The following is a 72,089-nucleotide window of genomic DNA, read 5'->3' as shown; positions in this document are numbered from 1 at the left end:
CTGTCAGAAACCGTCTCAGGGAAGCTCATCTGCATGCTCGTCGTCCTCATCGGGGTCTCGACCTGACTCCAGTTCGTCGTAACCGACTTGAGTGGGCAAATGCTCACATTCGCTGGTGTTTGGCACGTTGGAGAGGTGTTCTCTTCATGGATGAATCCTGGATCACACTGTCCAGGGCAGATGGCAGACAGTGTGTGTGGCGTCCTGTGGGTGAGCGGTTCTCTGATGTCACTGTTGTGGATCGTGTGGCCCATGGTGGCGGTGGGGTTATGGTATGGGCAGGTGTCTGTTATGGACAAAGAACACAGGTGCATTTTATTGATGGCATTTTGAATGCACAGAGATACAGTGACGAGATCCTGAGGCCCATTGTTGTGCCATACATCCAAGAACATCACCTCATGTTGCAGCAGGATAATGCACGGCCCCATGTTGCAAGGATCTGTACACAATTCTTGGAAGCTGAAAATGTCCCAGTTCTTGCATGGCCGGCATACTCACTGGACATGTCACCCATTGAGCATGTTTGGGATGCTCTGGACCGGCGTATACGACAGCATGTACCAGTTCCTGCCAATATCCAGCAACTTCGCACAGCCATTGAAGAGGAGTGGACCAACATTCCACAGGCCACAATTAACAACCTGATCAACTCTATGCGAAGGAGATGTGTTGCACTGCATGAGGCAAATGGTGGTCACACCAGATACTGACTGGTATCCCCCCCAATAAAACAAAACTGCACCTTTCAGAGTGGCCTTTTATTGTGGGCAGTCTAAGGCACACCTGTGCACTAATCATGGTGTCTAATCAGCATCTTGGTATGGCACACCTGTGGGGTGGGATGGATTATCTCAGCAAAGGAGAAGTGCTCACTATCACAGATTTAGACTGGTTTGTGAACAATATTTGAGGGAAATGGTGATATTGTGTATGTGGAAAAAGTTTTAGATCTTTGAGTTCATCTCATACAAAATGGGAGCAAAACCAAAAGTGTTGCGTTTATATTTTTGTTGAGTGTGTATATATATATATATATATATATATATATATATATATATATATATATATATATATATATATATATATATTGTAATGGTTTTAGGAGCCGCGCTGAACACAGCAGCTGCAGCAGGACGCCTCAGCTCAGCAGCTTGAACAGCGCAGATCTGTGTAACTTTCAACAATATTTGGGAACGTGTGTGTGTGTCTGAGTAAGTTTAATACTTTCCTGACATAATTTGATGTAATTTAATGTTACTGGCTCGCTATCCAGGTCAAAATGGCATTTTTTAACACATATTTTGCGAGCATTTTTCTGAGTGTGTTCAGTCGCGAATGTCCATTGAAAATGCATTAACATTCAGGAACTTCATCAGTATTTTGCCCGGTTAGGAGACGTCATGTCGCTGTCCACATTTTCGTTTCAAAGAAAAATATATATACAGATAATAACATAAAATGCATTAAAATTGTAATCCTGCAAACTAACCCCCATTTTTACTAAATATACCTGTAATCTGAATACGTCTTTTTTTCTGTAACTGTAGCGGAATACAGTTACCTTTTTTTTGTATCCTAATTACGTAATGCTGTTACATGTATTCTGTTACTCCCCAAGCCTGTACAAAACACAGTCATGTTGTCAGCAAATAAAATACAACACACAGACTTAGAAACTAAACATATGTCATTAATATATAAAAGAAACAACAAAGGCCCAAGGACTGAGCCCTGGGGCACAAGTGCACCTCAAAAATTCAGAATTTATCCCACCAATATGAACACATTGATACTTGTTATACAAATAACTTAGCTATCCAATCATGAGCTAACCCTCTGATGCCATACTTCCATCATTTATCCAATAATAAGGTATGATCTATGGTATCAAATGCTTTCTGTAAGTTGAAAAAACAAACAAACCCTATGGCATATTGATTGTTTTCAATTGCATTTGTGATATGTTCCACAAAATCAATTACCACCAGTGGAGTAGTATGATTTTTTTTTTCTAATTCCATATTGCTGCTCATTTAGTATATGATATTTAGATATAAAATCATTTAACCTTTTTGTGAATACCTTTTCCAGAATTTTTGAAAATTGAGGTAGCAGTGAGATTGGCCTGTAGTTTGAAAAAATGTGTTTATCACCCTCTGGTGTATGAACATAAAAATACGAAACAGAATGTGACCTTCTGACCTCTTAAAATATGTCAAGGCTAGCCATCTTTGAACTTGTCTAAGGTCTGTGTCCCAAGAATGTTCCCTGTGAATTTGAAGACCCTTGTGGTAATAGGACTGTACCTATACTGAGCATGGACAGATGGATGGATGGATATAAAGCTTTTGCAATACCCAATGGCCATATTTTGGCCTCAGGTAATCAGAATCAGAATCAAATTTATTGAAAAGTAAATGTGGAGGTGTATGGGTCCTGTAGGGATGGCAAATTGCAGTGAATCACCTTCTCTGCTGCATGGATGATAGGCTGCAGTCTGCTCCTGTCTTTAGCAGTGGCAGCAGAGTACCAGATGGTGATGGAAGAGGAGATGATGGACTCAGTGATGGCAGTGTAGAAGTTCACGTCATTGTTTTTGGCAGGTTGAACTTCCTGCTGCAGAAATTAAATTCTTTGTTGTGCTCTCTTGATGAGAGAGCTGACATTCAGCTCCCACTTGTTCTGTTTGCACCAGGACACCAGGTGGTTGATCTCCCATCTATAGGAAGACTCGTCCCCATCAGTGATGAGTCAGATGAAGGCTGTATCATCTGCGAACTTCAAGAGCTTTACAGACTGGTAACTAAAGGTGCAGCTGTTGGTGTACACATTTAGTGACACATTTCAGGTAATGACACATTTCAGGTTTAAATAACTAATTATTTTTAGTCATCCACAAATTTGATACTTTATTCTTCTAATTAGAGCTGACTGGACAGGTTTTGATGATGTGGTTCCTCACTTTTTCATCTTTATCAAACATTTCTGGCCTGAGCCCCATTTTCTATTCCACATCACCTTCCATATTAATTATGCATCCTTTATCGGCAGGGTGCCTCTTCAGCACCTCAAAAGGAATAGAAGTGCGCTCACAGAAATTACAGTTAAGTCGTGCCATCCTTAAACCCTCAGCATGAAGCGACAGAAATTATTCTGCACACAGTTGTTGACAAATGGTAATTAAACGATTTGTTAATGTCGAGTGATTAAAAACACTGAGCGCATTTCACAGGGAAATTCAGCATGCAAATGCTTTCCATGTAACTGGCGGTTGCAGTTCAGTTTGCTGAATGAAAAGGCTTTTTTTCTGCCTGCTGTTATCATAATATTAAAGAGCTGTCACTTCTCCTGTAATGGAATACACAATGTGAAGAATTTGCATTTTCACCAGCTATCTTGTTTGTGCCAGCATCTGCAGTTACAGGCTACATTTCCCCCCTCACATAATGGCTTAGATTTTTCCTCTTACCTCCAACCAAGATGTGGAAAATCACAATCATCTGTGACTGGATTGTGGTTGTTTGTTTTAAAATTAAAGAATAAAAATTAGCAGTTGTTTCTGGTAAGTATTATCTATTTTTTTCAGATTTAAAAGGAAATTGTGAGATATGTGATGGTGACTGCTGCTCTCAGTTCACTTTGTCAACTTAAAAAAAACAAAATGAGGCGCGCCTGCTACTCCAACATGTTCAGAATGGAAGCATCAGTCCCATATGGCACCAACTGTTCAGAGGACAGTGATAGCAGGAAATAGAAAGAGCCAGCTTGTCTGCAGAGCTGTTCTGTCCCGTATGCAGACTGTGGTGTTTGGAGGCAGATGCCGTCTTGGCATGTTGACTGGGTAGTCATGCATGGAAGTGATATTGATTGCGTCCCTTTTTTTGGCAAGGAAAACACCTAGAGAGTTGAGGGATAGCCACCTTATCAGTGACGTTTCCTTGTTATGCCCTTAATACAATGGTGGAATTCTACAGCACAATCAGCAACATTGTTGCATGTTAAGGCCCTTTTCCATTATATACACTCAACAAAAATATAACGCAACACTTTTGGTTTTGCTCCCATTTTGTATGAGATGAACTCAAAGATCTAAAACTTTTTTCCACATACACAATATCACCATTTCCCTCAAATATTGTTCACAAACCAGTCTAAATCTGTGATAGTGAGCCCTTCTCCTTTGCTGAGATAATCCATCCCACCTCACAGGTGTGCCATATCAAGATGCTGATTAGACACCATGATTATTGCACAGGTGTGCCTTAGACTGTACACAATAAAAGGCCACTCTGAAGGGTGCAGTTTTGTCTTATTGGGGGGGATACCAGTCAGTATCTGGTGTGACCACCATTTGCCTCATGCAGTGCAACACATCTCCCTCGCATAGAGTTGATCAGGTTGTCAATTGTGGCCTGTGGAATGTTGGTCCACTCCTCTTCAATGGCTGTGCGAAGATGTTGGATATTGGCAGGAACTGGTACACGCTGTCGTATACGCCGGTCCAGAGCATCCCAAACATGCTCAATGGTGACATGTCCGGTGAGTATGCCGGCCATGCAAGAACTGGGACATTTTCAGCTTCCAAGAATTGTGTACAGATCCTTGCAACATGGGGCCGTGCATTATCCTGCTGCAACATGAGGTGATGTTCTTGGATGTATGGCACAACAATGGGCCTCAGGATCTCGTCACTGTATCTCTGTGCATTCAAAATGCCATCAATAAAATGCACCTGTGTTCTTTGTCCATAACAGACACCTGCCCATACCATAACCCCACCGCCACCATGGGCCACTCGATCCACAACATTGACATCAGAAAACCGCTCACCCACATGACGCCACACACACTGTCTGCCATCTGCTCTGAACAGTGTGAACCAGGATTCATCCATGAAGAGAACACCTCTCCAATGTGCCAAATGCTAGCAAATGTGAGCATTTGCCCACTGAAGTCGGTTACGACGACGAACTGGAGTCAGGTCGAGACCCCGATGAGGATGACGAGCATGCAGATGAGCTTCCCTGAGACGGTTTCTGACAGTTTGTGCAGAAATTCTTTGGTTATGCAAACCGATTGTTTCAGCAGCTGTCCGAGTGGCTGGTCTCAGACGATCTTGGAGGTGAACATGCTGGATGTGGAGGTCCTGGGCTGGTGTGGTTACACGTGGTCTGCGGTTGTGAGGCTGGTTGGATGTACTGCCAAATTCTCTGAAACGCCTTTGGAGATGGCTTATGGTAGAGAAATGAACATTCAATACACGAGCAACAGCTCTGGTTAACATTCCTGCTGTCAGCATGCCAATTGCACGCTCCCTCAAATCTTGCGACATCTGTGGCATTGTGCTGTGTGATAAAACTGCACCTTTCAGAGTGGCCTTTATTGTGGGCAGTCTAAGGCACACCTGTGCACTAATCATGGTGTCTAATCAGCATCTGATATGGCACACCTGTGAGGTGGGATGGATTATCTCAGCAAAGGAGAATCAATCAATCAATCAATCAATTTTATTTATATAGCACCAAATCACAACAAACAGTTGCCCCAAGGCACTTTATATTGTAAGGCAAGGCCATACAATAATTACGTAAAAACCCCAACAGTCAAAACGACCCCCTGTGAGCAAGCACTTGGCGACAGTGGGAAGGAAAAACTCCCTTTTAACAGGAAGAAACCTCCAGCAGAACCAGGCACAGGGAGGGGCAGTCTTCTGCTGGGACTGGTTGGGGCTGAGGGAGAGAACCAGGAAAAAGACATGCTGTGGAGGGGAGCAGAGATCAATCACTAATGATTAAATGCAGAGTGGTGCATACAGAGCAAAAAGAGAAAGAAACACTCAGTGCATCATGGGAACCCCCCAGCTTCCCCTAGTGAGAAGTGCTCACTATCACAGATTTAGACTGGTTTGTAAACAATATTTGAGGGAAATGGTGATATTGTGTATGTGGAAAAAGTTTTAGATCTTTGAGTTCATCATACAAAATGGGAGCAAAACCAAAAGTGTTGCGTTTATATTTTTGTTGAGTGTATATATCCATTCCTACATCTAACAGCTTCTGAAAAAATTCTGACAGAAAAAAAGTCCTTTTCATTCCGCCATTTCCAGACAATGAAAATCTGACAAGGGGGCGGGACCACTCCTTCCCAAGGCATGCTCACAGGCGAATGACGTAACCGACAGGTGTGGAAAAACCCACGCATGCGCACGAGGGTTCAAGCATGTCTGACGTAAAAACATATGAATGAAATCCATATAGTTTTTGAAAAAAATAAAAAGGACCGTTACTTTATGGACAGACCCCGTAGTAGTGCTATGTGACTAAAAAGATTAATCCAGGTTTTGAGTATATTTCTTATTGTTACATGGGAAACAAGGTACCAATAGATTCAGTAGATTCTCACAAATCCAACAAGACCAAGCATTCATGATATGCACACTCTTAAGGCTATTAGTAAAAAAAAAGTAGACACGGGGTGTTCACAATAATAGTAGTGTGGCATTCAGTCAGTGAGTTCGTCAATTTTGTGGAACAAACAGGTGTGAAAGAAAGTCTGGAGTTACCTGTAAGTGCTGTGACAGTTAGAAGATGCCTGTGTGAAGCTAATTTATGTGCAAGAATCCGCCGCAAAGTCCCTCGGTTAAATAAAAGACGTGCAGAAGAGGTTACAGTTTGCCAAAGAACACATCAACTGGCCTAAAGAGAAATGGAGGAATATTTTGTGGACTGTTGAGAGTAAAATTGCTCTTTTTTGGTCCAAGGGCCGCAGACAGTTTGTGAGACGACCCCCAAACTCTGAATTCAAGCCACAGTTCACAGTGAAGACAGTGAAGCATGGTGGTGCAAGCATCATGATATGGGCATGTTTCTCATACTATGGTGTTGGGCCTATATATCGCATACCAGGTATCATGGATCAGTTTGGATCAGTTTGTCAAAATACTTGAAGAGGTCATGTTGCCTTATGCTGAAGAGGACATACCCTTGAAATGGGTGTTTCAACAAGACAATGACCCCAAGCACACTAGTAAACGAGCAAAATCTTGGTTCCAAACTAACAAAATTAATGCCTCGCAGATGTGAAGACATAATGAAAAACTGTGGTTATACAACTAAATACTAGTTTAGGGATTCACAGGATTGCCAAAAAGTAGTTTGAACATAATAGTTTTGAGTTTGTAGCTTCACCAGCAGATGCTACTATTATTGTGAACACCCCCTTTCTACTTTTTTTTACTAATAGCCCAATTTCATAGCCTTAAGAGTGTGCATATCATGAATGCTTTGTCTTGTTGGATTTGTGAGAATCTACTGAATCTACTGGTACCTTGTTTCCCATGTAGCAATAAGAAATATACTCAAAACCTGGATAATCTTTTAGTCACATAGCACTACTATTATTCTGAACACTACTGTATGTAGCCCTCCCAGCTTTTTCAGTCCAATCCTGCCTACTTTTTCTTGACAGTGTTCTCAAAGTGGTACATGAACGGCAGTCACGGTGCACACAGGGAGCGAGAGAGAGACAGAGCGAGAGAGAGAAACCTTGTGCCTGGAGGGGAGTCGATGGCCCATTGTCAGCTGACACGTCCCCTGTGTCCACAGCGCTATGATCAAAGCGATCACACATGAATGATTTCACGCCTTTCCCCTTATCGTAAATATGTTTTTATTTATTTTCCACTCTTTCTGTCTGTCATGTGGACTACAATTTACGTGGTGGACATGACCTGGCCAGCCGGTTGAAAACAAACTTCACACTTGCCGTGTGCACTTAGACATGGCTGGCCAATCCTCATGTGATTTTGTTTGTACGCAATTGAAGCGTTAATTTTGATTGATTAATGAATTAATTACAGCACCTATAACACCTAAAGTCACACTTTGCTCCATTTTGTTTTGACATCATTGACTTGGTCTGTGAATCAAGACTTGCCATAGGTATTAAAGGCACTGCGCTGCGGTGGTTTGAATCATATTTATCTAATAGATTACAATTTGTTCATGTAAATGGAGAGTCTTCTTCACAGACTAAGGTTAATTGTGGAGTTCCACAAGGTTCTGTGCTAGGACCAATTTTATTCACTTTATACATGCTTCCCTTAGGCAGTATTATTAGAAAGCATTGCTTAAATTTTCATTGTTACGCAGGTACCCAGCTTTATCTATCCATGAAGCCAGAGGACACACACCAATTAGTTAAACTGCAGGAATGTCTTACAGACATAAAGACATGGATGACCTCTAATTTCCTGCTTTTAAATTCAGATAAAACTGAAGTTATTGTACTTGGCCCCACAAATCTTAGAAACATGGCGTCTAACCACATCCTTACTCTGGATGGCAGTACCCTGACCTCCTACCTAGTAATACTGTGAGAAATCCTGGAGTCATTTTTGATCAGGATATGTCCTTCAATGCGCATATTAAGCAAATATGTAGGACTGCTTTTTTACATTTGCGCAATATCTCTAAAATTTGATTTAATGGACTGCTCAATCCAAATCTGAGCTTAGATTTCCTCTATCATATCACATTTATTTGCAATCTGCATGTTCCTTATTGATGGACTACACAAAGTTGCCCAAATCACTTTGATGCCATTAATCATGCACAACAACAGTTTCAGAAGCATAGATTTAAACTATGGTGGCAAAATGTGAACAAGAGCCATAATGTCATTTATGGCACAGAGCATGTGTGCAAGACTGCAGCTTTTGCTTCAATTCTTGATAGGAGAAATAGGTTTTCATATGTCAAAAATGTGATGCAATTGGCAAAAACTAACACCAGATTTGGATTCAGCACCCCCCCAAATGACCCAAAATCCACTGGAAAAACTTGTTTCATGTTGATCAGTGTTAAGATGACTCATACACAGTAAAATCACCAATGTAAAACTAACAGTGACAGTGTTCAATTAACACTGCCAGTGTACTTATAGTCCTACTTTGGTCAGAGTGGGACCATATGTTCACTGTCAGTGTTAATTAACAGTGGTGATTTTACTGTGTATTGTGCAAAATCATCTTTAACATCTCCAAACTCCCACAATTATCAGTGTTTTTACAGACATTCTTATGATGTAAGATCAATTTACGTCACAGATTGTTTAATACCTTCTTCACATATGTGACACAAATAACCCAGATCCTCTAATTTTACCACAGATTATTAAATGCCCCAGACACACACAGATCGGAGGTGTTAGAGTCCGGTCTGTTCGAGTTGTTTTTGGGGGGGTTTGTATGAGTTCTCTGTCTCAGTTCCCTGTCCTGCCTCCCTTTGGTGTGTATGTGGGTGTGCGCTGCTCTGTCCTGCATGTGCATGCTTGTCCAGTCCTGCCCACACCCATGAAATGCTGCGAATTTATGCAAATACAATAATAGAGATGCATTCTCTATTGGAGACAGGTCAGGACGTCAGGCAGGCCAGCCCAGTATCCATGACATCTTCCATATTTATACCTTTGTAATGTCTACACAATGTGGTTTTACATTGTCTTGTGGAAAAATACAAGAACATCCCTGGAAAAGATGTCCTATTGAAGGAAGCATGTGTTGCTCCAAAATTCAATGTGCTTTTCTGCATTAATGGTGTCATTACAGAAGTGGAAATGATCTTATCTTTGCCAAAAGCATTGACACAACCCCGTACCATAACAGACCGTGGCTTTTGTACTTTTTGCTGAAAACAGTCTCAATTATCCTTTTCATGAGAGATGAAATGATGAGAGATGAGATGAGATTTATTGTCATTGTCATTACACGAGTGTAGCAACAACAAAATTACATTTACACTCCAATTACTTCAGACAAAATACAGCAATTAATCCACAATTATTACGAGTTGAACGTAATAATGGCACATCGGAATTAAAGACAACACATACACATTTGACATTGTTTATGTGCACTAAACTTGAAGCAATCCGTCATCCGAATTGAGGCAAAGTGGGTGAAGGCTGCAGCAGGAGGGCCTGCGCCACCCAGCTTGGGGAGTTGAAGGCTGCAGCAGTAAAAACCACTGCCTTCAAGGTGGCAGGGAGGAAGCCAGGGTGAGGGGAGTGGAGAGACACAAGGGGGGTGGTTAATAGGGATGGAGGGAGGGAGACATGCGTCGTGTGCGGATGAGTTAAGTTTATGTAAGTTTCTGTCCGTGTGTGCCTAAAGTCTGACATTGCTCAGCAACAGCAGGCTGGAGGGGGCTAGATAGATAAGCAGGGGGAGCCAAATTCCTTCACCAAGGCCATAGATCCTTCTGAGGGAAAAGCAGGGCATTTGACCTTGAGGAGCCGATAAGGCTGCCATATTGATGTTAGGCAGAGAAATGCAGAATTCCATTTACTGCACTTCTGATCATCTAGAGTCCAAATTTATGAAGAATATTCTCCGGTCCTCAGCAGCATATTCCTTTGCAATGCAGCGATATGCTCAAAGATGTATCCATTTTGCGTTTGAGTTCAAGAGTTAGGACTTGAGCGCACAGGGTCCCCCAGCCCCAATTACCTTGTCGACATAAAAGGTGTCAATAGCGTTGCGAGACCAGCTGATCATTTCCATGGTTAATCCAAATCTTAATTTAAAGAATTCACAGTCTGGTAGAAGCTGTGACGGAGCAGAGAGAGAGAACAGAAAAGGAGGAGAGGAGAGGGGAGGAATGCAACCATTCTTGCCAGAGTCCCAACCTCATCTTTGGTCCTCGGAACACAGCATCCATTCTTCCAAAAAAAAAAAAAAAAAATCCAAAATACTAATTTGTCTAACCACAACACATATTTTCACTGTGTAATGTCCACCAGTATGCCTCTGCACTCAGAAAAGTCAACAGCATATCTGGACAAGATTAACATAAGGATTCTTTTTTGCTCAATAAAGTTTCAAGTGGCATTTGTGAATGTAAGTCTGTATTACAGTGTTTGACTAAGGTTTCCCAAAGTAATCAATCCCCTACCAATGTTTATTATATCAATTATTTATGAATGATGATGATGAATGATTCCTATTGTTTTTGTTCTATTAGCCCTAAATTGCCTGAAATGCAGGAATAGATGTACAGTTGTATGTAAAGATTTGGGCCCCCCTGATGATTTTGCATGATTTTCCTTTGTAAATCATTAGTTGTTTGGATCAGCAATTTCAGTTAAATATATCATATAGCAGACAACACAGTGATATTTGAGAAGTGAAACAAAGTTTATAGGATTTACAGAAAGTGTGCAATAATTCTTTAAACAAATTAGGCAGGTGCATAAATTGGGCACCCCAACAGAAAAAAATACATTAATATTTAGTAGATCCTCCTTTGCAGAATTAACAGCCTCTAAATGCTTCCTATACTGTAGCTTCCAATGAAAGTCTGGATTCTGGTTGAAGGTATTTTGTACCATTCCTTCTTTACAAAACATCTCAGGTTGTTGGTTTCCGAGCATGGACAGCCCGCTTAAAATCACACCACATATTTTCAATAATATTCAGTTCTAGGGGACTGAGATGGCCATTCCAGAATGTGTACTTGATCCTCTGCGTGAATGCCTTAGTAGATTCTGAGAAGTGTTTAGGGTCTTGTTGTTGAAAAGATCCAGCCCTGGTGCAACTTTAACTTTATCACTGATTCATGAACATTGTTTTCAAGAATCTGCTGATATTGACTGGAATCCATGTGACCCTGAACTTTAACAAGATTCCAATACCTGCACTGGGCCACACAACATGATGGAACCACCTCCAAATTTTACTGTAGGTAGCAAGCGTTTTTCTTGGCATGCTGTGTTCTTTTTCAGCCATGCATACTGCCCCTTGTTATGTCCAAATAGCTCAATTTTAGTCATCAGTCCACAGCACGTTATTCCAAAATGAAGCTGGCTTGTCCAAATATGCTTTAGCATACCCATTTTATCAAGTGACTCTGTTTGTGGCATGTATGCAGAAAAGACTTTCTCTCCATTACAGCATCATACATTATCTGTGCAAAGTGTGCTGTATAGTTGACCGATGCACAGAGACACTATCTGCAGCAAGATCATGTTGTAGGTCTTTGGAGCAGGTCTGTGGGTTGACTATGACTGTTCTCACCATCCTTCGCTTCAGCTTCTCTGAGATTTTTCTTGGCCTGCCACATCAGGCCTTAATTAGTACTGTGCCTGTGGTCTTCTATTTCCTCTCTATGTTCCTCACAGTGGAAACTGACAGCTGAAATCTCTGAGAAAGCTTTTTGTAGCCTTCCCCGAAACCATGATGTTGAACAATCTTTGTTTTCAGGTCATTTGAGAGTTGTTTAGAGGCTCCCATGTTGCCACTCATTAGAAGAGATGCAACGAGGGGAAACATTTGCAAATGGCCACCTTAAATACACTTTCTCATGATTGGATTCACCTGTGTAAGGAGGTCAAGGTTCAGTGACCTTACCAAACCAATTTTGTGTTTCAATAATTCATGCTAAATGTATTGAAATCAATAAAATGACAAGGGTGCCCAAATTTATGCACCTCTCTAATTTTGTTCAAATAATTATTGCACACTTTCTATAAATACTAGAAACTTCATTTCACTTCTGAAATATCAGTGTGTTCATCTGCTATATGATATATTTAACTGAAATTTCTGATCCTGACAACCAATAATTTATAAATGAAAACCATGAATATTATCAGGGGTGCCCAAACATTTGCATACAACTATATATTATCAAATGAAATGAAGTTGACCACGCAAAACATGAAATGTGTTGGGTACAAAGAGTTTGCAATTAAATTCTAGTCAAAGTAAATGTAAGAATCATAGCATCTTCCTTGTTGTTTCAACTTCATTTAACTTGGGATTGTAATTCTCTGAACAACAAAAGGCAAACATTTTGGGGCATACTGTCTGCTGGAATTGAATAACGTCAGTCCAAGTATCGAGGCATTGCGGGGATAAAGCCATATGACAGGACAGCTGCAGTGGAAGATGCTCTCTTGCCTTGCTCTTTGGTTCCTTTTTAAGCATAACGGGAAGCCTTATGGAGCTTGGAAATGAAAAGCTATGAATGAAAAAAATAATATATTTGGCATGCAGAATCCATCCATAGGTGTGTATGGTGTGTGTGTGTATCAAATAATATGTTTAACACCTTGTGATTGGAAGATCACGAGTTCAGTGTGATAGAGAAGTATTTTGTTGATTATTCAATTAATAAATAAACATTCAGTCCTGGAAATCAGAATCATGGAGCCTTTTGTTCTATTGAAATCAAAGTGAAAGGTAGAACACAATAGTATTGTTTGTTTACTCATTTAAAAGTGCTATGATGGAGATGCTTTCAGACATTTGAAGGTAACATTCTGGGGAAAGAAATACAATAAAATCTGGTAACATATGTTTCTGAATATATCCAAGGAAGCCTGGCTCTGTGCAAAAAATTCTATTTGGTCACAGGTGCCTTTCCACCAGACTTGTGGCAGTTTGAAACATTCAGTCTCAATATACAGGGTGAGGTGTGCATTCCTATGGGGCTCATTGTTCCATAAAACCGGACAAATGTTGAATGCTTTGGATCAGAGATTTCCCTGGGAACTTTGACACACCTGAGGCAAGCCAACATGAGGAAACAGCACAGCAACAAGGTTACAGCTCTTTTGTATGTTTGACATCCTGTATCACAAAGCTTGAGTAAACGTCAGGTCACTATCAGACCTCGAAAGAAAGCTGCGAGTGTGGACACATTTCTCGGAACACAGAAACTCCATAACTATACACAGTAGACACTTCATACTGACAACATAGCTACCCTTGGAGCCAATAAAATAATTACATGTTTGGGTTGTTTGCTACCTATATTTGCAAATTAAGTAAGATTAAGCAGTTATTTGTATACTCATATTATTCATTACTTACAGATGCTTTAAGAGTAGACACTATAATCCGAATGTGTATACACACTCACCGGCCACTTTATTAGGTACACGTGGTTCAATTGCTTGTAGAAGCACAAATAATCACCAATCACAAGGGCAGCAGTGCAATGCATTTAGGCATCTAGACGTGGTGAAGACGAAATGCTGAAGTTCAAATCGAACATCAGAATGTGATAAAAGGGGATTTAAGTGACTTTGAATGTGGTATGGTTTGTTGGTGCCAGATGGGCTGGTCTGAGTATTTCAGAAACTGCTGATCTGTTGGGATTTTCACACACAACCATCTCTAGGGTTTAAAAAGAATGGTCCAGAAAAGAGAAAGATATCCAGTGAGTGGCAGTTGTGTGGATGAAAGACCTTGTTTATGTCAGAGGTCAGAGGACAATGGGCAGACTCGTTGAATGGGCCAGTATGTCCAACATCTCTGAGGAATGTTTCCAACAACTTGTTGAATCTATGCCATGGAGAATTAAGGCAGTTCTGAAGGCAAAGCGGGTCCAACCCGGTACTAGTAAGGTATACCTCATGAAGTGGCTGGTGAGTGTATATTATGGTGATAAAATGAAGACTAATATAAATATGCCTCTAGGTTTCTTAATTTCTAATAATTTCAAACAGTGTAGAATGCTTGACAACAGATTAGAACCTGAGAAAAAAAATATATCTATATGTGGTTTATGTAAGTGCAGCCGATCTGCTGTGTGTCAGCCTGATCCCATCAGATCTCAGAAGCTAAGCAGTGCGGGGACCTGGTTAGTACTTGGATAGGAGACCTCTTTGGAACACCAGCATCTCGATGTGTTTCTCCAGGTAAAACTGGAGTTGCATCAGGCAGGGCATCCGGTGTAAAACTTGTGCCAACTACCAATGCAGATCTGGCTGTATCCGCTGTGGCGACCCCGAACGTGAAACGGGAACAGCTGAATGGACAACAACATGTAGTTTATGTAAAGTAGAGGGTGACATGGGGATTTCACTCCTGTCCCATCCCAATCCCGGGCCAGAGTAAAAAAAAAATCCTGTCCCATCCCACTCTTCATAAAATGACTCCAACTCCCATCCTGCTCCCACTCAGAATCACTCGCACTCCTGTACTGCTCCCATTTTTTTTTCCTTCTTTAAGTTTTTAGGCAATACACCAAATTTGATTTTGGTGAATTCTTTTTAGATTACTTTGTGTTCTGCCGTTTTATTTCAGAAGATATGGTAATAGGAACAATAGGAACAGTTCATCTGTGGTAATATAGGGAGGCAATTATTGCCTAAATCCCCCCCCCCCCCCCCAAAAAAAAAAACCTTCACTAAAAGACACAAAACATAAATAATGGCCTGTGGTCTTATAGTTTTTCAAAATGTGGTGGTGATGGACACATAATGATCCTGACATTTACTTTGTCTTTTATTTCTAGACTGTATGAAACCAACATATTTCATGTTTTGTGAGGTCAGCTTTATTTTTATTTATTTATTGTTAATATATTATATATTATATATATCCATTCCTACATTTAAGGCTGTAGCATTTTCCAAGAAAAAAAAAAAGGTTGCGACAGGGCAGTTTATTCTGAAAGTAAGAATTAATCATTTTTACAGCCAGTTATCTTGAGAAATGTAAGAGGATGAAAACATGAACCAAGTCACTGAATATTTCTTAGACTTCATTTATATCAGTCATTCAGAAATTCAAACAGTGTGGAACTTTATGGTAAATCTGTGTCAGGTAGGCAGTTCTGAAAAACTAACTGTCCATGCTGGAAGGAGACAAGTGAGGGAAGCCACCAAGACACAGGAAGATTTTTTGGCTTCTGTGGGTTTGAGTAGAGAAACTGGGAATAGTGCAACATTTTAATTTTTATCTTCATTTTACATACAGTTGCAAATTTTTCTGATTTGCAGTTGTTTTCTGTTGCATTTCTGTAATTACAGAACGCTATAAAGAAAAGTGTTAATACTTTATTGTTTTTTCAAACTTTGTAGAACAAATGCAAACACCAAACTCATGAAGAAGGAAAAAATACACAAACATGCAGGAAAAACTGAACAATGCAGACTGATTTGAGTCTCATGATTTTTGTAAATAGTAAGAGGTAACCTACATTGAAATAAATGAAATATAGCTGCAGCCTTCTAAGTTTGAAAATAACAAAAATCAGCAGCTTGTATTTCTATTCTGACTAGAGTTTATTTCCTCTTTTTCTCCTCCTCAGTCATGTTTTGTGCTTGAACATAAAACTACATTAAGTCATCTAAAATAAATATCTTTGGAAAATAACAGCCTGTTAAACTTAAGAGTTCTCACCTGCTTTATGGGATTTTCTGCTTCTGAACATCACTGCAGAGTTCAAATCAGGTTTTTTTTGTTGTTTTTTTAACACACGTGTGTGTGATTTTTTTTTTCTTTCCTGTATTCTCATTTTTTAAGGAATTGTTACCATTTATTTCATCTCATAATTTCAGTATACAGTAACTGTCACCGACACGTGCATATGGTGTGAACAGGACGCACCGTCAAAACAGTCCAGAGAGAAATAAAGGCAGCGCCACAGTTTTGTTTGTTTTGTTTTAAGTTGTTACTTCACTCTGTGCTTAACGTGCACTCTCTCCATGCACTGACTAAAGCAGCTCAAACCCCTCCCCCGCCCCCCCCTTCCTCCTCGCAGCCAACCAATTCTCACACACACACACACACACAGCTACAGCGATCGGACCCAGTCCTAATTTTAGACGGCTTTAAGTAAAGCCACCTGCGATTTTTCCTCCCACCCAAATGATGGCAGGATGGCTCGCTGCCTAAAACCTTGGTTCCCGCTCCTGTCTGCTCCTGCTAACTTTTAATCCTGTACCGTCCCAATCACGTGATAAATAGCAAAGTTGACTCCCATTCCGTGGGAAACCCGTGACCCGTGGGATTCCCAAAAAAATGTCAGCCTCTAATGTAAAGCAACACCATAATAGGGGATTTTCACACAGAACCATGCTACTTTCCATTAACAAAGTTTGCTGTGCACAGTCAGTTCCAGTAAAATGGCGAATCACTCTAAGCGCCATGGAAAGTTTACTCTTTTTACAACCCCAGTTCCAATGAAGTTTGGACATTGTGTGAAATGTAAATAAAAACAAAATACAATGATTTGCAAATCCTCTTCAACCTATATTCAATTGAATACACCACAAAGACAAGATATTTAATGTTCAAACTGATAAACTTTACTGTTTTTGTTGTTTTATTTTGAAATGGATGCCTCCAACATGTTTCAAAAAAGCTGGGACAGTGGTATGTTTACCACTGTTACATCACCTTTCCTTCTAACAACACTCAATAAGCATTTGTGAACTGAGGACAGTAATTGTGAGTGTCATGACTGGGTATAAAAGGAGCATCCCCAAAAGGCTCAGCCATTTACAAGCAAAGATGGGGTGAGAGATCACCACTTTGTGAACTGCATGAAAAATAGGCCAGCAGTTTAAGAACAATGTTTCTCAACCTTCAGTTGCAAGGGATTTAGGGATTCCATCATCTACAGTCCATAATATAATCAGAAGATTCAGAGAATCTGGAGAACTTTCTACACGTAAGCGGCAAGGCCGAAAACCAACATTGAATGCCCATGACCTTCGATCCCTGAAGGCGGCACTGCATTTAAAACCAACATCATTGTGTAAACGATCTTACTGTGTGGGCTCAGAAACACTTCAGAAAACCATTGTCAGTTAACACAGTTCGTCGCTACATCTACAAGTGCAAGTTAAAACTCAACTATGCAAAGTGAAAGCCATACATCAACAACATGTAGAAACGCCACCACCTTCTCTGCGTCTGTCCATTTCAAATGAGCTCAGGCCCAAAGATGAAAAGTGTGCTGTAGTCTGATGAGTCCACATTTCAAATTGTTTTTGGAAATCATGGACATCGTGACCTCCGGACAAAAGAGGAAAAACCATCTAGATTGTTACCAGTGCAAAGTTCAAAAGCCAGCACAATCAACTCTGAAAGGTACATCAGATTTTGGAGCAACACATGCTGCCATCCAAGCAACGTCTTTTTCAGGGACGTCCCTGCTTATTTCAGCAAGACAATGCCAAGCCACATTCTGCACGTGTTACAACAGCGTGGCTTTGTAGTAAAAGAGTGCTGGTACTAGACTGGCCTGCCCGCAGTCCAGACCTGTCACCCATTGAAAATGTGTGGCGCATTATGAAGCGCAAAATATGACAAGACCCCAGACTGTTGAACAAACAAAGTCATATTTCATGCAAGAATGGGAAAGAATTCCACCTAGAAAGCTTCAATTAGTGTCTTCAGTTCCAAAACGCTTACTGAGTGTTGTTAGAAGGAGTCATGTAACACAGTGGTAAACATACCACTGTTCCAGCTTTTTTGAAACGTGTTGCAGGCATCCATTTCAAAATGAACAAATATTTGCACAAAAACAATAAAGTTTATCAGTTGTCACTACGATGTGAGGGTGCTGCCATACAAGGTACTCACTACACGCCAGGAGCAACTAGAGGATTAAGGACCTTGCCCAAGGGCGCCCTTAGTGATTTTCCGGTCAGGCTGGGATTTGAACCGAGGATCAGATCACTCATTAAGTTTACAACCCCAACAATTAACCAGCTCTAAATTCATTTTTAGTTGAGGAGTTGATGTGTCACCGTGATGATGAATCAACACCTTGTCCCAGTGGACAAGGCAACGAAACTGTAAACTTAATGAGTGATATGAAATCACTGACGCAAGAGACACAATGTCAATATTTGAGACAGTAATTCCACGAGCTAGCACAAAATCCAGGTTATTTCCACTAATGTCAGTCAAACGCTGAATGTACTGCTGGAATCATAATGCATCTATGATGTCCATGAATGATGTGCAGAGGGGTCAGAAGGCTTGTTTAGGCTTGTTTCATCAGAATATTTGCACGGGTTGCCAAATCAGAGATACGAGGGCTGTCAATAAAGTAACGGTCCTTTTATTTTTTTCAAAAACTATATGGATTTCATTCATATGTTTTTACGTCAGACATGCTTGAACCCTCGTGCGCATGTGTGAGTTTTTCCACGCCTGTCGGTGACGTCATTCGCCTGTGAGCACTCCTTGTGGGAGGAGTCGTCCAGCCCCTCGTCGGAATTCCTTTGTCTGAGAAGTTGGTGAGAGACTGGCGCGTTGTTTGATCAAAATTTTTTCTAAACCTGTGAGACACATCGAAGTGGACACGGTTCGAAAAATTAAGCTGGTTTTCAGTGAAAATTTTAACGGCTGATGAGAGATTTTGAGGTGATTCTGTCGCTTTAAGGACTTCCCACGGTGCGAGACGTCGCTCAGCGCTCTCAGCCGCCGTCGTCAGCCTGTTCAAGCTGAAAACCTCCACATTTCAGGCTCTATTGATCCAGGACGTCGTGAGAGAACAGAGAAGTTCAGAAGAAGTCGGTTTCAGCATTTTAAGCGGATATTCCACTGTTAAAGGAGATTTTTTAATGAAAGACGTGCGGACGGGTCCGCACGCGACGCTCCACCACAGGAAAAACACCTCTGTTGAAAGCCTTAAGGACAAGTTGGAACATGTCCTGCTGTTAAACAATTTCTCATATACTCACTCCACTGAAAGCCATCAAAAGCCGCCTGGATTTACAAATGGTTATCAACACGGAGGTGTTTTTCCTGTGCAGCCGCACCGCTCGGCTGCGTCCCGACGCGCGGACCCATCCGCACGTCTTCATTAAAAAAATCTCCTTTAACAGTGGAATATCCGATAAAATGCTGAAACCGACTTCTTCTGAAACTTCTCTGTTCTCTCACGACGTCCTGGATCAATAGAGCCTGAAATGTGGAGGTTTTCAGCTTGAACAGGCTGACGACGGCGGCTGAGAGCGCTGAGCGACGTCTCGCATCGTGGGAAGTCCTTAAAGCGACAGAATCACCTCAAAATCTCTCATCAGCCGTTAAAATTTTCACTGAAAACCAGCTTAATTTTTCGAACCGTGTCCACTTCGATGTGTCTCACAGGTTTAGAAAAAACTTTGATCAAACAACGCGCCAGTCTCTCACCAACTTCTCAGACAAAGGAATTCCGACGAGGGGCTGGACGACTCCTCCCACAAGGAGTGCTCACAGGCGAATGACGTCACCGACAGGCGTGGAAAAACTCACGCATGCGCACGAGGGTTCAAGCATGTCTGACGTAAAAACATATGAATGAAATCCATATAGTTTTTGAAAAAAATAAAAAGGACCGTTGCTTTATTGACAGACCTCGTAAACTCACCAAATTCATCTAAGAATTCAGAATGTATGGAGGAAAAATAAAATCATGTTTTCCTCATGTCTGTAGTGCAGGACATACCACCTTGTTGATATAACACTTTGTGTTTCTCCAATTTTATGACTAAACACCTAATCATGGCCCTGACTAGCTGAAGGCCATGTGTGTATGATGATATTGTTTCTATTATTGTTGTGTGGGCCACCGAAGAGGAGGTACTGCTGGCCCACCACCAGAGGGCGCCCTGCCTGTTGGCGGGTTTCAGACACCAGAGGTCGCTGGCCTGTTTGGATCACCAGGTGCACCTTGTCAGCTGTCATCCATCAGACATCACCTCATCTATAAAAGCCTGGGAGAGACACCACTACTCTGCCGAGTTATCTGCTTACCTTTCAGGTAAACCTACTCAGCCGTTTTGTGCCGTACGCACATTCATTGTTACTGAAGTCTTTGCAGTTGTGACTTATACTTGCAGCTTGTAGCCGAGTTTGTGGAAGTTGGAGGAGTTGGCGTCTCCACTCCTCACTTCTGACTTACTGAGTATAACCATTGACACTGCACGTTCTCCAGTTTTCCTCTGCAGTCTGGGAGTATCTGGATTATTTCCTCCAGGAGGATTTCTGTGAGTAACTGACTGTTTGCTGGGTGTACACACACCCACCTTAACCTGTGTTTGTTCCTGCCAGCAGTACCAGGTCTGACAGCTGGAGCGGTGGCCACCTGGGGATTCAGGACTTGGTCGCTCTGGTGTATTGCAGGTCTCCGTTGGCGGTGGAACTTCGTGGGTCCCGGCTCTTCTCTGGATAGGCATCTCCTACCCTCGGGCCTGCCCACATCATGTTTTTGGATTGACAGACTAAAAGCATATTTGAGTGATTGTGCATATTTGCAAAATAAATTGTATTTATTTGGAATCTCTATTGACCGTTCATTTCCGCCCCCTGGCGTGGGTCCGTGCATTCACTTTTCCCAACAATTATGGCAGAGGTCCTTAAAATGGATGTCTGAGAATGGAAAGGCAGAAGGATCTGGCGATACTTTGCATGTTGTATCTTTGTGGAACTTCTCCAGGTGCATCTGTTTCTTTGACCAAAAATAAATCTCTCTGGATCGGGATGTTTAACTCCTTCAGCCACCGTTCTCATTTTATGCTGAACATCATCACAGGAAATCCACAACAATATGGGCCCGGTGACTTACATTTGGTGACAAAGTAACATGTATGAATTTTATTCACCAGATCTTAGCTATTGGTAGCATCCTAAGCAGAGCAGAGAGTCAATTGTTCAAATGAGTTATATTTTAGACCCACAGAACCCAGTAAGCTAAATCCAGATTTATGAATAAAAACAACACCTCCGCCATGTTTTTTTATGCCACGCAGGACGTGACTAAATGTGTACGCGGGCGGGCAGGCAGGCTTTGTTTAAGGGGAGAACAATGGTAAGTTCCAGCCAGGATTCAAAAAACTGATCATATCTAGGCAGTGTTCCATAATTAGATCATTTATCAATATTGATTTTGAGGACAGTGACCCAAACTAAAGACCTCACTAGGGTTGGAATTTTGACTGTTTGGATTCAGGGATAGTTCTAAATAATATATGTAAGATGTCTTAGAATAGGTTTGAGTTTATGAAGTTCCACACGGGCTGAAGATAGAAGGCACAGAATATTTGTCATTGCAGAAACAGCCAAATCAAATCAAATCAATTTTATTTATATAGCGCCAAATCACAACAAACACTCACCCCAAGACACTTTATATTGTAAGGCAAAAGCCATACAATAATTACAGAAAAACCCCAACGGTCAAAACGACCCCCTATGAGCAAGCACTTGGCGACAGTGGGAAGGAAAACTCCCTTTTAACAGGAAGAAACCTCCACCAGAACCAGGCTCAGGGAGGGGCAGTCTTCTGCTGGGACTGGTTGGGGCTGAGGGGAGAGAATCAGGAAAAAGACATGCTGTGGAAGAGAGCAGAGATCGATCACTAATGATTAAAAGCAGAGTGGTGCATACAGAGCAAAAAGAGGTGAATAAAAAGAAACACTGGGTGCATCATGGGAAACCCCCCAGCAGTCTAAGTCTATAGCAGCATAACTAAGGGATGGTTCAGGGTCACCTGATCCAGCCCTAACTATAAGCTTTTTCAAAAAGGAAAGTTTTAAGCCTAATCTTAAAAGTAGAGAGGGTGTCTGTTTCCTGATCTGAATTGGGAGCTGGTTCCACAGGAGAGGAGCCTGAAAGCTGAAGGCTCTGCCTCCCATTCTACTCTTACAAACTCTAGGAACTACAAGTAAGCCTGCAGTCTGAGAGCGAAGTGCTCTATTGGGGTGATATGGTACTATGAGGTCCCTAAGATAAGATGGGACGTGGTCTGAACAATCATTGCGTGACCGAACGCCGAACTGTTTACACAGAGACTGCTACCTGCTGCTTTGGACTCTGAACTAAGTCTTTTTCAAGACTTTTTCACTTTTTCACCGTGCTCCAACGCCTGAAGAAGACCTCTAACGGCCGAAACGTTGCGACGGAGCACTTTTTTTCTCAATTTTTTTGGCCATATCAATTTTGGTTTTTTTTTAGCAAGCTAACTAGCTTGCTAACGCTTTCGTTTTTATTTTTTTAGCACTGTTGCCGTGCGTTACCTGTGCTCCACAGCGTGTCTGGGGATTTTTATTTTATTTTTTAGCACCGTTGTCGTGCGTTACCTGTGCTGTTCCATGGCCTGTCTTGGATTTTTTTTTTTTTAGCACTGTTGCCGTGCGTTACCTGTCTGCTCCGCAGCCTGTCTTTATTTTATTATTTTATTTTTTAGCACTCTTGATGTTAAAATCACCCACTATAATTATCTTATCTGAGCTAAGCACTAAGTCAGACAAAAGGTCTGAAAAATCACAAAGAAACTCACAGTAATGACCAGGTGGACGATAGATAATAACAAATAAAACTGGTTTTTGAGACTTCCAATTTGGATGGACAAGACTAAGAGTCAAGCTTTCAAATGAATTAAAGCTCTGTCTGGGTCTTTGATTAATTAATAAGCTGGAGTGGAAGATTGCTGCTAATCCTCCTCCTCGACCCGTGCTTAGTGTGACTCGGGGGTGTTGGCTCATTTAAACTAACATATTCATCCTGCTGTAACCAGGTTTCTGTAAGGCAGAAAAATCAATATGTGATCAATTATTATATCATTTACTAACAGGGACTTAGAAGAGAGAGACCTAATGTTTAATAGACCACATTTAACTGTTTTAGTTTGTGGTGCAGTTGAAGGTGCTATATTATTTTTTCTTTTTGAATTTTTATGCTTAAATAGATTTTTACTGGTTATTGGTGGTCTGGGAGCAGGCACCGTCTCTACGGGGATGGGGTATTGGGGGGATGGCAGGGGGAGAGAAGCTGCAGAGAGGTGTGTAAGACTACAACTCTGCTTCCTGGTCCCAACCCTGGATAGTCATGATTTGGAGGGTTTAATAAAATTGGCCAGATTTCTAGAGATGAGAGCTGCTCCATCCAAAGTGGGATGGATGCCGTCTCTCCTAACAAGACCAGGTTTTCCCCAGAAGCTTTGCCAATTATCTATGAAGCCCACCACACAGCACAGAGCCAGCGAAGACTCAGAATTACAAAGAAATTATGATCTTTGGAGTCCACACTCATATTGGTAGATATCCTTCCATATTTGCATTTGTTCCAAATCTCCACTGAGAATATGGGTTTCATTGTGGATTTTTAGTTTATAGTGTGTATCCGATATGTGTCACATTTGAGCAAAAGATGTAAATCACGTTGCTTGTATGTGGTAATGTGGTTTATACTTACTGACTCCTCATCATTGTTTACTGCTCTATGAACTAAAAGTGAGCTGAAACACATGTTCTTTTAGGAAGGAGCCATGGTGCAGTACAATGAGTATATTTACATCTATTCCTTTTTTCCAGGTCATGATGACAGCAGACTAAGCAGCTCAGCCCACTCTTCTGCATCCTTGCCTAGGCCCTCTTACCTCCTCCTAAGGAACCCTGGGCATTTCAAGTCAGCTACGAGATATACACTCAACACAAAATATAAATGCAACACTTTTGGTTTTGCTCCCATGTTGTATGAGATGAACTCAAAGATCTAAAACTTTTTTCCACATACACAATATCACCATTTTCCCCCCACCCCCAATACTCAATATGTTCACAAACCAGAGATCTAAATCTGTGATAGTGTGCATCCCACCTCACAGGTGTGCCATATCAAGATGCTGATTAGACACCATGATTAGTGCACAGGTGTGCCTTAGACTGCCCCAATAAAGACCACTCTGAAAGGTGCAGTTTTCCACCACAGCACAATGCCACAGATGTCGCAAGATTTGAGGGAAGCGTGCAAATGGCATGCTGACAGTAGGAAGTCAACCAGAGCTGTTGCTCATGTATTGAATGTTCATTTCCCTACCATAAGCTGTCCTCCAAAAGGCAATTTCAGAGAATTGGCAGTACATCCAACCAGCCTCACAACCGCAGACCACGTGTAACCACACCAGCCCAGGACCCTACCACATCCAGCATGTTCACCTCCAAGATCGTCTTAGACCAGCCACTCGGACAGCTGCTGAAACAATAGAAAAAGAATTTCTACACAAACTGTCAGAAACCGTCTCAGGGGCAAGATCATTCTGCATGCTCGTCGTCTCATCAGGGGGTCTCGACCTGAGCTCCAGTTCGTCGTAACCGCTTGAGGTGGGCAAATGCTCACATTCGCTGGTGTTTGGCACGTTGGAGAGGTGTTCTCTTCATGGATGAATCCTGGATCACACTGTCCAGGGCCGATGGCAGACAGTGTGTGTGGCGTCCTGTGGGTGAGCGGTTCTCTGATGTCACGTTGTGGATCGTGTGGCCATGTGGCGGGTGGGGTTATGGTATGGGCAGGGGTCTGTTATGGACCAAAGAACACAGGTGCATTTATTGATGGCATTTTGAATGCACAGAGATACAGTGACGAGATCCTGAGGCCCATTGTTGTGCCATACATCCAAGAACATCACCTCATGTGCAGCAGGATAATGCACGGCCCCAGTCTTGCAAGGATCTGTACACAATTCTTGGAAGCTGAAAATGTCCCAGTTTCTTGCAATGGGCCGGCATACTCACTGGAATGTCACCCATTGAGCATGTTTGGGATGCTCTGGACCGGCGTATACGACAGCATGTACCAGTTTCCTGCCAATATCCAGCACTTCGCACAGCCATTGAAGAGGAGTGGACCAAATTCCACAGGCCACAATTAACACACTGATCAACTCTATGCGAAGGAGATGTGTTGCACTGAATGAGGCAAATGGTGGTCACACCAGATACTGACTGGTATCCCCCCCAATAAAACAAAACTGCACCTTTCAGAGTGGCCTTTTATGTGGGCAGTCTAAGGCACACCTGTGCACTAATCATGGTGTCTAATCAGCATCTTGGTATGGCACACCTGTGGGGTGTGGGATGGATATCTCAGCAAAGGAGAAGTGCTCACTATCACCAGATTTAGACTGGTTTGTGAACAATATTTGAGGGAAATGGTGATATGTTGTATGTGGAAAAAAGTTTTAGATCTTTGAGTTCATCTCATACAAAATGGGAGCAAAACCAAAAGTGTTTGCGTTATATTTTTGTTGAGTTGTATATATATATATATATATATTATATATATATATATTATATATATATATATATATATATATATATATATATTGTAATGGTTTTAGGAAGCCGCGCTGAAACACAGCAGCTGCAGCAGGACGCCTCAGCTCAGCAGCTTGAACAGCGCAGATCTGTGTAACTTTCAACAATATTGGGAACGTGTGTGTGTGTCTGAGTAAGTTTAATACTTTCCTGACATAATTTGATGTAATTTAATGTTACTGGCTCGCTATCCAGGTCAAAATGGCATTTTTTTAACACATATTTGCGAGCATTTTTCTGAGTGTGTTCAGTCGCGAATGTCCATTGAAAATGCATTAACATTCAGGAACTTCATCAGTATTTTGCCCGGTTAGGAGGACGTCATGTCGCTGTCAACATTTTCGTTTCAAAGAAAAATATATATACAGATAATAACATAAAATGCATTAAAATTGTAATCCTGCAAACTAACCCCCATTTTTACTAAATATACCTGTATCTGAATACGTCTTTTTTTCGGTAACTGTAGCGGAATACAGTTACCTTTTTTTGTATCCTAATTAAGTAATGCTGTTACATGTATCTGTTACTCCCCAAGCCTGTACAAAACCAGTCATGTTGTCAGCAAATAAAATACAACACACAGACTTAGAAACTAAACATATGTCATTAATATATAAAAGAAACAACAAAGGCCCAAGGACTGAGCCCTGGGGCACAGTGCACCTCAAAAATTCAGAATTTATCCCACCAATATGAACACATTGATACTTGTTATACAAATAACTAGCTATCCAATCATGAGCTAACCCTCTGATGCCATACTTCCATCATTTATCCAATAATAAGGTATGATCTATGGTATCAAATGCTTTCTGTAAGTTGAAAAAACAAACAAACCCTATGGCATATTGATTGTTTTCAATTGCATTTGTGATATGTTCCACAAAATCAATTACCACCAGTGGAGTAGTATGATTTTTTTTTCTAATTCCATATTGCTGCTCATTTAGTATATGATATTTAGATATAAAATCATTTAACCTTTTTGTGAATACCTTTTCCAGAATTTTTGAAAATTGAGGTAGCAGTGAGATTGGCCTGTAGTTTGAAAAAATGTGTTTATCACCCTCTGGTGTATGAACATAAAAATACGAAACAGAATGTGACCTTCTGACCTCTTAAAATATGTCAAGGCTAGCCATCTTTGAACTTGTCTAAGGTCTGTGTCCCAAGAATGTTCCCTGTGAATTTGAAGACCCTTGTGGTAATAGGACCGGTACCTATACTGAGCATGGACAGATGGATGGATGGATATAAAGCTTTTGCAATACCCAATGGCCATATTTTGGCCTCAGGTAATCAGAATCAGAATCAAATTTATTGAAAGTAAATGTGGAGGTGTATGGGTCCTGTAGGGATGGCAAATTGCAGTGAATCACCTTCTCTGCTGCATGGATTATAGGCTGCAGTCTGCTCCTGTCTTTAGCAGTGGCAGCAGAGTACCAGATGGTGATGGAAGAGGAGATGATGGACTCAGTGATGGCAGTGTAGAGTTCACGTCATTGTTTTTTGGCAGGTTGAACTTCCTGCTGCAGAAATTAAATTCTTTGTTGTGCTCTCTTGATGAGAGAGCTGACATTCAGCTCCCACTTGTTCTGTTTGCACCAGGACACCAGGTGGTTGATCTCCCATCTATAGGAAGACTCGTCCCCATCAGTGATGAGTCAGATGAAGGCTGTATCATCTGCGAACTTCAAGAGCTTTACAGACTGGTAACTAAAGGTGCAGCTGTTGGTGTACACATTTAGTGACACATTTCAGGTAATGACACATTTCAGGTTTAAATAACTAATTATTTTTAGTCATCCACAAATTTGATACTTTATTCTTCTAATTAGAGCTGACTGGACAGGTTTGATGATTGTGGTTCCTCACTTTTTCATCTTTATCAAACATTTCTGGCCTGAGCCCCATTTTCTATTCCACATCACCTTCCATATTAATTATGCATCCTTTATCGGCAGGGTGCCTCTTCAGCACCTCAAAAGGAATAGAAGTGCGCTCACAGAAATTACAGTTAAGTCGTGCCATCCTTAAACCCTCAGCATGAAGCGACAGAAATTATTCTGCACACAGTTGTTGACAAATGGTAATTAAACGATTTGTTAATGTCGAGTGATTAAAAACACTGAGCGCATTTCACAGGGAAATTCAGCATGCAAATTGCTTTCCATGTAACTGGCGGTGCAGTTCAGTTTGCTGAATGAAAAGGCTTTTTTTCTGCCTGCTGTTATCATAATATTAAAGAGCTGTCACTTCTCCTGTAATGGAATACACAATGTGAAGAATTTGCATTTTCACCAGCTATCTTGTTTGTGCCAGCATCTGCAGTTACAGGCTACATTTCCCCCCTCACATAATGGCTTAGATTTTTCCTCTTACCTCCAACCAAGATGTGGAAAATCACAATCATCTGTGACTGGATTGTGGTTGTTTGTTTTAAAATTAAAGAATAAAAATTAGCAGTTGTTTCTGGTAAGTATTATCTATTTTTTCAGATTTAAAAGGAAATTGTGAGATATGTGATGGTGACTGCTGCTCTCAGTTCACTTTGTCAACTTAAAAAAAACAAAATGAGGCGCGCCTGCTACTCCAACATGTTCAGAATGGAAGCATCAGTCCCATATGGCACCAACTGTTCAGAGGACAGTGATAGCAGGAAATAGAAAGAGCCAGCTTGTCTGCAGAGCTGTTCTGTCCCGTATGCAGACTGTGGTGTTTGGAGGCAGATGCCGTCTTGGCATGTTGACTGGGTAGTCATGCATGGAAGTGATATTGATTGCGTCCCTTTTTTGGCAAGAAAACACCTAGAGAGTTGAGGGATAGCCACCTTATCAGTGACGTTTCCTTGTTATGCCCTTAATACAATGGTGGAATTCTACAGCACAATCAGCAACATTGTTGCATGTTAAGGCCCTTTTCCATTATATACACTCAACAAAAATATAAACGCAACACTTTTGGTTTTGCTCCCATTTTGTATGAGATGAACTCAAAGATCTAAAACTTTTTTCCACATACACAATATCACCATTTCCCTCAAATATTGTTCACAAACCAGTCTAAATCTGTGATAGTGAGCACTTCTCCTTTGCTGAGATAATCCATCCCACCTCACAGGTGTGCCATATCAAGATGCTGATTAGACACCATGATTATTGCACAGGTGTGCCTTAGACTGTACACAATAAAAGGCCACTCTGAAAGGTGCAGTTTTGTTTTATTGGGGGGGATACCAGTCAGTATCTGGTGTGACCACCATTTGCCTCATGCAGTGCAACACATCTCCCTCGCATAGAGTTGATCAGGTTGTCAATTGTGGCCTGTGGAATGTTGGTCCACTCCTCTTCAATGGCTGTGCGAAGATGTTGGATATTGGCAGGAACTGGTACACGCTGTCGTATACGCCGGTCCAGAGCATCCCAAACATGCTCAATGGGTGACATGTCCGGTGAGTATGCCGGCCATGCAAGAACTGGGACATTTTCAGCTTCCAAGAATTGTGTACAGATCCTTGCAACATGGGGCCGTGCATTATCCTGCTGCAACATGAGGTGATGTTCTTGGATGTATGGCACAACAATGGGCTCAGGATCTCGTCACTGTATCTCTGTGCATTCAAAATGCCATCAATAAAATGCACTGTGTTCTTTGTCCATAACAGACACCTGCCCATACCATAACCCCACCGCCACCATGGGCCACTCGATCCACAACATTGACATCAGAAAACCGCTCACCCACATGACGCCAACCACACTGTCTGCCATCTGCTCTGAACAGTGTGAACCAGGATTCATCCATGAATGAGAACACCTCTCCAATGTGCCAAATGCTAGCAAATGTGAGCATTTGCCCACTGAAGTCGGTTACGACGACGAACTGGAGTCAGGTCGAGACCCCGATGAGGATGACGAGCATGCAGATGAGCTTCCCTGAGACGGTTTTCTGACAGTTTGTGCAGAAATCTTTGGTTATGCAAACCGATTGTTTCAGCAGCTGTCCGAGTGGCTGGTCTCAGACGATCTTGGAGGTGAACATGCTGGATGTGGAGGTCCTGGGCTGGTGTGGTTACACGTGGTCTGCGGTTGTGAGGCTGGTTGGATGTACTGCCAAATTCTCTGAAACGCCTTTGGAGATGGCTTATGGTAGAGAAATGAACATTCAATACACGAGCAACAGCTCTGGTTAACATTCCTGCTGTCAGCATGCCAATTGCACGCTCCCTCAAATCTTGCGACATCTGTGGCATTGTGCTGTGTGATAAAACTGCACCTTTCAGAGTGGCCTTTTATTGTGGGCAGTCTAAGGCACACCTGTGCACTAATCATGGTGTCTAATCAGCATCTTGATATGGCACACCTGTGAGGTGGGATGGATTATCTCAGCAAAGGAGAATCAATCAATCAATCAATCAATTTTATTTATATAGCACCAAATCACAACAAACAGTTGCCCCAAGGCACTTTATATTGTAAGGCAAGGCCATACAATAATTACGTAAAAACCCCAACAGTCAAAACGACCCCCTGTGAGCAAGCACTTGGCGACAGTGGGAAGGAAAAACTCCCTTTTAACAGGAAGAAACCTCCAGCAGAACCAGGCACAGGGAGGGGCAGTCTTCTGCTGGGACTGGTTGGGGCTGAGGGAGAGAACCAGGAAAAAGACATGCTGTGGAGGGGAGCAGAGATCAATCACTAATGATTAAATGCAGAGTGGTGCATACAGAGCAAAAAGAGAAAGAAACACTCAGTGCATCATGGGAACCCCCCAGCTTCCCCTAGTGAGAAGTGCTCACTATCACAGATTTAGACTGGTTTGTAAACAATATTTGAGGGAAATGGTGATATTGTGTATGTGGAAAAAGTTTTAGATCTTTGAGTTCATCATACAAAATGGGAGCAAAACCAAAAGTGTTGCGTTTATATTTTTGTTGAGTGTATATATCCATCCTACATCTAACAGCTTCTGAAAAATTCTGACAGAAAAAAAGTCCTTTTCATTCCGCCATTTCCAGACAATGAAAATCTGACAAGGGGGCGGGACCACTCCTTCCCAAGGCATGCTCACAGGCGAATGACGTAACCGACAGGTGTGGAAAAACCCACGCATGCGCACGAGGGTTTCAAGCATGTCTGACGTAAAAACATATGAATGAAATCCATATAGTTTTTGAAAAAAATAAAAAGGACCGTTACTTTATGGACAGACCCCGTAGTAGTGCTATGTGACTAAAAGATTAATCCAGGTTTTGAGTATATTTCTTATTGTTACATGGGAAACAATGGTACCAATAGATTCAGTAGATTCTCACAAATCCAACAAGACCAAGCATTCATGATATGCACCACTCTTAAGGCTATTAGTAAAAAAAAAGTAGACACGGGGTGTTCACAATAATAGTAGTGTGGCATTCAGTCAGTGAGTTCGTCAATTTTGTGGAACAAACAGGTGTGAAAGAAAGTCTGGAGTTACCTGTAAGTGCTGTGACAGTTAGAAGATGCCTGTGTGAAGCTAATTATGTGCAAGAATCCGCCCGCAAAGTCCCCTCGGTTAAATAAAAGACGTGCAGAAGAGGTTACAGTTTGCCAAAGAACACATCAACTGGCCTAAAGAGAAATGGAGGAATATTTTGTGGACTGTTGAGAGTAAAATTGCTCTTTTTTGGTCAAGGGGCCGCAGACAGTTTGTGAGACGACCCCCAAACTCTGAATTCAAGCCACAGTTCACAGTGAAGACAGTGAAGCATGGTGGTGCAAGCATCATGATATGGGCATGTTTCTCATACTATGGTGTTGGGCCTATATCGCATACCAGGTATCATGGATCAGTTTGGATCAGTTTGTCAAAATACTTGAAGAGGTCATGTTGCCTTATGCTGAAGAGGACATACCCTTGAAATGGGTGTTTCAACAAGACAATGACCCCAAGCACACTAGTAAACGAGCAAAATCTTGGTTCCAAACTAACAAAATTAATGCCTCGCAGATGTGAAGACATAATGAAAAACTGTGGTTATACAACTAAATACTAGTTTAGGGATTCACAGGATTGCCAAAAAGTAGTTTGAACATAATAGTTTTGAGTTTGTAGCTTCACCAGCAGATGCTACTATTATTGTGAACACCCCCTTTTCTACTTTTTTTTTACTAATAGCCCAATTTCATAGCCTTAAGAGTGTGCATATCATGAATGCTTTGTCTTGTTGGATTTGTGAGAATCTACTGAATCTACTGGTACCTTGTTTCCCATGTAGCAATAAGAAATATACTCAAAACCTGGATTAATCTTTTTAGTCACATAGCACTACTATTATTCTGAACACTACTGTATGTAGCCCTCCCAGCTTTTTCAGTCCAATCCTGCCTACTTTTTCTTGACAGTGTTCTCAAAGTGGTACATGAACGGCAGTCACGGTGCACACAGGGAGCGAGAGAGAGACAGAGCGAGAGAGAGAAACCTTGTGCCTGGAGGGGAGTCGATGGCCCATTGTCAGCTGACACGTCCCCTGTGTCCACAGCGCTATGATCAAAGCGATCACACATGAATGATTTCACGCCTTTCCCCTTATCGTAAATATGTTTTTATTTATTTTCCACTCTTTCTGTCTGTCATGTGGACTACAATTTACGTGGTGGACATGACCTGGCCAGCCGGTTGAAAACAAACTTCACACTTGCCGTGTGCACTTAGACATGGCTGGCCAATCCTCATGTGATTTTGTTTGTACGCAATTGAAGCGTTAATTTTGATTGATTAATGAATTAATTACAGCACCTATAACACCTAAAGTCACACTTTGCTCCATTTTGTTTTGACATCATTGACTTGGTCTGTGAATCAAGACTTGCCATAGGTATTAAAGGCACTGCGCTGCGGTGGTTTGAATCATATTTATCTAATAGATTACAATTTGTTCATGTAAATGGAGAGTCTTCTTCACAGACTAAGGTTAATTGTGGAGTTCCACAAGGTTCTGTGCTAGGACCAATTTTATTCACTTTATACATGCTTCCCTTAGGCAGTATTATTAGAAGCATTGCTTAAATTTCATTGTTACGCAGGTACCCAGCTTTATCTATCCATGAAGCCAGAGGACACACACCATTAGTTAAACTGCAGGAATGTCTTACAGACATAAAGACATGGATGACCTCTATTTCCTGCTTTTAAATTCAGATAAAACTGAAGTTATTGTACTTGGCCCCACAAATCTTAGAAACATGGCGTCTAACCACATCCTTACTCTGGATGGCAGTACCCTGACCTCCTACCTAGTAATACTGTGAGAAATCCTGGAGTCATTTTTGATCAGGATATGTCCTTCAATGCGCATATTAAGCAAATATGTAGGACTTGCTTTTTTACATTTGCGCAATATCTCTAAAATTTGATTTAATGGACTGCTCAATCCAAATCTGAGCTTAGATTTCCTCTATCATATCACATTTATTTGCAATCTGCATGTTCCTTATTGATGGACTACACAAAGTTGCCCAAATCACTTTGATGCCATTAATCATGCACAACAACAGTTTCAGAAGCATAGATTTAAACTATGGTGGCAAAATGTGAACAAGAGCCATAATGTCATTTATGGCACAGAGCATGTGTGCAAGACTGCAGCTTTTGCTTCAATTCTTGATAGGAGAAATAGGTTTTCATATGTCAAAAATGTGATGCAATTGGCAAAAACTAACACCAGATTTGGATTCAGCACCCCCCCAAATGACCCAAAATCCACTGGAAAAACTTGTTTCATGTTGATCAGTGTTAAGATGTCTCATACACAGTAAAATCACCAATGTAAAACTAACAGTGACAGTGTTCAATTAACACTGCCAGTGTACTTATAGTCCTACTTTGGTCAGAGTGGGACCATATGTTCACTGTCAGTGTTAATTTAACAGTGGTGATTTTACTGTGTATTGTGCAAAATCATCTTTAACATCTCCAAACTCCCACAATTATCAGTGTTTTTACAGACATTCTTATGATGTAAGATCAATTTACGTCACAGATTGTTTAATACCTTCTTCACATATGTGACACAAATAACCCAGATCCTCTAATTTTACCACAGATTATTAAATGCCCCAGACACACACAGATCGGAGGTGTTAGAGTCCGGTCTGTTCGAGTTGTTTTTGGGGGGGTTTGTATGAGTTCTCTGTCTCAGTTCCCTGTCCTGCCTCCCTTTGGTGTGTATGTGGGTGTGCGCTGCTCTGTCCTGCATGTGCATGCTTGTCCAGTCCTGCCCACACCCATGAAATGCTGCGAATTTATGCAAATACAATAATAGAGATCATTCTCTATTGGAGACAGGTCAGGACGTCAGGCAGGCCAGCCCAGTATCCATGACATCTTCCATATTTATACCTTTGTAATGTCTACACAATGTGGTTTTACATTGTCTTGTGGAAAAATACAAGAACATCCCTGGAAAAGATGTCCTATTGAAGGAAGCATGTGTTGCTCCAAAATTCAATGTGCTTTTCTGCATTAATGGTGTCATTACAGAAGTGGAAATGATCTTATCTTTGCCAAAAGCATTGACACAACCCCGTACCATAACAGACCGTGGCTTTTGTACTTTTTGCTGAAAACAGTCTCAATTATCCTTTTCATGAGAGATGAAATGATGAGAGATGAGATGAGATTTATTGTCATTGTCATTACACGAGTGTAGCAACAACAAAATTACATTTACACTCCAATTACTTCAGACAAAATACAGCAATTAATCCACAATTATTACGAGTTGAACGTAATAATGGCACATCGGAATTAAAGACAACACATACACATTTGACATTGTTTATGTGCACTAAACTTGAAGCAATCCGTCATCCGAATTGAGGCAAAGTGGGTGAAGGCTGCAGCAGGAGGCCTGCGCCACCCAGCTTGGGGAGTTGAAGGCTGCAGCAGTAAAACCACTGCCTTCAAGGTGGCAGGGAGGAAGCCAGGTGAGGGGAGTGGAGAGACACAAGGGGGGTGGTTAATAGGGATGGAGGGAGGGAGACATGCGTCGTGTGCGGATGAGTTAAGTTTATGTAAGTTTCTGTCCGTGTGTGCCTAAAGTCTGACATTGCTCAGCAACAGCAGGCTGGAGGGGGCTAGATAGATAAGCAGGGGAGCCAATTCCTTCACCAAGGCCATAGATCCTTCTGGGGAAAAGCAGGGCATTTGACCTTGAGGAGCCGATAAGGCTGCCATATTGATGTTAGGCAGAGAAATGCAGAATTCCATTTACTGCACTTCTGATCATCTAGAGTCCAAATTTATGAAGAATATTCTCCGGTCCTCAGCAGCATATTCCTTTGCAATGCAGCGATATGCTCAAAGATGTATCCATTTTGCGTTTGAGTTCAAGAGTTAGGACTTGAGCGCACAGGGTCCCCCAGCCCCAATTACCTTGTCGACATAAAAGGTGTCAATAGCGTTGCGAGACCAGCTGATCATTTCCATGGTTAATCCAAATCTTAATTTAAAGAATTCACAGTCTGGTAGAAGCTGTGACGGAGCAGAGAGAGAGAACAGAAAAGGAGGAGAGGAGAGGGGAGGAATGCAACCATTCTTGCCAGAGTCCCAACCTCATCTTTGGTCCTCGGAACACAGCATCCATTTCTTCCAAAAAAAAAAAAAAAAAATCCAAAATACTAATTTGTCTAACCACAACACATATTTTCACTGTGTAATGTCCAACCAGTATGCCTCTGCACTCAGAAAAGTCAACAGCATATCTGGACAAGATTAACATAAGGATTCTTTTTTGCTCAATAAAGTTTCAAGTGGCATTTGTGAATGTAAGTCTGTATTACAGTGTTTGACTAAGGTTTCCCAAAGTAATCAATCCCCTACCAATGTTTATATATCAATTATTTATGAATGATGATGATGAATGATTCCTATTGTTTTTGTTCTATTAGCCCTAAATTGCCTGAAATGCAGGAATAGATGTACAGTTGTATGTAAAGATTTGGGCCCCCCTGATGATTTGCATGATTTTCCTTTGTAAATCATTAGTTGTTTGGATCAGCAATTTCAGTTAAATATATCATATAGCAGACAAACACAGTGATATTGAGAAGTGAAACAAAGTTATAGGATTTACAGAAAGTGTGCAATAATTCTTTAAACAAAATTAGGCAGGTGCATAAATTGGGCACCCCAACAGAAAAAAATACATTAATATTTAGTAGATCCTCCTTTTGCAGAATTAACAGCCTCTAAATGCTTCCTATACTGTAGCTTCCAATGAAAGTCTGGATTCTGGTTGAAGGTATTTTGTACCATTCTTCTTTACAAAACATCTCAGGTTTGTTGGTTTCCGAGCATGGACAGCCCGCTTAAAATCACACCACATATTTTCAATAATATTCAGTTCTAGGGACTGAGATGCCATTCCAGAATGTTGGTACTTGATCCTCTGCGTGAATGCCTTAGTAGATTCTGAGAAGTGTTTAGGGTCTTGTTGTTGAAAGATCCAGCCCTGGTGCAACTTTAACTTTATCACTGATTCATGAACATTGTTTTCAAGAATCTGCTGATATTGACTGGAATCCATGTGACCCTGAACTTTAACAAGATTCCCAATACCTGCACTGGCCACACAACATGATGGAACCACCTCCAAATTTTACTGTAGGTAGCAAGCGTTTTTCTTGGCATGCTGTGTTCTTTTTCAGCCATGCATACTGCCCCTTGTTATGTCCAAATAGCTCAATTTTAGTCATCAGTCCACAGCACGTTATTCCAAAATGAAGCTGGCTTGTCCAAATATGCTTTAGCATACCCATTTTATCAAGTGACTCTGTTTGTGGCATGTATGCAGAAAAGACTTTCTCTCCATTACAGCATCATACATTATCTGTGCAAAGTGTGCTGTATAGTTGACCGATGCACAGAGACACTATCTGCAGCAAGATCATGTTGTAGGTCTTTGGAGCAGGTCTGTGGGTTGACTATGACTGTTCTCACCATCCTTCGCTTCAGCTTCTCTGAGATTTTTCTTGGCCTGCCACATCAGGCCTTAATTAGTACTGTGCCTGTGGTCTTCTATTTCCTCTCTATGTTCCTCACAGTGGAAACTGACAGCTGAAATCTCTGAGAAAGCTTTTTGTACTCCTTCCCCGAAACCATGATGTTGAACAATCTTGTTTTTCAGGTCATTTGAGAGTTGTTTAGAGGCTCCCATGTTGCCACTCATTAGAAGAGATGCAACGAGGGGAAACATTTGCAAATGGCCACCCTTAAATACACTTTCTCATGATTGGATTCCACCTGTGTAAGGAGGTCAAGGTTCAGTGACCTTACCAAACCAATTTTGTGTTTCAATAATTCAGCTAAATGTATTGAAATCATAAAATGACAAGGGTGCCCAAATTTATGCACCTCTCTAATTTTGTTCAAATAATTATTGCACACTTTCTATAAATACTAGAAACTTCATTTCACTTCTGAATATCAGTGTGTTCATCTGCTATATGATATATTTAACTGAAATTTCTGATCCTGACAACCAATAATTTATAAATGAAAACCATGAATATTATCAGGGGTGCCCAAACATTTGCATACAACTATATATTATCAAATGAAATGAAGTTGACCACGCAAAACATGAAATGTGTTGGGTACAAAGAGTTTGCAATTAAATTCTAGTCAAAGTAAATGTAAGAATCATAGCATCTTCCTTGTTGTTTCAACTTCATTTAACTTGGGATTGTAATTCTCTGAACAACAAAAGGCAAACATTTTGGGGCATACTGTCTGCTGGAATTGAATAACGTCAGTCCAAGTATCGAGGCATTGCGGGGATAAAGCCATATGACAGGACAGCTGCAGTGGAAGATGCTCTCTTGCCTTGCTCTTTGGTTCCTTTTTAAGCATAACGGGAAGCCTTATGGAGCTTGGAAATGAAAAGCTATGAATGAAAAAAATAATATATTTGGCATGCAGAATCCATCCATAGGTGTGTATGGTGTGTGTGTGTATCAAAATAATATGTTTAACACCTTGTGATTGGAAGATCACGAGTTCAGTGTGATAGAGAAGTATTTTGTTGATTATTCAATTAATAAATAAACATTCAGTCCTGGAAATCAGAATCATGGAGCCTTTTGTTCTATTGAAATCAAAGTGAAAGTAGAACACAATAGTATTGTTTGTTTACTCATTTAAAAGTGCTATGATGGAGATGCTTTCAGACATTTGAAGGTAACATTCTGGGGAAAGAAATACAATAAAATCTGGTAACATATGTTTCTGAATATATCCAAGGAAGCCTGGCTCTGTGCAAAAAATTCTATTTGGTCACAGGTGCCTTTCCACCAGACTTGTGGCAGTTTGAAACATTCAGTCTCAATATACAGGTGAGGTGTGCATTCCTATGGGGCTCATTGTTCCATAAAACCGGACAAATGTTGAATGCTTTGGATCAGAGATTTCCCTGGGAACTTTGACACACCTGAGGCAAGCCAACATGAGGAACAGCACAGCAACAAGGTTACAGCTCTTTTGTATGTTTGACATCCTGTATCACAAAGCTTGAGTAAACGTCAGGTCACTATCAGACCTCGAAAGAAAGCTGCGAGTGTGGACACATTTCTCGGAACACAGAAACTCCATAACTATACACAGTAGACACTTCATACTGACAACATAGCTACCCTTGGAGCCAATAAAATAATTACATGTTTGGGTTGTTTGCTACCTATATTTGCAAATTAAGTAAGATTAAGCAGTTATTTGTATACTCATATTATTCATTACTTCAAGATGCTTTAAAGTAGACACTATAATCCGAATGTGTATACACACTCACCGGCCACTTTATTAGGTACACGTGTTCAATTGCTTGTAGAAGCACAAATAATCAGCCAATCACAAGGCAGCAGTGCAATGCATTTAGGCATCTAGACGTGGTGAAGACGAAATGCTGAAGTTCAAATCGAACATCAGAATGGTGATAAAAGGGGATTTAAGTGACTTTGAATGTGGTATGGTTGTTGGTGCCAGATGGGCTGGTCTGAGTATTTCAGAAACTGCTGATCTGTTGGGATTTTCACACACAACCATCTCTAGGGTTTAAAAAGAATGGTCCAGAAAAGAGAAGATATCCAGTGAGTGGCAGTTGTGTGGATGAAAGACCTTGTTTATGTCAGAGGTCAGAGGACAATGGGCAGACTCGTTGAATGGGCCAGTATGGTCCAACATCTCTGAGGAATGTTTCCAACAACTTGTTGAATCTATGCCATGGAGAATTAAGGCAGTTCTGAAGGCAAAAGCGGGTCCAACCCGGTACTAGTAAGGTATACCTCATGAAGTGGCTGGTGAGTGTATATTATGGTGATAAAAATGAAGACTAATATAAATATGCCTCTAGGTTTCTTAATTTCTAATAATTCAAACAGTGTAGAATGCTTGACAACAGATTAGAACCTGAGAAAAAAATATATCTATATGTGGTTTATGTAAAGTGCAGCCGATCTGCTGTGTGTCAGCCTGATCCCATCAGATCTCAGAAGCTAAGCAGTGCGGGACCTGGTTAGTACTTGGATAGGAGACCTCTTTGGAACACCAGCATCTCGATGTGTTTCTCCAGGTAAAACTGGAGTTGCATCAGGCAGGGCATCCGGTGTAAAACTTGTGCCAACTACCAATGCAGATCTGGCTGTATCCGCTGTGGCGACCCCGAACGTGAAACGGGAACAGCTGAATGGACAACAACATGTAGTTTATGTAAAGTAGAGGGTGACATGGGGATTTTCACTCCTGTCCCATCCCAATCCCGGGCCAGAGTAAAAAAAAAAAAAAATCCTGTCCCATCCCACTCTTCATAAAATGACTCCAACTCCCATCCTGCTCCCACTCAGAATCACTCGCACTCCTGTACTGCTCCCATTTTTTTTCCTTCTTTAAGTTTTTAGGCAATCACCAAATTGATTTGGTGATTCTTTTTAGATTACTTTGTGTTCTGCCGTTTTATTTCAGAAGATATGTAATAGAGAACAATAGGAACAGTTCATCTGTGTATATAGGGAGGCATTATTGCCTAAATCCCCCCCCCCCCCCCCCCCCCAAAAAAAAAAAACCTTCACTAAAAGACACAAAACATAAATATGGCCTGTGGTCTTAGAGTTTTTTCAAAATGTGGTGGTGATGGACACATATGATCCTGACATTTACGTTGTCTTTTAGTTCTAGACTGTATGAAACCAACATATTCATGTTTTGTGAGTCAGCTTTATTTTAGTTATTTATTGTTAATATATTATATATATTATATATATCCATTCCTACATTTAAGGCTGTAGCATTTTCCAAGAAAAAAAAAAGGTTGCGACAGGGCAGTTTATTCTGAAAGTAAGAATTAATCATTTTTACAGCCAGTTATCTTGAGAAATGTAAGAGGATGAAAACATGAACCAAGTCACTGAATATTTCTTAGACTTCATTTATATCAGTCATTCAGAAATTCAAACAGTGTGGAACTTTATGGTAAATCTGTGTCAGGTAGGCAGTTCTGAAAAACTACTGTCCATGCTGGAAGGAGACAAGTGAGGAAGCCACCAAGACACAGGAAGATTTTTTGGCTTCTGTGGGTTTGAGTAGAGAAACTGGGAATAGTGCAACATTTTAATTTTTATCTTCATTTTACATACAGTTGCAAATTTTTCTGATTTGCAGTTGTTTTCTGTTGCATTTCTGTAATTACAGAACTGCTATAAAGAAAAGTGTTAATACTTTATTGTTTTTTCAAACTTTGTAGAACAAATGCAAACACCAAACTCATGAAGAAGGAAAAAATACACAAACATGCAGGAAAAACTGAACAATGCAGACTGATTTGAGTCTCATGATTTTTGTAAATAGTAAGAGGTAACCTACATTGAAATAAATGAAATATAGCTGCAGCCTTCTAAGTTTGAAAATAACAAAAATCAGCAGCTTGTATTTCTATTCTGACTAGAGTTTATTTCCTCTTTTTCTCCTCCTCAGTCATGTTTTGTGCTTGAACATAAAACTACATTAAGTCATCTAAAATAAATATCTTTGGAAAATAACAGCCTGTTAAACTTAAGAGTTCTCACCTGCTTTATGGGATTTTCTGCTTCTGAACATCACTGCAGAGTTCAAATCAGGTTTTTTTTGTTTTTTTTTTTACACACGTGTGTGTGATTTTTTTTTTCTTTCCTGTATTCTCATTTTTTAAGGAATTGTTACCATTTATTTCATCTCATAATTTCAGTATACAGTAACTGTCACCGACACGTGCATATGGTGTGAACAGGACGCACCGTCAAAACAGTCCAGAGAGAAATAAAGGCAGCGCCACAGTTTTGTTTGTTTTGTTTTAAGTTGTTACTTCACTCTGTGCTTAACGTGCACTCTCTCCATGCACTGACTAAAGCAGCTCAAACCCCTCCCCCGCCCCCCTCTTCCTCCTCGCAGCCAACCAATTCTCACACACACACACACACAGCTACAGCGATCGGACCCAGTCCTAATTTTAGACGGCTTTAAGTAAAGCCACCTGCGATTTTTCCTCCCACCCAAATGATGGCAGGATGGCTCGCTGCCTAAAACCTTGGTTCCCGCTCCTGTCTGCTCCTGCTAACTTTTAATCCTGTACCGTCCCAATCACGTGATAAATAGCAAAGTTGACTCCCATTCCGTGGGAAACCCGTGACCCGTGGGATTCCCAAAAAATGTCAGCCTCTAATGTAAAGCAACACCATAATAGGGGATTTCACACAGAACCATGCTACTTTCCATTAACAAAGTTTGCTGTGCAGTCAGTTCCAGTAAAATGGCGAATCACTCTAAGCGCCATGGAAAGTTTACTCTTTTTACAACCCCAGTTCCAATGAAGTTTGGACATTGTGTGAAATGTAAATAAAAACAAAATACAATGATTTGCAAATCCTCTTCAACCTATATTCAATTGAATACACCACAAAGACAAGATATTTAATGTTCAAACTGATAAACTTTACTGTTTTTGTTGTTTTATTTTGAAATGGATGCCTCCAACATGTTTCAAAAAAGCTGGGACAGTGGTATGTTTACCACTGTTACATCACCTTTCCTTCTAACAACACTCAATAAGCATTTGTGAACTGAGGACAGTAATTGTGAGTGTCATGACTGGGTATAAAGGAGCATCCCCAAAAGGCTCAGCCATTTACAAGCAAAGATGGGGTGAGAGATCACCACTTTGTGAACAACTGCATGAAAAATAGGCCAGCAGTTTAAGAACAATGTTTCTCAACCTTCAGTTGCAAGGGATTTAGGGATTCCATCATCTACAGTCCATAATATAATCAGAAGATTCAGAGAATCTGGAGAACTTTCTACACGTAAGCGGCAAGGCCGAAAACCAACATTGAATGCCCATGACCTTCGATCCCTGAAGGCGGCACTGCATTTAAAACCAACATCATTGTGTAAACGATCTTACTGTGTGGGCTCAGAAACACTTCAGAAAACCATTGTCAGTTAACACAGTTCGTCGCTACATCTACAAGTGCAAGTTAAAACTCAACTATGCAAAGTGAAAGCCATACATCAACAACATGTAGAAACGCCACCACCTTCTCTGCGTCTGTCCATTTCAAATGAGCTCAGGCCCAAAGATGAAAAGTGTGCTGTAGTCTGATGAGTCCACATTTCAAATTGTTTTTGGAAATCATGGACATCGTGACCTCCGGACAAAAGAGGAAAAAGACCATCTAGATTGTTACCAGTGCAAAGTTCAAAAGCCAGCACAATCAACTCTGAAAGGTACATCCAGATTTTGGAGCAACACATGCTGCCATCCAAGCAACGTCTTTTTCAGGGACGTCCCTGCTTATTTCAGCAAGACAATGCCAAGCCACATTCTGCACGTGTTACAACAGCGTGGCTTTGTAGTAAAAGAGTGCTGGTACTAGACTGGCCTGCCCGCAGTCCAGACCTGTCACCCATTGAAAATGTGTGGCGCATTATGAAGCGCAAAATATGACAACGGAGACCCCAGACTGTTGAACAAACAAAGTCATATTTCATGCAAGAATGGGAAAGAATTCCACCTAGAAAGCTTCAATTAGTGTCTTCAGTTCCAAAACGCTTACTGAGTGTTGTTAGAAGGAAAGGTCATGTAACACAGTGGTAAACATACCACTGTTCCAGCTTTTTTGAAACGTGTTGCAGGCATCCATTTCAAAATGAACAAATATTTGCACAAAAACAATAAAGTTTATCAGTTGAACATTATATATCTTGTCTTTGTGGTGTATTCAATTGAATATAGGTTTTTATTTACATTTTACACAATGTCCCAACTTCATTGGAATTGGGGTTGTATATTTCTACTTTTTGTTCACATCGATGTAGCAAATAAAACATTGACGTGAGCGGTTCTCCACTCCAAAATGACTGTTGATGCCAGAATTGAAAATCAAAACAACTTGTAAGTGATGCGTGGAAGGTCAGTGAATTTAACACTTTTTTAACACTGTTTTTTTGGGCTTAATTTATTTCATTATCCTGCCCTGTGACCCATCATTATTGTCTCTTGCCGAAGGACTGAAAAGCCTCAAACCACAACCATTGATCTCCTCGATGCAGCATGGCCTGTCTGAGCTGTCCATGGTTGACTGTAGGTTCGGACCGATGCCACGAGGTTCACCCCTGTCAAACTAGTGTCCTCCTGTTGTGGCCATACCCACAAATCATGTCCAACACCCAGATGCACCTACATTTCCTAAACTGTCGTTCAAAGGCTCCACATTTCCCACTGCTCTCCCAAACTTCGATCCAAACTCCCAACATTTCCTCTACTTGATCATGAACCACACCAAATACCATTGCTTGTTTTGGGCTTGCTGAAATCAAATGCCCAGACATCTCTAAGGGCCCCATCCACACTAGAGCATGAATGCTGTACGAATCACATGAATTTGAAAAACAAAAAGAATGTGAGCTGCATTCATACGGGACAGACATTTGTACAACCGTGTACATATATCCAGAATGTGGTACAGAGCCAGCACGAATGATCCACATAGAACGTCCACCCAAATCCAGGTGAACTACCCAGAGTGCAAGTCGAATGCAGACATAAACCTTCCCACACAAAGAAAAAATTACAAGGAATACAAACAACACAGCATAAAACCCCACAATTCTGCACCCGAGGTCTGGATGGAAAGCAATCGGGGGTGGGGTAGCAGGCTGAGGGCAGTGGTCCGCTCTTTTGAAGATCTGCTATGACCCACTGTTGGGTGTCAATGACATCCTACCCATGAACTGAATAGACAATTCCTGGGTTGGATCCCCCCCCACCTTGCACGTGCACCTTCCTCATTTCCCCATGTCTCTCACTGTCTTTCTCTGTCTCTTCTGTCTCTCCCTCTCTGAAAATCAGCTATCAGCTGTTCAGGAAGGCATGGCAGACTAATATCTCCTTCCCGCTCCCACTGAATTTCGGACCATTACCAACCATACTGGCAATGTGTGTGTTACACTCCCACCCAGTCCTGCAACAGCCCTCCACAGTCCTGCCCCTGTGAAATGCTGAGAATTTATGTGCATATAATAGAGCTGCATTAATTCTGTGTCATGGGGAAAACACGTCATTTACGCCACTAATAATGTAATTCATGCAGTTGATTGTTTCAATTTTCTGGCCTGTGTGTCTTTTGACGCAATGGTCAAGAATAGCGCAACTATTTGGATGTTTCCATTTAGTTTAGAGACAGTCTCGTGTGACAGGTGAACATGCAGTGACCGACTTATCACATGAAACTCTGAATGCAGCACCTTCAATTTCAATTTATTTTAATTTATATAGCGCCAAATCACAACAAGGTTGCCTCAAGGCGTATAAGGCCTGAGCCAAACAGATGAGATGTGTGGATGTAGCAGGCACATGCATGCTCAGCGCTGCGGTCAGCTGTTATCTTGGCCAGAGTGACAGGAGCAGGTGTTGATGTGATTGCCAGTTGCCTATACAAAGCGCCAGTGGCTCCCACTATCACATGGAAGCGGCCATGGTGCCAACTCCGTCACGGTTTTACATGACTTATCCATATGTAATGATTTCTAACACATATCTGTCAAAAGGTGGATTCTATATAGGCATTAAGATTATTGTGTGTTTGCCCACACACAGTGCCATTCCAAAGGAGATTATTTATTGTATTCATACTGTGATGGCTCCGTAATACAGTTGTGATGTCAGTCCTCCATATGGGTCAGATGTTGTAACAGTTGTATGGGGTGTAATACAGCTGTAACAGCCTGTCCAGCCGTGCACAGTGTTGCGCGGCTCTGAAATACACAGACTCACCATGCCTGTGTTCACGGTATAACCACATTTGTTTGCAGACACTGACTCCAGCAGGTGATTTCACTAATTAACACCCTTGGTGTGTGTGACCCCCTAAGTGAGCAAGAAAGGAGTGTTGCATTAAAAACATGTGAGACTGAACCCCACACGGCCGGTGGAAACAGGAAGCATGGTGCAGGAAGCAGGTCCCCAGCCCTGATCCCAAAGGGACCCATGACCCACCACCAGACCCAAGGGAGGCACCGGGGCAACCATGAGATGGGGAGGTAGTGGACACTATCGGAGGAACACCAGAAGCACCAGGGAGAGAACCAACAAATGGGGGCCCAGGAACCCAGGCAGCTGGCGAACGATGAGCCACCCCGTATGGCAATGCCCCAACCCAAGTAAGGTGCGAGATGAGGCCGAGAGCAATTGGGGCAACCTAGGAACCCAAGAGAGAAAGATGGGCTCCACAGACTCCGAAGGAGAGCCAGAAGCAGGAAAAGCCACACACGCATGCACATATGACGCAGAGCTTTTTGTCTTTTCTACATTCACTGAAATCAGGTGCTTTTGAAACAAAAACAGAGATCATGGTGGAAGACATCACAAGAATTATACTTTTCACTTATGTTAACGGGAGTATGACACTTAACTCACTCATGGTAACAGCAACATGACACTTAACTAAACTGACTAAACCAATCAAACTACAAAACACATTAAATCAATCACATTAAAACCCCAAACTCCCATGGTGCATTACACCACAATGTCCATTGTTTCCAATTTCAGTTGTTTATGAAAATGGTGATGCATTAGGATTTCAGCAATGCATTCAGGACCCAATGCAAAAAAGTGGAAATACCATGGATTTCGTTCTTGCACATGGTATTGCTGTCACAAATATTAACATCATGCCTCTTACATCGGTGGTCCCTGATCACTCACTTATTAGGTTTACAGTTTCTCTGCCGTGCTTAGTGGAAGAATACCTTATTTATCACTGTGGCAATGCATCAACTCCTCAACTACGACTGAACTCGAAGCTAGACTGCCTGATATCTTAGCTTCATGTTTGGAAAATGCCCAATCAGTAGACAGTCTTGTGGATAGTTTAAAATCAGCACTCAAAACTACACTCAACATGATTGTGCCACCTTTATTAAAACCACCCCCACCCCCAAAACACAGTCACCTTGGTTCAGTGATTACTTGCATGACCTTAAGCATAAGGCTTGAGGTCGAGAACAGAAATGGCATAGTTCAAAATTTGAAGTATTCCACCTTGCATGTCGTGATGCTATCTTAAGCCCCATTTACACATAGACGGTAAACTCTCCCGGAAGTGTCCCGGCAGAGATTTTGCCCCCTCCGGGCCGTTTTAGGGATCAAACGCCGTAGTTAACGCCGGCGCATGGGGGCGTGGTTTGGTTCTGGCTTCACCGGGAATTGTCGAAAAAATTATTCAACATGTCAAATAATTCTGGGAGCGCTCCCGTAATTGGCAGCCGACGTTGTATCCCTAACCAATGGCGTGTAAGACGACGATAGAGCCCACATCAGCATCCTCAAGGGCGTTTTAACCGGCAACAGAGGCAGACAAAACGGCGGCGCTAGTGGACAGTACGCTGTTCTAAATGCCACCTCCCGGTTAACGGCGTTCCAAACGGCCGATAGGCAGCCGTCAGTATAAAAACGCTAGCGCGCTGCATGCAGGTCTCTCACTCACGGCCAGCTCCAGATATTTTTGCAGAGAAGCTCCAGTATGCCTCCTAAAATAAAATTGGCAGTGGCAAGGACTTACCAAGAGGTCTGGTTCAGAAGCAGAGGGTAGCCCTGTGGTGCAGACGAGCAACACGTTGAGGAGGGGAAAAAGGAGAGAAAAGAAAAGGCTGAGAGATGAGCTCCCTGTCACTCCCTCCCCCTGCACTGACAGCTGCTTCAGCCTATTATACTCTGGGGCGGTGCTTATATGCAAAAGTTCCTGGAGTAACGCAGGATTTGCCTGGATAAATCCAGCGGTACACAGGGCATTATCGGCGGCAGCAGAACTCCGCCGTTCTCACGCGCGTCTTAACCTGCGATTGTAAAGGATAGAACTGAGTATTAACCCCCGTTGCCTGACGTGTGCCGGATGCTATGTCGTCAAAACTCCGCTTTATTCGGCGGATATAGCGGCGTTTTATCCGCGTATTTGCCGCTAGTACGGCGCGCAAAACCCCCGGCGAAATGCTCCGCCCCTTTCCACCGCGAAAACAGCCGGAACTACCGTGAACTTCGGTCTACGTACTACCTGCCGACAAAACCGTCTATGTGTAACCTGGGCTTTAGACTATAAGCATGTACTACTGGCTACAAAGCGGATCTATTACTCTGATTTGATTAACAAAACCAAGCATAACTCAAAGTTCTTGTTCAACACGGTGGCAACACTTATTCATGGACAACTACCTGTAAGTCGTTCTCATTTTACAGCACATGATTTCTTGGATTAGCTTGAGAAGAAAATAGAAGACATTAGGATAAACATATCCCAGCTTGCCTTAACCCAGCCACTACACCCTGCTCTTGAGGTGGGTGCCATTACGGAGGTATTACCTAGATTTGCAGAATTTATAGTATCGCATTAGGTGTGCTGATGAAACTCGTAACAGCTACAAAAAGCACAACCTGCTTATTTGATCTGATATCAACACAACTGTTTAAGGACCTGTGGCCCACTGTTGGGCCCACTGTGCTGGAAATTATTAATCTCTCATTAACTTCTGGATCTGTTCCTAAATGTTTCAAATCCATGGGCACAATTTGGTGGGGGATAGGGGGACATGTCCCCCCACCTTTTCAACCAGGGGGGACAGAATATGGTATGCCCCCCCACCTTCTGACATATATGTGTGTACTTGAAACGTGCTATGCCAGTCTTATGTGCAAAACCATGTCAGAATAGTATCTTTGTTTCTGCAAGTTTGTATTTTTAGCAGCATTGACTTGTTTACAACACCTATTTCTTGTTTGTCACATTCTGGATTTTCTGGGACTGCATTTGCCCAGATTTGAAACCAAAAATTGTTGCCTCTAGGGACTAGTGTCTACACATAAGTATCAATGGACCATATGCTAATTTACTAAATTTTAAAAGTTAGAAAAGGAAATCAGAAAAGCTATCTAGGACCTCAGAAAGCCCATCTGCAATTATTGCTTGATCTCCAAAATCAGTCTATGGAAGCGAAATTATGTTCAGTATGAGTGTTGTCATTAGTGCCACTTCGAAAATTAAATTCATGATAAGTAATTTATCCTAAACTTATGATCTGTTGTTTTTTCAAACTTAATGCAAAAACAAATCTTGAGAAAAAAATACAGTATGCGATAGTTAATAATTATTAAGAGCCTGTTCTTTCATATTTATGAATACATTTTACCACATTGCAGTTGTTTTTTAATGAGAACTCAACCTATCATTCTTTTTGAGTTCTACACATGTGGTGATGCCTTATTTACACCAGGATGTTAATAAAATCAATGCTGGCTATTCTCAGAATAAAGTACTTATATCCACAGTTTCAAATTGTATAAGTCAAATGGTGTCCACTTTATGGTCTTCTCAAAACATTAAAATTACTGTTCTGGATGCTCAGAATGCATCTGAGCTTATCTACAAACCTTTGGCTTCTAGGGGCCTAAAGAGGCCCCCAGACCCCCGGCTTATGGGCTTCGGCCCTGCGGGCCTCACACTTTGTCCCCCCCATTTTTAGTTCTAAATTGCACCCTTGTTCAAATCTGCAGTGATTAAACCATTACTTAAGAAACGTAATTTTGACCCTAGTGTATTGATAAACTATAGGCCGAAATCAAATCAAATATTACTCTAAAATTCTGGAAAAAGTGATTTCACGACAGCTCATCGACCACCTTACTGAGAATAATCTTTTTGAGCCACTGCAGTCTGCTTTTAGAAAATATCATTCCACAGAGACGGCTCTTACTAAAGTGGTGAAGGATCTTCTTGCAATGGATGTGGACACACTACAGTTTTGGTGCTGTTGGATCTCAGTGCTGGATTTGATACCATGGATCATCATATTCTACCTTATAAGCTGGAGAATCATTTTGGGATTACTGCGAGTGCCCTTGTGTGGTTGATGTCATACTTGACCAGTCGTTCTCACTATGTTTTGTACAATAACACTACCTCTAACCTTAGTGACATGAAATTTGGGGTTCCACGGGAGTCTGTCCGTGGGCCCCCTGCTTTTCTCCCTTTATATAGCACCCCTTGGTCTCATATTGTGGCATTTTGGGACTACTTTTCACTGACGACACTGATGATACTCAGTTATACATGCCGATAACTGCTAGTAATCTCATTCACATAAAATCCTTAGAAGATTGCCTTGCCTCAGTGAGAAGCTGGATGTCTAGCAACTTTCTACTTTTAAAGTCTGATAAAACTAAAATGATGGTTCTTGGTCCAGTGAGACATCGGCATCAATTTGACCAGCTAAAGCTTAGCCTAGTCTCATGTGTCATACATCACACTGATAAAGTGAAGAACCGTGGGGTCATTTTTGATCCTATGTTGTCCTTTGACCTCCACATTAGAGATATTATGAGGACTGCTTTCTTCCACCTGTGAAATATCGTGAAGATTCATCCCATCCTGTCTACGGCTGATGCTGAGACCCTGATCCATGCGTTCATCTCTTCTAGATTGGACTACTGCAATGTTCTGTTTTCTGGTTTACCGCAGTCTAGCATTAGGGGTCTCCAATTGGTTCAAAATGCTGCTGTCAGACTTTCGGCAGGAAGCAGAAAGTTTGACCACATTACACCCATTTTGGCATTTCTTCACTTGCTTCATGTCCCAGTGAGATCAGATTTTAAGGTTCTGCTACTAATCTATAAAACTGTTCACGGACTGGCACCTTGCTACTTACCTGACCTAATTAAACCCTACGTACCGGTCCGGGATTTACGTTCTCAAGGTGCAGGACTACTTTGTGTCCCGAGGGTGAATAAAAAGTCTGCGGGTCACAGAGTTTTCTCTTGCCCCTGTTTTGTGGAATGACCTCCCTGCATCAATAAAACAGTCAAATTCTGCAGAGACTTTCAAATCCAGAGTTAAGACGCACTTATTTTCCCTTTCCTATGTCTAGCATACTGACATAGTATGTTACTATGCTTTTTACCCTTTTAAAATAAATTTTATTAGGAAACTGAGTGGGCCACGGCCTCAACTTTATCTAAAGTCTTGGTCTTTTAGTGAAGCTTAGGACTAGTGGCCGGTGATCACCTTTGTATTTCTTCTGTTTTTCTTGTTGCTTAATGCTGACAAATTATACTGTATTTGTTGTCTGTATTTGTCAATTGTGTCACTAGCATGGCCCAAACAGAGGGTTACCCCTTTGAGTCTGGTCTGCTTGAAGTTCTTCCTCAAATCATCAGAGGGAGTTTTTCCTTACCACTGTCACCTCTGTGCTTGCTCTTGGGGTTGGTAATGTTAGACCTTACTTGTGTGAAGCACCTTGAGGCAACTTTGGCACTACATGAATGAAAATAAATTGAAAAGTTGAAACCAACCCATAAAATAGTGAAGAGGTGTGTGGGTGAGACCCTGTGTGACCTAGGTGGGACGAATGAAGCCCACACATGCTCCCATCTCAGAGTTACTTAACCATCTGGGTATTCAATACTCTGGCCACATTTTTTCCTCAGTAACTGTGGTTTAACTTGACCAAACACTATAAAGTTGCTGAAAGTGCTAACACGCTAACATACAAAATTAAATAACACAAATGTTTCACTTGACAGAAATTCTGAAGCATAGACTTCTTCAATGATCCACAAGGACCATCAAACACACAGCAAGCAATATGATTAGATATATCTAATAACATGCTCAGAAAGAACAGACAACATAATGCACAACAGCTAACAGCTGCAGCTAGCACTCTCAGGTAGTCTGTGTTGCTGAGCAAAGTCCAGAGATGCCCTCCCAGTCATTGATGCCTTATAAGGAAAAATGATCAGTCACTCTCATACAGTTATGAGAGATACCAAAACTGTATTATTGTTTGTTTGTTTTTTGTACCACACTGGGAACAAGTTAATTTCTCCTCTAAAGTTGGGCATTTCAACATGGGCTTCTATGAAAATCTCCTTTGTTTGTGGAGCCAGCCTTGAGTTGCACAGAAGTGCAACTTTTTCACTTCTGGGTAGGCTTCATTTTTGATCACCGGAGGTTGGTGCTTGATCAAAACTTCAAAATTACAAACTAACCCACAAAGTCAGTCATATTTCACAGATGTTCTTCATTATTGTTGTGTGAGAGTGTGCACTTCTTGAAATTGAAAGTCACATTGAGATGATGTAAGTGTGCTCAGGCCCAAAGTCTATACTGCCATGTGAACACAGACCAGTGTCAGATTGTGGACTTGAGACAATCGTACTTGGGCACAATACATGGCAACTGGACCACGTGCGAGTACACCTATGTATTTTGCATGTGTTGCAGAGCTGGTTTTGTATCTATGAGAAAAAAGGCATCATGAACCAGCCTTGTCAGTCTTGTGCATTTTTAGGTGTTTACTGGTCATTTTCCTGACAGGCAACTAAAATTAATGGCGACTGGGCTGAGGAATCTGAAGTGGCTGTCTGGGGCCACGTTAGCCTAGGCAATCTCTGATTGTAAGATTAACAGTCTCATTACTTCTTGTGTGGTGGCAGCAAGGGAGGAAAGGAGAGATCAACTAGGTGACAGTTTGAAATGAATGTCAGTGATGCCAGTTACAAAGAGAATTAACACCCCTCTTTGGAGCCATTTGCAACTGCTGTCTGCAAACACAGAAACCAAACCTCAGTGGTTTGGTTCCATCCATTGTAAATTATGTCCCAAACAAGCTCACAAACATGTCCGCACTACCCATCCTCCACGTTGAACTGATGACACCTGCTTCAAAGTTGATGAGACAATTGCAATCATGAATAAAAAAAAAAAGAGTCACAGGATGAACATCATTTTACAAACTTAAGCATCTCCTTGTGCTGTCACTTTTTGTAACCATTTTCATAACAGTAACTATTTCTGCAAAGCCAACTGCAGGGACCTACTGATTTGTAGACATCTGTCCACACAAGCAAAGGTTAATATGTGTCTACTTCTTTAAATCACATTCTTTGCTTTTATGAACCTCTCGTATAGCTGCCACAGGCCAAGATAATTGGATACCTACCATCATAAAAATTCTGCCTTACTCAAGTATAAACTGCTGCACTGCAGGTGCTCAAGACAGTGCACTCTGCTGGTTTCAAGCATCTGATGTAAATCAGTGCCAAACCCAACATACAGGACTTTGAATGTTGCTAGTGTGGCTGGTATAGCAAGAGAGTTGGCTGATATGATGGTAAGGAAGACAAGATATGAAATGGAAGGGGACTAAAGCCAGGACCATTGGAGGTGGGGTGAAATTGTTCAGCTATGGTGCAAGTGGGACAAGAAATTGTTTTTGTGATCATGAAGAACCAGAATATTGTGTATTGGAAATGGAAAGGGAGATGATGAATGTCATTCGTGCATATGACCCTGGAGTATAGGATGGAAGAAAGCGCACCCCAAGAAGAAAATGACGTCGACGGGTATATTGGTGAAGGGAACAGAGGTAATGAGAAGATGATGGTATGTACGGCATCAAAGAGAGGAATGTGGATGGGCAGGTTTGGGAACATAAAGCCACCAGTCACTTGCATAAATTTGATCCCTGCACTGCTGTGCAATTCATTGTGCCAATACAACCCGCTTTGTCCTGCTGGATGCCACAATTTGTCCCGTTTGTTGCCACATATATAAAATAATCATTTTGTAGCCGGTGACTCATTTGCTCTCACAATTTGGCTGATGAAACCATCTCTCATCACAATCACAGAGAAATTATCTACAGCTGCAGCTTCTCTTGTGCATGTCGTGCCATGGAGAATGCATTTGAAATCATCTCAAAGGTAATTATGTATAATGTTTTTATTGTAACAGATTAGTAAAACTGTTGCATTGTCATTCCTTCTCATGCATTAGATATATCTGTAAAATTATGTTCATTATGGATGCAGCATTTCATTCAGATGCACCGCAGCAATGAGACAATTGACTCGCACACAGTGACACAGTGTTTTCAAATAGGTTGTGCCATGTTCATGTCTAGTACACAAAATTAATGAGTGGCAGAAGTTTTGAACTTTTCAAAATTTTCTTTGCATGCAGTCGTGCACTTTACGTACAACGTATGTCCTCACTGGCAAGCCAGATTGCATGCCAGTGTGGGAATCAAATATGTGCAAGTGTCAAGGCACCTTAAGTCCACTACACTACACAGCCATCTGGGCTCCTGCATGGTATCCATCTATGCAGACAACTGGTTCACCCCCACCCCTCGAAAGTCACAGCCAGGTAAAATATGCATCCCATTAGTCTTTCCCACCTGCTGGAGTCCTCAACACAGAGGCACCTACCTGCTTGGATCATGGTCAGAAACACAGCACATGACCACATTTCTTAGCTGATGCTCCCTCACAGTACAACCCCTGGCAAAAATTATGGAATCACCGGCCTCGGAGGATGTTCATTCAGTTGTTTAATTTTGTAGATAAAAAGCAGATCACAGACATGACACAAAACTAAAGTCATTTCAAATGGCAACTTTCTGGCTTTAAGAAACACTATAAGAAATCAGGAAAAAAAATTGTGGCAGTCAGTAACGGTTACGTTTTTAGACCAAGCAGAGGGAAAAAAAATATGGAATCACTCAATTCTGAGGAAAAAAATTATGGAATCATGAAAAACAAAAGAACGCTCCAACACATCACTAGTATTTTGTTGCACCACTTCTGGCTTTTATAACAGCTTGCAGTCTCTGAGGCATGGACTTAATGAGTGACAAACAGTACTCTTCATCAATCTGGCTCCAACTTTCTCTGATTGCTGTTGCCAGATCAACTTTGCAGGTTGGAGCCTTGTCATGGACCATTTTCTTCAACTTCCACCAAAGATTTTCAATTGGATTATGATCCGGACTATTTGCCATGACATTGACCCTATGTGTCTTTTTTGCAAGGAATGTTTTCACAGTTTTGCTCTATGGCAAGATGCATTATCATCTTGAAAAATGATTTCATCATCCCCAAACATCCTTTCAATTGATGGAATAAGAAAAGTGTCCAAAATATCAACGTAAACTTGTGCATTTATTGATGATGTAATGACAGCCATCTCCCCAGTGCCTTTACCTGACATGCAGCCCCATATCATCAATGACTGTGGAAATTTACATGTTCTCTTCAGGCAGTCATCTTTATAAATCTCACTGGAACAGCACCAAACAAAAGTTCCAGCATCATCACCTTGCCCAATGCAGATTCGAGATTCATCGCTGAATATGACTTTCATCCAGTCATCCACAGTCCACGATTGCTTTTCCTTAGCCCATTGTAACCTTGTTTTTTTTCTGTTTAGGTGTTAATGATGGCTTTCGTTGAGCTTTTCTGTATGTAAATCCCATTTCCTTTAGGTGGTTTCTTACAGTTCGGTCACAGACGTTGACTCCGGTTTCCTTCCATTTGTTCCTCATTTGTTTTGTTGTGCATTTTCGATTTTTGAGACATATTGCTTTAAGTTTTGTGTCTTGACGCTTTGATGTCTTCCTTGGTCTACCAGTATGTTTGCCTTTAACAACCTTCCCATGTTGTTTGTATTTGGTCCAGAGTTTAGACACAGCTGACTGTGAACAACCAACATCTTTTGCAACACTGCGTGATGATTTACCCTCTTTTAAGAGTTTCATAATCCTCTCCTTTGTTTCAATTGACATCTCTCATGTTGGAGCCATGATTCATGTCAGTCCACTTGGTGCAACAGCTCTCCAAGGTGTGATCACTCCTTTTTAGATGCAGACTAACGAGCAGATCTGATTTGATGCAGGTGTTAGTTTTGGGGATGAAAATTTACAGGGTGATTTCATAATTTATTCCTCAGAATTGAGTGAGTCCATATTTTTTTCCCTCTGCTTGGTCTAAAAAAATAACCGTTACTGACTGCCACAATTATTTTTCCTGATTTTTTATAGTGTTTCTTAAAGCCAGAAAGTTGCCATTTGAAATGACTTTAGTTTTGTGTCATGTCTGTGATCTGCCTTTTTTCTACAAAATTAAACAACTGAATGAACATCCTCCGAGGCCGGTGATTCCATAATTATTGCCAGGGGTTGTACATGGGAGGACCTGGTCATTGACCTGAGGAGAGCTGAGACCACATTTGCAAAGATTACATTACAAGATTAATCAATCAATCAATCAATTTTTTTATATAGCGCCAAATCACAACAAACAGTTGCCCCAAGGCGCTTTATATTGTAAGGCAAGGCCATACAATAATTATGTAAAACCCCAACGGTCAAAACGACCCCCTGTGAGCAAGCACTTGGCTACAGTGGGAAGGAAAAAACTCCCTTTTAACAGGAAGAAACCTCCAGCAGAACCAGGCTCAGGGAGGGGCAGTCTTCTGCTGGGACTGGTTGGGGCTGAGGGAGAGAACCAGGAAAAAGACATGCTGTGGAGGGGAGCAGAGATCGATCACTAATGATTAAATGCAGAGTGGTGCATACAGAGCAAAAAGAGAAAGAAACAGTGCATCATGGGAACCCCCCAGCAGTCTACGTCTATAGCAGCATAACTAAGGGATGGTTCAGGGTCACCTGATCCAGCCCTAACTATAAGCTTTAGCAAAAAGGAAAGTTTTAAGCCTAATCTTAAAAGTAGAGAGGGTGTCTGTCTCCCTGATCTGAATTGGGAGCTGGTTCCACAGGAGAGGAGCATGAAAGCTGAAGGCTCTGCCTCCCATTCTACTCTTACAAACCCTAGGAACTACAAGTAAGCCTGCAGTCTGAGAGCGAAGCGCTCTATTGGGGTGATATGGTACTACGAGGTCCCTAAGATAAGATGGGACCTGATTATTCAAAACCTTATAAGTAAGAAGAAGAATTTTAAATTCTATTCTAGAATTAACAGGAAGCCAATGAAGAGAGGCCAATATGGGTGAGATATGCTCTCTCCTTCTAGTCCCCGTCAGTACTCTAGCTGCAGCATTTTGAATTAACTGAAGGCTTTTTAGGGAACTTTTAGGACAACCTGATAATAATGAATTACAATAGTCCAGCCTAGAGGAAATAAATGCATGAATTAGTTTTTCAGCATCACTCTGAGACAAGACCTTTCTGATTTTAGAGATATTGCGTAAATGCAAAAAGGCAGTCCTACATATTTGTTTAATATGCGCTTTGAATGACATATCCTGATCAAAAATGACTCCAAGATTTCTCACAGTATTACTAGAGGTCAGGGTAATGCCATCCAGAGTAAGGATCTGGTTAGACACCATGTTTCTAAGATTTGTGGGGCCAAGTACAATAACTTCAGTTTTATCTGAGTTTAAAAGCAGGAAATTAGAGGTCATCCATGTCTTATGTCTGTAAGACAATCCTGCAGTTTAGCTAATTGGTGTGTGTCCTCTGGCTTCATGGATAGATAAAGCTGGGTATCATCTGCGTAACAATGAAAATTTAAGCAATACCGTCTAATAATACTGCCTAAGGGAAGCATGTATAAAGTGAATAAAATTGGTCCTAGCACAGAACCTTGTGGAACTCCATAATTAACTTTAGTCTGTGAAGAAGATTCCCCATTTACATGAACAAATTGTAATCTATTAGACAAATATGATTCAAACCACCGCAGCGCAGTGCCTTTAATACCTATGGCATGCTCTAATCTCTGTAATAAATTTTATGGTCAACAGTATCAAAAGCAGCACTGAGGTCTAACAGAACAAGCACAGAGATGAGTCCACTGTCCGAGGCCATAAGAAGATCATTTGTAACCTTCACTAATGCTGTTTCTGTACTATGATGAATTCTAAAACCTGACTGAAACTCTTCAAATAGACCATTCCTCTGCAGATGATCAGTTAGCTGTTTTACAACTACCCTTCAAGAATTTTTGAGAGAAAAGGAAGGTTGGAGATTGGCCTATAATTAGCTAAGATAGCTGGGTCAAGTGATGGCTTTTTAAGTAATGGTTTAATTACTGCCACCTTAAAAGCCTGTGGTACATAGCCAACTAACAAAGATAGATTGATCATATTTAAGATCGAAGCATTAAATAATGGTAGGGCTTCCTTGAGCAGCCTGGTAGGAATGGGGTCTAATAAACATGTTGATGGTTTGGATGAAGTAACTAATGAGAATAACTCAGACAGAACAATCGGAGAGAAAGAGTCTAACCAAATACCGGCATCACTGAAAGCAGCCAAAGATAACGATACGTCTTTGGGATGGTTATGAGTAATTTTATCTCTAATAGTTAAAATTTTGTTAGCAAAGAAAGTCATGAAGTCATTACTAGTTAAAGTTAATGGAATACTCAGCTCAATAGAGCTCTGACTCTTTGTCAGCCTGGCTACAGTGCTGAAAAGAAACCTGGGGTTGTTCTTATTTTCTTCAATTAGTGATGAGTAGAAAGATGTCCTAGCTTTACGGAGGGCTTTTTTATAGAGCAACAGACTCTTTTTCCAGGCTAAGTGAAGATCTTCTAAATTAGTGAGACGCCATTTCCTCTCCAACTTACGGGTTATCTGCTTTAAGCTACGAGTTTGTGAGTTATACCACGGAGTCAGACACTTCTGATTTAAAGCTCTCTTTTTCAGAGGAGCTACAGCATCCAAAGTTGTCTTCAATGAGGATGTAAAACTATTGACGAGATACTCTATCTCCCTTACAGAGTTTAGGTAGCTACTCTGCACTGTGTTGGTATATGGCATTAGAGAACATAAAGAAGGAATCATATCCTTAAACCTAGTTACAGCGCTTTCTGAAAGACTTCTAGTGTAATGAAACTTATTCCCCACTGCTGGGTAGTCCATCAGAGTAAATGTAAATGTTATTAAGAAATGATCAGACAGAAGGGAGTTTTCAGGGAATACTGTTAAGTCTTCTATTTCCATACCATAAGTCAGAACAAGATCTAAGATATGATTAAAGTGGTGGGTGGACTCATTTACTTTTTGAGCAAAGCCAATAGAGTCTAATAATAGATTAAATGCAGTGTTGAGGCTGTCATTCTCAGCATCTGTGTGGATGTTAAAATCGCCCACTATAATTATCTTATCTGAGCTAAGCACTAAGTCAGACAAAAGGTCTGAAAATTCACAGAGAAACTCACAGTAACGACCAGGTGGACGATAGATAATAACAAATAAAACTGGTTTTTGGGACTTCCAATTTGGATGGACAAGACTAAGAGACAAGCTTTCAAATGAATTAAAGCTCTGTCTGGGTTTTGGATTAATTAATAAGCTGGAATGGAAGATTGCTGCTAATCCTCCACCCCGGCCCGTGCTACGAGCATTCTGACAGTTAGTGTGACTCGGGGGTGTTGACTCATTTAAACTAACATATTCATCCTGCTGTAACCAGGTTTCTGTTAGGCAGAATAAATCAATATGTTGATCAATTATTATATCATTTACCAACAGGGACTTAGAAGAGAGAGACCTAATGTTTAATAGACCACATTAACTGTTTTAGTCTGTGGTGCAGTTGAAGGTGCTATATTATTTTTTCTTTTTGAATTTTTATGCTTAAATAGATTTTTGCTGGTTATTGGTAGTCTGGGAGCAGGCACCGTCTCTACGGGGATGGGGTAATGAGGGGATGGCAGGGGGAGAGAAGCTGCAGAGAGGTGTGTAAGACTACAACTCTGCTTCCTGGTCCCAACCCTGGATAGTCACGGTTTGGAGGATTTAAGAAAATTGGCCAGATTTCTAGAAATGAGAGCTGCTCCATCCAAAGTGGGATGGATGCCGTCTCTCCTAACAAGACCAGGTTTTCCCCAGAAGCTTTGCCAATTATCTATGAAGCCCACCTCATTTTTTGGACACCACTCAGACAGCCCGGACACTCCCGGTCCGATTGGGGAGGGGTCCAGAGAAAACTACAGAGTCCGACATTGTTTTTGCAAAGTTACACACCGATTTAATGTTAATTTTAGTGACCTCCGATTGGCGTAACCGGGTGTCATTACTGCCGACGTGAATTACAATCTTACCAAATTTACGCTTAGCCTTAGCCAGCAGTTTCAAATTTCCTTCAATGTCGCCTGCTCTGGCCCCCGGAAGACAATTGACTATGGTTGCTGGTGTCGCTAACTTCACATTTCTCAAAACAGAGTCGCCAATAACCAGAGTTTGATCCTCGGCGGGTGTGTCGTTGAGTGGGGAAAAACGGTTAGAGATGTGAACGGGTTGGCGGTGTACACGGGGCTTCTGTTTAGGGCTACGCTTCCTCCTCACAGTCACCCAGTCAGCCTGCTTTCCCGGCTGCTCGGGATCTGCCAGGGGGGAACTAACAGCGGCTAAGCTACCTTGGTCCGCACCGACTACAGGGGCCTTGCTAGCTGTAGAATTTTCCACGGTGCGGAGCCGAGTCTCCAATTCGCCCAGCCTGGCCTCCAAAGCTACGAATAAGCTACACTTATTACAAGTACCATTACTGCTAAAGGAGGCCGAGGAATAACTAAACATTTCACACCCAGAGCAGAAAAGTGTGGGAGAGACAGGAGAAGCCGCCATGCTAAATCGGCTAAGAGCTAGTAGCTACGCTAAGCTAGCGGATTCCTAAAAACACGCAAAGTGAATAATGTGTAAATAATTTAGAGGTGATTCAGCAGAAGGAGTGCTTTAGTTAAGGCACGTAAAGATTACACTGGGAAACAAATCGTAATCTAGATAACTAGACCAATCTAACTGCGCAGATTAAACAGCTAACAGATACAGAAAAACACCGCTGTGCTCCGGAACAGGAAGTGATACAATACCGCAGTGAGAGCCAACCACCAGTAGAGAATTAGTAACACACTACACCGTCATGGTTTAAATTGCTGCAGGGCACGCAAGGTCCCCCTGCTCAAAACAGCACATGTCCATGCTTGTTTTAAGTTCACCAGTGAGAATCTAGATGATCCAGAGGAGGCATGGGAGAAGGTCATGTCATCAGATGAGACCAAAATAGAGCTTTTTGGTATCAACTCCACTCGCCATGTTTGGAGGATGAGAACAACCCCAAGAACACCATCCCAACCATGAGGCATTGGGGTGGAAACATCATTTTTGGGGGTGCTTTTCCGCAAAGGGGACAGGATGACTGCACTGTATTGAAGTGAGGATGGATGGGGTCATGTATTGTAAGATTTTGACAAACAACCTCCTTCCCTCATTAAGAGCATTGAAGATGGGTTGTGGCTGGGTCTTCCAGCATGACAATGCCCCGAAACACACAGTCAGGGCAACTAAGGAGTCACTCTGTATGTAGCATTTCAAGGTCCTGGAGTGGCCTAGCCAGTCTCCAGACGTGTACCCAATAGAAAATATTTGGAGGGAGCTGAAACTTGAAACCTGAAAGATCTGGAGATGATCTGTATGGAGGAATGGACCAAAATCCCTGTTGCAGTGTGCAAACTTGGTCAAGAACTACAGGAAACGTCTGATCTTTGTAACTGCAAACAATGCAAGCTGTGCAATGGTACCAAACGTATGGAAACCACATTTGCAGTTTAAATGGAACCAAATTGCACTCTAAATGCAATGCAACACAAATGAGATGAATGAATACATGTCACGCGACATACAAAGCACCAATCAAATGACAAGGATCCACTCAGCCGGTATATAATGGGAAATATTGCTTTCTCAGAATGTAAAAGATAGAGAACTACTTTTTGTGGGTCAGGCTCAAAACTTCTCTTTTCCTGCAAAATCATGAAACTTCCCCTAAGCCACTTTGTGGATTTCAATAAAAGCATGCACAAGATGTGCATGAAGGAAAATAACTGTTGTCTGACATCTTCAAGAAGAGATAATTACACCTTTTAAAAGTATAGGGGGCAATTACATGTACAGGGGTTGACTAGTTTGATAAATAGGTATATCATCCAAAAGATTTGCTACCATGATATATAAAGCATGCAAACAATTGGTATGGCAGAACAGAGGGTATCATTTTGTTAGCTTGTTCACAGATCTCTAGATTTTAAATGCTTCCTCTTGACGTTTTTCTATTTTGAGGTGACAGCATCTCAGACTGGTCTAATTGTTGTCTAATGCCACCAGACTGCAGGCAGCAGACTCTGTAATTGTCTTTCAGTCTCACTGTTCCTTGTAGGGTTTTTAATTACAGCATCTTCCTGATTCAATTTGAGGTTCTTTGGTCTCCCCAGCAGGACAAATGAAGACTGGCTAATGGGTTTGTGTTAGCTGGATTACATGTTGATGTCCATGTTCATTTTGATGACTTGAAGTACAGAAAATTTTAACTGCTGGTATTATTGGTTTTGAAGAGACATTTAGAATGGAATATGCTTCAGCATGTGTCAGAAATCTGAATGAATAACTTTAGGCAAAGAAAACAAATGCATTGTTTGCTGAAGTGTGAAATGCCTGAATTGTATGACTGTGAAATGGCTTGCCACTGGGATACATTATATTGTGGCATGAATGTGCCATGAATGACACTTAAAACATTCAGCAGCTAACAGCAATTTTCTATGTTTAGTAGTTTTAATGGTATCCTTTGCAGAGAATGATCCTACACTCCCTCTGTTCTATGAGCTTTTCTTTCCCCTCTTTACATTCTCGCCACATGTGCATCCTACCTCTCTGAACCCATTTAAAATCCCTCCCTGCTTATAAAGGGACAGCAGTTCTCAGGGCTAAATGCATAGATGTTGAATTTTCTTCAAGGTGGAAGATGGCAGCTTTTTTTCAAGAAATACATCCATGTATTGCATTTATAGGCTAACAATGCCTCTAAATGAATGTGGTTGGATGAGAAAATGGATAAAACAAACTCTCCATGATCTCACTGGTTTGAAGCTCAGGTGGGGTGGCGGTAGATGTCACCATGTTCGGAGTCCCTAGCACCACATAATAGCCAACATATAAATGGTTAAAGGGGGTGGAGCATGTCAAAGATGGGTGTGAACTGGTATAAAGTCCAAACATGACCACTTACAGTTGCATGCAAAAGTTTGGGCACCCCCAATATTTTTCATGATTTTCCTTTATAAATCACTGGTTGTCTGGATCAGAAATTTCAGTTAAATGTATCATATAGCAGACAAACACAGTGATATTTGAGAAGTGAAATGAGGTTCATAGGATTCACAGAATGTGTGCAATATTTCTTTAAACAAAATTAGGCAGGTGCATAAATTTGGGCACCCCAACAGAAAAAATACATCAATATTTAGTAGGTCCTCCTTTTGCAGAAATAACAGCCTCTAAACACTTCCTATAGCTTCCAATGAGAGCCTGGATTCTGGGTGAAGGTATTTTGGACCATTCTTCTTTACAAAACCTCTCAGGTTTGTTGGTTTCCGAGCATGGACAGCCCGCTTAAAATCACACCACAGATTTTCAATAATATTCAGGTCTGGGGACTGAGATGACCATTCCAGAATGTTGTACTTGTTCCTCTGCATGAATGCCTTAGTAGATTTTGAACAGTGTTTAGGGTCGTTGTCTTGTTGAAAGATCCAGCCCTGGCGTAACTTCAACTTTGTCACTGATTCATGAACATTGTTCTCAATAATCTGCTGATATTGACTGGAATCCATGTGACCCTCAACTTTAATAAGATTTCCAGGACCTGCACTGGCCACACAGCCACACAGCATGATGGAACCACCTCCAAATTTTACTGCAGGTAGCAAGTGTTTTTTTCTTGGAATGCTGTGTTCTTTTTCATCCATTCATATCACCCCTTGTTATGTCCAAATAACTCAATTTTAGTTTCATCAGTCCACAGCACGTTATTCCAAAATGAAACTGGCTTGTCCAAATGTGCTCTGGCATACCTCAAGCGACACTATCTGCAGCAAGATCATGTTGTAGGTCTTTGGAGCAGTCTGTGGGTTGACTATGACTGTTCTCACCATCCTTTGCTTCAGCTTATCTGAGATTTTTCTTGGCCTGCCACTTCGGCCTTCACCAGTACTGTGCCTGCATTCACTATGTTCCTAGCTTTTTGTATCCTTCCCCTAAACCATGATGTTGAACAATCTTTGTTTTCAGGTCATTTGAGAGTTGTTTAGAGGCTCCCATGATGCCACTCATTAGAAGAGATGCAAAGAGGGGAAACATTTGCAAATGGCCACCTTAAATACCCTTTCTCATGATTGGATTCACCTGTGCAAGGCGGTCAAAGGTCAGTGAGCTTACCAAACCAATTTTGTGTTCCAATAATTAGTGCTAAATTTATTCAAATCAATAAAAGGGTGCCAAAATTTATGCATCTGCCCAATTTTGTTTAAATAATTATTGCGTACTTTCTGTAAATACTAGAAACTTCATTTAAATATCAGTATGTTCATCTGCTATATGATATATTTAACTGAAATTTCTGATCCAGACAATCAGTGATTTATAAAGGAAAATCATGAAAATTATCAGGGGTGCCCAAACCTTTGCATAAAACTGTATCTCATAGTTATCAACCTACCTAAAGATAACATGCCATGTAATTTGATCAGGCATTTGATTAAATTTGATTGGTGCAATTATTAAACTATGATCAACATATTACCTCTAACTGCATCATCAGTATAGCTAGCATCACCAATACTAATGGTACTAACATACGGATTAGATACTAAAACTACACTCAGTAGAAATACTTGAACACCAACATCATGGATGTTCCTTTAGTGTGGCTAACCACACAGCAAGCTGTACTTTATATTTGTAGTAAAATGCTCAGAAAGGACAAACAGAGTTCACAACAGTTAGCAACAACAAGCATGTCTAGTAGCGGACTGCATTTGGCACTCGACCTGGCACACTAGCTGTCACTCAAAGTGACTGCACTGCTAATTGTTAACTTTATGGACTGAAATATGTTAAATGGATGAGTTTTATATAAAAATTCATCCACACAGTTGTCATGGAAGGGGAAATCTATGGAGACCATTTTTTCCCCCCTTTTTTAACCAAGCTATATATTTACGAGGTCTGTTAGAAAACTGATAGTTTTCTAACAGACCTTGTATTTCTTTTGTTTATTTGTAGAATTTAACAAGTGTCTGTGGGGATGACTCTCTATTAGAGCCAGTTTAAAGTTGCCAGTTAAGGAACTGCAGATTTGATCACTTCTGGGTCTTTCATTTGTCATCATTGGCTATTGTTGATTGACCAAAATTCATCTATGCCTGGCTTTTCCTACATCGCTGTCAGACACATAAAAAACACAGGTTGCTGGTTGTTCTGCTCCATGTGGAGAAAAGAGGGTCGAGGAGGAGTGGCCATAGATTAATGCTGTTTGAGTATTTACATACTGAGGTATGGTGCAAGTACAACACTTGAAGACAAAAAAAAAAAAGATCTAGGGTGTGTTTGCTTTTTATTTATTTATTTATTTTTAAACTGATTATTTTATACTATCAGAGGGTTTCTCACCAAACACTTATTGAGTGTTGTTAGAAGGAAAGGTGATGTAACACAGTGGTAAACATACCACTGTCCCAGCTTTTTGAAACGTGTTACAGGTGTAACAGAGACTGTGGAGTTTCATTCCACTTGCTTGTTGTGTGGTTTTCACTAATTCCATGGCTCAAGAGCGCCCTCTCTCTCTGTTGACTATGTAAACCTGGTAGGCAGTGTATGAGAGAGACGCTCAAGGTGAGTTGCAGAGCGCAACACCGTTAGGCATTTCTTTTGTTTTATTTCACAGTTGGTATGATATGAAGCTGTAACTGAGCTGAAATATGTATTAGCGGTGCTCATATCATTTACAGGTGTGTACATCTTTGTAACATATATTTAACTACCTGTTTATCCCCACACTAACTTGTGTTGTAGTGTGCTGTCAGAATGAGACACCGAGCTGTGATGTCTGATCAGTTTTCTATTTTGTTCAGGCACAAATATGCTTTTGGGTAATTCAACGGTAACGGAATTACAATCTGAGCTAATCTGTCATGGTTAGATGCCATATGTCCAGATTTTGCTGCTGCTGTAATTCCGTTACCATAGAATTGCCCTTTTGTTTTATTTTTATATGCACTTTCATTATTTATATTATCAGCGTATGAGAGAGACACTCAAGTGTGCTGTCGGAATGAGACACTGAGCTGTGACGTCTGATCAGTTTTCTATTTTGTTCAGAATAAACAACCATGTTCTGAAGTGAGCATCCCGATCTTCAATAAAATCACACAACGCAGAGTCGAGGGGTTTACTGAACCAGCCCAGTTGCATGAAGTGCAATTGAGCACGGTTACACTGGTGCAGTGAACCCGCCTTCAATTTTGTCGTGTCGGAGGACCCGTCTACTTCCTGGACGCCATTGGTGGGTCCTGAGGACGACGTTCGCTTCACCACAGTGAGAGGTCTCCATCTACTTCCTGGTAGCCCTTGGCACGGGAGTTTCATCTGGTTTTTGGAATTGCTTGGCGGGCTGTGACGTTCCCGCCTCCTGGACTCATTTGGCGGGCTACGGGAAGATGTGCCCTGACGTCACTGATCTGCAGCGGCTTTCAGCTGGGACGGACCAGACAGGTGCACCCTTTGGTCGCTATGTGGCAGTGGTTAGTCACGTTTGACTCGGAACAGGTATCTGGTTTCTGTCTTTGTGGAACAGTGTGTCCTGACATTTGAAATATGTTGGTATTTGTTTTTTTAATTTTGTGAGGAGTTTTTTCTGTGTGTGCCATAAGTGAATCCATACGTCTTTAGGGTTATTTCTCTTTGTGTATTGAATTGTGTGCTGCTCATTTTTATTTGTGACTTTAAAAAAAATTAAAAAAAAAGGAGCGAAGTAAAGGAGTGATGACGACTCAGAGGGTGGTCGGTAGAGGGAGAGGGTTGGTAACATTTAATCCATTACCTTCATTTGGTAGAGGAAGGGGGTTGTACAGGCCAGACTCCTCTACACCAGAGCCATGTTTGGGGGGCTTGTTCTCTTTGGAAGACTCTACCACTGGAGCACCTCAGAGTGACCCAATCACTCCTACACGAGATGATGCAGGTGTGTCCGTGCATCTGCTAGCGGATATGGCAACAAAGATTGGGCTGTCTATTGGTGAAAGCATTGCAGCATGCACTGAGTCACGCTTAAGCTATGGGGTGGGACATAGTCTGAGTGGGGCCCCTGGAGCTACAGTACCAGATTCATCAATGATGAATGTTATTGTCAGGCCTGACATTAAAGAGCCTGTGAGTTTTAAGGGGGACGGGCATGACAGTCTCTCAGTCCATGAGTGGGAAGCTGTTATGGTGGGCTATTTGAAGAAGAAGGGGGTTCCTCTCGTGGAACAGGCCGAGGAAGTCCTGAGTAAGTTGGTGGGGAGGGCGCGTGAGGTTGTGAGGGTTGGCATACATAGTGAGCCATCTCTTTCCTTAACTGGGGGCCCAGAGCCAATATTTGAGATTCTGAAGCAACACTTCTCTGACACAGTCTCCTCAGGGTTACCCTTGGCCGACTTCTATGCCACATTACCAAGTTCAAGTGAGCACCCATTTGACTACTGGCTAAGACTAAACAGGTCTGTGGAGATGATCATTTGATTATCTGTCTTGAGACTTGACTGCCATGTTTATTCGCCATTGTCCTGACCCTGAGTTAGCTCTCATTTTCAAGTGTAAGGCCATACAAAAGTGGACTGCAGTGGAAATTCACGAGAGACTGGTTGCACATAGCAGAGACAAGAAGTTTAGTTTGCAGGAAGTGACTATCAGTAGCCAACAGGTGACGAACACTCACACTGCTTCAGCTCAGAAGCCTGTTACAGTACCATCTTGTGGACTGCACACAGAGGGTTCCCCTGATTGCCTCAATCGTCTTATTGCCATGCTAGAACAGGTTCTTCAGCAGCAGCCACAGCAGCCTAGGTACGAAGTTGGTGCCCGACAGAATTACAAATTCATAGGCAGACCAGCTTTGCCATGTGACATTTGTGGAGACACAGAACACACCACACACTACCATTGCAGAACCCATCAGCTATGCTATTTCTGTTTTGCCTCTGACCACACACGCGCTAATTGTTCCAGGGCTGTAGCCAGGAAGAATCATGCTGCAGACTCCACGGTCAGGCAGGAGGGAAACTAGCTGGCCTGCACGTGGAGGGGACAAGTGTTGGGCCTGAGAGTGATTCCCCAGTAACTGATGATGTTGAAGATTCAGAATCTGTCTACCAAAGTGTAGATGACGTGAGAGAAATGGGATGCAGACTGATTTTCCAAAACATGCAGAGACTAATACCACACGATGAATTGTTCTACGAAAATATTACCTTGGGTGGGAAGGTGACCGTGAGAGCTATGCTCGACAGTGGTTCTGTGGCTTGCACTCTAAGCTCTGCGGTGATACCTCAGCTGTTACAGCATGACGTACTGAAGGCTCCCACTCTTGATCCCACTGATGTTGTTCTGATTGGATGTGGTGGTTCAAAAACATTTCCATCAGGTGTGTTGGACCTGGAGGTCGAGCTTTATGGCTGTAAAGTTCTCATACCAATGTTGGTGGTTTCTCGGCAGCATGACAGCCTTATCATTGGTAGCAATCTATTGAGGTACCTAGCTCATCATTTAAAGATGGAGACAGGCCTCTGGGGTTCATGCGCCAACTCACCTGGTCCTGATGGGCCCTCAGATAAACACCTGTCTGGGTTGATGGCTCGAGTGGAAGGACAGGGGACAGCTGGTGTGCCGGACAAGACTGGCACTGTTAAGTTGAAAAAGGCTATTACGCTAGAGCCCATGACCGAACACCTGGTCTGGTGTAAGCTACAGGGACCAAGCGAGCTGCCTGCTGGTAGCACCGTTATCTTGGAGCTAACAACCTCAAGAGCGAGACCGTGATCGGTGATCGTAGGGACAACAGTAGCACTGCTGAGAGGTGACAGCTGGTTGCCTCTCAAGGTGATTAATCCTTCTGAGAAGCCTGTCACATTAAGAAGTAATGCTAAAATGGCTGATGTGTACGCTTGTGTGGCAGTGGAGCATTTTGGTGGTCTTAAAGATGCTGATGACTCTCATTGTGGTGTGCAGCAAAACGTGCAGCTCTCCAGTTGCTGCTGTGACAATGGCAGCCTGACCACAGAAGTTTCCAGCTTGCCCGATCAGCCTCCACTGAGAAAATCCAGGTTGTCAAACTGATCCTTGGCATTCGGTTTTGGACAGCCTGGGGTTGTCTGATCTGAACATTGACTCGTGCAAGGTGTCGTCTACCTGCAAGGAAAGGCTGGTCAATCTCATTGCAGAATATCAGTCCATTTTCTCCAGAGCCAAGTTGGACTGTGGTAAGGCTACAGACTGTGTACATCGGATCAGAGTTGTCGATGAAAAGCCTTTCCGACTTCCCTGCCGACGTGTACCACCTACGCAGTATGAGAAACTCAGGCAAGCATTGGATGAGATGGAGGAGAGAGAGATCATTCGGAGATCCAGCAGTGAATTTGCCTCACCGTTGGTACTCATTTGGAAAAAGTCGGGCGAGATTAGGATATGCAATGATTTTCGTTGGCTTAATGCCCGAATAATCAAAGATGCTCACCCTCTCCCTCACCCATCTGATGCCCTGGCAACCTTCAGGGGCAATGCATTCTCTCCACAATGGACCTTACCTCAGGGTATTACAACGTGAAGGTCCATGAGGATGACAAAAAGTATACGGCCTTTACATCGCCATTTGGATTGTATGAATACAATCGAATGCCCCAGGGACTACGTAATAGCCCTGCGACCTTCATGAGAATGATGCTGAGAATTTTCGGTGACCAAAATTATCTCAGTGTGCTCTGCTACCTGGATGACGTGTTGGTGTTTGCACCCACAGAGGAGCTGGCATTGGAGCGTTTAGAGATGGTCTTTGGGTGCCTCAAGGCTCACAATCTCAAGGTGGCTCCGAAGAAATGCCACTTCTTGCAGAGATCTGTAAGATTTTTGGGGCATATCATCAGTGCTGATGGTATAAGATCTGACCCTGACTGTCAGAATCTGGCCCTTTAGGGCCATTTGTTATTAGTCTGCCTTGTGTCCACGTTTGTATTTTCTGCCTTTGGTGTGTTTATCCATGTCTTGTCAGGTTCATGTCATCATCAGTCTTGCTCCTGTTATCCATGTATTTGCCATTCTTGTTCACTTAGTCACTCCAGTTCTAGTTTGGTTCTGTTCATTTCTTGTATTAAACTTTGGTCTACAGTTCAGTTTATCACATTTTTGGTATTTTGCTTTTGTTTCAGGAATTGGTCATTATTTATCTTCAAGTATCTTCTCTGATTATGTTCCTTTTATTTATTGCACTATTTTGTAGTCATCTGTTGTTGTCATTTTGTTCATTATTTAGTCTTAGTTGATGCTGTCATCACACCATTGTTTACTGCATTCACTTTTATATTTTTATCCATCTCACTCCGGTTATAGTTTTGTTTTAGATCATTGAATTCCTTATTTTCTACCACTTACTTACTTCTGTCAGGTCAGGTTAATATATTATTCTGTTTTAGCTTTGTTCATAGTTCAATGTTTTCTTCATGCCTGTCCAAGTATGTTCCCACTCCATATCACTGCACCAGTTATTGTGTTTTTATCAATCAATCAATCAATCAATCAATCAATCAATCAATCAATCAATCAATCAATCAATCAATCAATCAGTTTTTTTATATAGCGCCAAATCACAACAAACAGTTGCCCCAAGGCGCTTTATATTGTAAGGCAAGGCCATACAATAATTATGTAAAACCCCAACGGTCAAAACGACCCCCTGTGAGCAAGCACTTGGCTACAGTGGGAAGGAAAAACTCCCTTTTAACAGGAAGAAACCTCCAGCAGAACCAGGCTCAGGGAGGGGCAGTCTTCTGCTGGGACTGGTTGGGGCTGAGGGAGAGAACCAGGAAAAAGACATGCTGTGGAGGGGAGCAGAGATCGATCACTAATGATTAAATGCAGAGTGATGCATACAGAGCAAAAAGAGAAAGAAACACTCAGTGCATCATGGGAACCCCCCAGCAGTCTGCGTCTATAGCAGCATAACTAAGGGATGGTTCAGGGTCACCTGATCCAGCCCTAACTATAAGCTTTAGCAAAAAGGAAAGTTTTAAGCCTAATCTTAAAAGTAGAGAGGGTGTCTGTCTCCCTGATCTGAATTGGGAGCTGGTTCCACAGGAGAGGAGCCTGAAAGCTGAAGGCTCTGCCTCCCATTCTACTCTTACAAACCCTAGGAACTACAAGTAAGCCTGCAGTCTGAGAGCGAAGCGCTCTATTGGGGTGATATGGTACTACGAGGTCCCTAAGATAAGATGGGACCTGATTATTCAAAACCTTATAAGTAAGAAGAAGAATTTTCAATTCTATTCTAGAATTAACAGGAAGCCAATGAAGAGAGGCCAATATGGGTGAGATATGCTCTCTCCTTCTAGTCCCCGTCAGTACTCTAGCTGCAGCATTTTGAATTAACTGAAGGCTTTTTAGGGAACTTTTAGGACAACCTGATAATAATGAATTACAATAGTCCAGCCTAGAGGAAATAAATGCATGAATTAGTTTTTCAGCATCACTCTGAGACAAGACCTTTCTGATTTTAGAGATATTGCGTAAATGCAAAAAAGCAGTCCTACATATTTGTTTAATATGCGCTTTGAATGACATATCCTGATCAAAAATGACTCCAAGATTTCTCACAGTATTACTAGAGGTCAGGGTAATGCCATCCACAGTAAGGATCTGGTTAGACACCATGTTTCTAAGATTTGTGGGGCCAAGTACAATAACTTCAGTTTTATCTGAGTTTAAAAGCAGGAAATTAGAGGTCATCCATGTCTTTATGTCTGTAAGACAATCCTGCAGTTTAGCTAATTGGTGTGTGTGTCCTCTGGCTTCATGGATAGATAAAGCTGGGTATCATCTGCGTAACAATGAAAATTTAAGTAATACCATCTAATAATACTGCCTAAGGGAAGCATGTATAAAGTGAATAAAATTGGTCCTAGCACAGAACCTTGTGGAACTCCATAATTAACTTTAGTCTGTGAAGAAGATTCCCCATTTACATGAACAAATTGTAATCTATTAGACAAATATGATTCAAAACCACCACAGCGCAGTGCCTTTAATACCTATGGCATGCTCTAATCTCTGTAATAAAATTTTATGGTCAACAGTATCAAAAGCAGCACTGAGGTCTAACAGAACAAGCACAGAGATGAGTCCACTGTCCGAGGCCATAAGAAGATCATTTGTAACCTTCACTAATGCTGTTTCTGTACTATGATGAATTCTAAAACCTGACTGAAACTCTTCAAATAGACCATTCCTCTGCAGATGATCAGTTAGCTGTTTTACAACTACCCTTTCAAGAATTTTTGAGAGAAAAGGAAGGTTGGAGATTGGCCTATAATTAGCTAAGATAGCTGGGTCAAGTGATGGCTTTTTAAGTAATGGTTTAATTACTGCCACCTTAAAAGCCTGTGGTACATAGCCAACTAACAAAGATAGATTGATCATATTTAAGATCGAAGCATTAAATAATGGTAGGGCTTCCTTGAGCAGCCTGGTAGGAATGGGGTCTAATAAACATGTTGATGGTTTGGATGAAGTAACTAATGAAAATAACTCAGACAGAACAATCGGAGAGAAAGAGTCTAACCAAATACCGGCATCACTGAAAGCAGCCAAAGATAACGATACGTCTTTGGGATGGTTATGAGTAATTTTTTCTCTAATAGTTAAAATTTTGTTAGCAAAGAAAGTCATGAAGTCATTACTAGTTAAAGTTAATGGAATACT

At 41.5% G+C, this 72,089-nt stretch overlaps 1 long non-coding RNA gene across 1 annotated transcript; it reads left to right on the top strand.

Moving 5' to 3' along the window:
• The first annotated feature begins 33,895 nt into the window (after nucleotides 1-33,895).
• On the top strand, nucleotides 33,896-54,029 carry LOC117519524. Its single transcript, XR_004563325.1, has 3 exons — nucleotides 33,896-34,009; nucleotides 39,856-39,863; nucleotides 54,018-54,029. It is a non-coding gene; the product is annotated as an uncharacterized LOC117519524 (long non-coding RNA).
• The last annotated feature ends 18,060 nt before the right edge of the window (nucleotides 54,030-72,089 follow it).

The sequence above is a fragment of the Thalassophryne amazonica genome, chromosome 10, assembly GCF_902500255.1.
Source record: "Thalassophryne amazonica chromosome 10, fThaAma1.1, whole genome shotgun sequence".
Lineage (NCBI taxonomy): Eukaryota > Metazoa > Chordata > Actinopteri > Batrachoidiformes > Batrachoididae > Thalassophryne > Thalassophryne amazonica.
Note: the sequence above shows the minus strand (reverse complement) of the source record. Positions and strands in the feature narration are given on the sequence as shown.